The sequence below is a fragment of the Stegostoma tigrinum genome, chromosome 12 (assembly GCF_030684315.1).
Source record: "Stegostoma tigrinum isolate sSteTig4 chromosome 12, sSteTig4.hap1, whole genome shotgun sequence".
Taxonomy (NCBI): Eukaryota; Metazoa; Chordata; class Chondrichthyes; order Orectolobiformes; family Stegostomatidae; genus Stegostoma; species Stegostoma tigrinum.
Genome location: NC_081365.1, coordinates 4,669,275 through 4,741,363, shown reverse-complemented (window position 1 = coordinate 4,741,363; position 72,089 = coordinate 4,669,275).

The following is a 72,089-nucleotide window of genomic DNA, read 5'->3' as shown; positions in this document are numbered from 1 at the left end:
AGAGGATGTTTCCTTATAGTCTCAGACCAGAGGACGCAGTCTCAGAATAAATGGAAGCCAATTTAACACTGTAATGAGGAGGAACTTATTCTCTCAGAGGGCTGAGAGTCTTTGGAAGCCCTTGCCACAGGGAGTTGTGGGGGAAGAGTCCTTGAATATATTTAAGGCAGAGATAGATTTTTGATCAGTCAGGGAATCAAGAGTTGCCGTGAAAGCGCAGGAAAGTGGATGTGAGGAATGTTGGATCAGCCATGACACTTTTAATGGTGGAGGAGCCTAATGGCCTACTCCTGCTCTTATTTCTTGTGGACATTTGGAGACTAGGTCATTAAGTATATTCAAGGCTCAGATAGACAGATTTTAATCAGGTAAGGTATCAAGGGTAATAAAGTGTGAAGCTGGACGAACACAGCAGGCCAAGCAGCATCTCAGGAGCACAAAAGCTGACGTTTTGGGCCTAGACCCTTCATCAGAGAGGGCGATGGGGAGAGGGTTCTGAAATAAATAGGGAGAGAGGGGGAGATGGACCGAAGATGGAGATAAAAGAAGATAGGTGAAGAGGAGAGCATAGGTGGGGAGGTAGGGAGGGGATAGGTCAGTCCAGGGAAGACGGACAGGTCAAGGAGGTGGGATGAGGTTAGTAGGTAGGAAATGGAGGTGCGGCTTGAGAACCCCTTGAAATAAGGACCAACATTCCATTACCATTCCTGGCTATCTGCTGTACCTGTGTGCTAGTTATATGTACCAGTACCCCCACACCCCTTTATGTTGTAACTTCCTGCAGTTTTTCTCCATTTAAATAGTTTGTTTTTTTGTTCTCTGTTCCAAAATGAGCAACTTCACATCTCCATACAAAACATTCCATTTGCCAACTTTTTGCACCCGAACTGAATCTTTCAGTGTCTCTGTGTAAACTGTTTGAATCTCTCACAAACAGCCTTTTCGCTTATTTTTGTGTTGTCTGCAAATTTAGCTCCAGTACATTCACTTCCTCCCTCCAAGTCATTAAAGTATATAAAGTTGCTGTCCCATCACTGATTCCTGCGGGACTTGGACACAGGCCACCAATGTGAAAAAGAACCTCTTATCCCCACACACTGCCTCCTAGCCATCAGCTATTTCACAATCCATGCCAGTAGACGACCTCCTACACAGGGGGTTCTTTTCTTATGACTTAACCTTTTGTGAGGTACTTGTCAAATACCTTCTGGAAATCCAAATACAACATATCTACTGGTTCCCCCCCCCCCCCACCCCCCACCCCCACACCCCCCCACCCCCCACACCCCCCCCCCCCCCCCCCAAGTCTACTCTGGTTGAGATTTCCTCAACTAATTCTACTAAATTAGCCTGACACTATTTAATTAAGCTAGGACTCTATTTGATTAGATTATGATTTTCTCAATGTTCTGCTATACTTCCTTAACAATTCATTTCAATACTTTTACAACAATGTTAGGCAAATCCACACGTAGTTACCTTTTTGTTTGGCCTCTGTCCCTTTTTGACCAGGGAGGTCACTTAGCAGTTTTCCAATCGGCTGATACTTCTCCTTAAATAGATTGTGTTGGGGATAGTTTCCAAGAGCAGTACCGGGGGTTCTCCTATAATGCGTGTCCCAGCCTTGCAAATTGGCTATAATGTATATGACAAATAGGGGAACGGTATTTGTAAAACAGGAACTTTGTGTTGGCGATAGCGTGATTCCAGTATCAACATCACATGATCAGTTCACAGGCTTTGTCCTGAACATGCACCAAAAGAGATCCCACGCTGGCATCAAGGATCCTAGCACTGTGAGAGGTACTGTACAATTCTACTGTGCTACCCACACCCACAACATGCAGTGCAAAGTGGAAAAATTATAACAAGAATGTGATAAAATTTCAGGTAGTGTGTGCAAAAGAAAGGTTATAACTCTGGAAGAGAAGCTAGATGTTGTAAAGCATTCTGAGCATTATGAGAAAAGAACAAGAATGAAGGAGCCTATCTTACGCACCATTAAAGACAAAGCAGGAAAGATTATAAAAATGCTGTCTGAACACAGGCAAATCTGTGAGGTCATGGACAAAGGAACATGAGGAAATGGAGCAGTTTCTGAGTGTGTGAGCAGAAGATCGAACAAAAAAGTGATCTGGGACCATCCTTCTCACCATAAAAGGGAAAACCTCATCAATTTGTGAAGTTCTAACAAAAACAGCTGAAAATCCTGCAGATGCACCTGCCTTTAGAGATAGCAGTGGCTGGTTTGCTGGTCTTATGAACTGCTATGCTTTACATAAAGTATAGTAATGGGGTGGAAGCTGCCAGTGCAGGCGAGGGGCATGCAATGGCATTTCTTCCCAAAGTTAAAAAAAAACATTAATTGAAAGTGAAGGCTACAACTAGATCAAATTTTCAATTTGGAGAGATAGGTTAACACTGGAAGTGAATGCCATCAAGAACCTACATTTCTATGAAGGAAGCACATGTTCCAGGCTTTAAGGTGTTAAAGGATCATATGACTGTGCTGCTGGCCGCCCATGCCAGTGGAGACTTAAAGCTTGTGCTGGTGTGCCACTCTGCCAACCCGCGAGCCTTGGAAGGTAACCATAAGTCCACTACTTTAGGCCAAGCAAAAGAGGTTGGATGCCGGGGCAAATTTTTCTGACCTTATTGTTGATGTTTTCAAAGATGTTTTTAGAAATTATTTCAGCAAAACAATGTGGATTTCAGGATTCTCCTCATCCTGGATAATGCACCAAGCCATAAGACATAGGAGTGGAAGTAAGGCCATTAGGTCCATCACGTCCACTCCGCCATTTAAATCATGGCTGATGGGCATTTCAACACCACTTCCCTGCACTCTCCCTGTAGCCCTTGATTCCTTCTGAGTTCAAGAATTTGTCAACCTCTGTCCTGAAGGCATCTAATGTCCTGGCCTCCACTGCGCTCCGTGGCAATGTATTCCACAAGCCCACCACTCTCTGGCTGAAGAAATGTCGTCTCATTTCTGTTTTAAATTTACCTCCTCTAATTTTAAGGCTGTGCCCATGGGTCCTAGTCTTCCCACCTAACGGAAACAACTTCTCAGCGTCCACCCCTTCTAAACCATACATTATCTTGTAAGTTTCTATTCAATCTCCCCTCAACCTTCTAAACTCTAATGAATACAATCCCAGGATCCTTAGATGTTCATCATACCTTAAACCTACCATTCCAGGGATCATCTGTGTGAATCTCCGCTGGACACGTTCCAGCGCCAGTATGTCCTTCCTGAGGTGTGGGGCCCATCCTCAGATCATTGGCGAGCATCCTGAAAACATCAAAGTGTTATTTCTACCTCCAAACACAATCTCTTCCCTTCAGCCCATGGGCCAGCAGGTGGAGCTTTTAAAGCTTATTATTTAAGGTGCACATTTAACGGGCTGATTGTAGCCACTGAGGGGGATAACATCAACATTCTTCAATTCTGGAAAAGCTTCAACATCAAGGATGCAATTGACAATATCGTGGAGGCCTGGGGTGATGTCAGGAAGGGCTGCTTGCCTGCAGTTGGGCAGAAGCTTCTCCCAGACCTTTTTTTCAAGATTTTAAAAGCTTTGGTCCATCAGAGGAGCTCCCAAGAATCAAAGAACATTGTGTTGATCATGCAAAACAAGTTAGATTTGAAGAAGCGGAGAGTGAGGATGCTGAAGAGCTGCTTGAGCACCACTGTGAGGACCTCTCTATAGCTGATCTACAACAACTTGTCACTGAGAGGGAAATGGGAGCTGGAGATGATGAAGAGGAAGTCCAGGACGCAGCTCCACAAGAGCTCTCCGGTTCTGTTTTGCCTTCTATCCTGAGGGAAGTTGAGAAGCAGTTGCAACAATTAGAGGACAATAATTACAACGCAGAACACAGCAGGGCAGCAGTTTGTGAAATAAGATCATCTTTGGCATCCTGTGAACAGCTTCTTCAAGAAAGAAGGAAAAGGGAAAAGTAGCAAAAACTGGATGTATCTTTTAAGCCAATTCCCAAGCAACAGTCAGAACACAATAAACCACAGCCATCCTTGATAATGGGAACTGCAGGTGCTGGAGAATTCCAAGATAATAAAATGTGAGGCTGGATGAACACAGCAGGCCCAGCAGCATCTCAGGAGCACAAAAGCTGACGTTTCGGGCCTAGATCCTACATCAGAGAGGGGGATGGGGTGAGGGTTCTGGAATAAATAGGGAGAGGGGGGGGAACGCACCGAAGATGGATAGAGGAGAAGATGGATGGAGAGTAGACAGACAAGTTAAACGGGCGGGGATGGAGCCAGTAGAGGTGAGTGCAGGTTGGGAGCTAGGGAGGGGATAGGTCAGTCTGGGGAGGACAGATAGGTCAAGGAGGCGGGATGAGGTTAGTAGGCAGGAAATGGGGGTGCGGCTTGAGGTGGGAGGAGGGGGTAAGTAAGAGAAAGAACAGGTTAGGGAGGCAGGGACGAGCTGGGCTGGTTTTGGGATGCAGTCGGGGGAGGGGATGAGCTGGACTGGTTTTGGGATGCAGTGGGGGAAGGGGAGGTTTTGAAGCTGGTGAAATCCACATTGATACCATTGGGCTGCAGCGTTCCCAAGCAGAATATGAGTTTCAGTTATAATGGGAACTGCAGATGCTGGAGAATCCAAGATAATAAAGTGTGAGGCTGGATGAACACAGCAGGCTCAGCAGCATCTCAGGAGCACAAAAGCTGACGTTTCGGGCCCAGACCCTTCATCAGCTCTCTGATGAAGGGTCTAGACCCGAAACGTCAGCTTTTGTGCTCCTGAGATGCTGCTTGGCCTGCTGTGTTCATCCAGCCTCACACTTTATTATCTCAGAATATGAGTTGCTGTTCCTGCAACCTTTGGGTGGCATCGTTATGGTGCTCCAGGAGCCCATGATGGACATATCATCTAAGGAATGGGAGGCGGAGTTAAAATGGTTCGCGACTGGGAGGTGCAGTTGTTTGTTGCGAACCGAGCGGAGGTGTTCTGCAAAGCAGTCCCCAAGCCTCCGCTTGGTTTCCCCAATGTAGAGGAAGCCACACCGGGTACAATGGATACAGTATACCACATTGGCAGATGTGCAGGTGAACCTCTGCTTAATATGGAAAGTCATCTTGGGGCATGGGATGGGGGTGAGGGAGCAGGTGTGGGGGCAAGTGTAGCATTTCCTGCGGTTGCAGGGGAAGGTGCCGGGTGTGGTGGGGTTGGAGGGGAATGTGGAGTGGAGAAGGGAGCCCCAGAGAGAATGGTCTCTCTGGAAGGCAGACAAGGGTGGGGATGGAAAAATGTCTTTGGTGGTGGGGTCGGATTGTAGACGGCGGAAGTGTTGGAGGATGATACATTGTATCCAGAGGTTGGTGGAGTGGTACGTGAAGACTAGGGGGATCCTCTTAGGGTGCTTATTGCGGGGATGGGGTGTGAGGGATTTGTGTGGGAAATGCAGGAGACACGGCCAAGGGTGTTCTCAACCACTGTGGTGGGGAAAATTTGTGGAACGCCCTCGACCATTTCTTGACCATTCTTCGACCCTTGACCATAATTTAGGCAACATGCACATTTCTTTACATTCTAGAGTATTTCCTGCTGTATTTGGCGCCTCTTTTGGAGGACAAAGGAGCACTCCGCTCTTGATAACACAGTGTGGAGTGGAGGAACACAGCGGGCCAGGCAGCATTAGAGGAACAGGAACGCTGATGTTTGGGTTCAGGACCCTTCTTCAGAAATGGGCTGTTTCCGAAGAAGGGTCCAGACCTGAAACACCAACTTTCTTGCTCCTATGATGCTGCCTGGCCTGCTGTGTTACTCCAGCTCCACACTGTGTTATCTCTGACTCCAGCATCGGCAGTTCTTACTGACTCTGCTCTTGAGCTGGTCTCCCTGAAGCAAGGCAGCTTCAATTTTAATTAATCTACCCTGCTTGGCATTTGCTGCACTTGTACAGGAGGCCATGGAAGAATGGTCATGCCACTCTACTAATAATTCAGAACTAGAGGCTTGTGCTCTGGCCCATGGGTTCAAATCCCACTCATGCAGGAGGTGGATCTTAAACTCAATCTAAAGGCTAATTTATTGGCAACCATTTAACCACTAAATAACTGATTTCCTTTAGAAAAGGAAATTGACTTCAGTCTGTATCTGATCCTGTGCCGTCCCTGCTCTGGAAGTGTTTCGTTGGGGACAGTGTAGAGAGAGCTTTACTCTATATCTAACCCCATGCTGTCCCTGTCCCTGGGAGTGTTTGATGGGGAGTAGCGTAGAAGGAGCTTTACTCTGTACCTAACCCTGTGCTGTCCCTGTCCTGGGACTGTCTCATGGGGGACAGTGTAGAAGGAGTTTTACTCTGTAACTAACCCCGTGCTGTCCCTTTCTTGGGACTGTTTGATGGGGACAGTGTAGAGGAAGCTTTGCTGTGTATCTTACCCAATGCTTAGTTGCTCCATTGGTCCTGATGTGAGAATTCAGGAGAAATTAATCTCTCAATTTGGCGAGTTTTCAACCAGTGCCAGATCTTGAAAGAATAAAATAAGGAAATATTTCAACACAGCAAAGTCTGGAGCTTCAATTTGCAAATGGCAATCCATTTGCAATCGTCCAGGTGGAGGCTTAAGTTAACGATGTAGCTCCATATAAATCATGATCTGAATCATTTTATCTCCATCTCTCACAACAAATGTGTAATATAAAGTAAGCAAATGATATCAGAATCCATAATCTTCCAGTAATCTGATCATTAGGCTCTGTGAAATGGTCCTATGCATCATTTTTAATTGGGGACAGATGAGCATTTTAGAAGCAGGGTTCAGATAACCTCACATGTTTCACTGTTTAACAAGTGTCTCTACAATACTGATGAGGCTATTAGTCTTGGAATTCCCCTTTGTAAAAGCCTTAATTGATTGTTTGTTGAAATATCTGGAATCAAATGGAGAAGTGAATGAGATGTTTGTATGTTATTATCTTGCTATCTGCAGGAGAGTGGAACCCACAGTAAGCAGCTCCCTGGAAACATTGCTTTGCTGGACCTGGTAAATGAGAGTGAAATAGAGTAAATGGTGTGTCCAGGAATATGCAAAGTAAACAATGTATACAGACAGTGTATGGAATACAGGAGCATGATTCAGAATATGTGTAACCACACAGTCCCTCATGATCTGTTATATTCCCTGTAACCTTCAGCATCTTTCTAGAATGCGGACCTAAAACCTACTGACCCCAATATTGCACTCAGTACTCCAACTGCCCCGAGTACTGTAGCTAATACTCACTCACTCCAATACTGTGCACTATGCTCAAACTGACCCCAATACTGTACTGATTACCCCAAAAATAAAGACTCCACCCTGTACTGATTGTAGTGAAGTCAGCCAGGTGGACCTCACAGAATATCAGTTCCCTGACTGGTCCAATCAGGGAGCCCTGGATGACAGATATAAACAGAAGTGTCAGACATCCTGCTCACTCTGACAGCTGGCTCTGAGGCACCTGGATCAGTATTGAGGTCTCGCCAAGTATAAATAAAAGTAGACTTGGTGACAGGATACCAGCCTCTCTGGAGACATTTCAGGGACATTCAAAGGCATTATCATCACTGAATTCCTCACGAGCAACATCCTGGGGTTTTCATTGACCAGAACTTGCCATCTAAATGCCATGGCTAAAAGAACTGGTCAGAGGCATTGAATTCCTCTGCTGAGCAACTAACCTCTGGCTCCCCAAAGCCTGTCCACTGTCTACAAGGCACAAGTTATGAGGGTGATGGAATATTCCCCACTTTGGGGATTTTGAGAGTTTACATATACATATCAATCAATTAAAGCCTTCTAACTGATTAAAGATTTAACAGAATCTTAGGTTTGTTCAACACATCTTCATCAGTGGTGTGACCCTTTGATCTTTAACCTATAAATTCTGAGCCTGATGTCATCTCTCCCACTAACACCTGAACAAGGAGTGAGGCTCCAAAAGCTTGCGTTTTCAAATAATCCTGTTACTCAGCTAATCCACCTCTGCTGTCTGCAACTCGACCACACTCATCCGCCATGAATTTGAGATGGTGTGAGGTGAGATAAAAAGAAACTGCTTCCTCTGATGGGATAATGTAGAGGACACAAAATATATGTTTGGAAAATTGAAATGAGGAACAGAATATCCTCTTTTTTTAAAGAATCATATTCAAAGTATTATATTGTTGCCTCCAGTTTGTGCCCATCAGGTTCGAGCCTTCTCCTGTTCCTTAAGCAATATTGCACTGTTTTGTCACTCCGTTGGGGGAGAGAGTGAGAACGGAGAGTTCAGGCAGGATTCCACAGAGAGTAAAAAGGTCAGCCTTTCACTGGGGACAGCATCCTATCTTATCCAAAATCAAAACCTCTTCACCATGGCAACCACGGCTCACAGGAGCTGTGGGTACAGCTTCCTCAAATTACTGGATACAAAAAGGGACATTAGTTTTTGCAAAGATTCCTGGTGAGGAGAGGGTTGAGCTTTTTGTACTTTTAATTGATTCAATGTTGTTAAATTCTTGTAAGCTCCATAAACCCTCTTAATTATTGATGTAATAATTGGGTGCTTCATTGTTGTCAGTTTATCAGCAGATGGTTGAAGTTTTCCTCCACATCTCGCTCAGTCAGCTCTCTGCTTATGTTTTATCACCAGCCGCTGTCTTCATAAACCCCTGTCCTCTATCTCCGCTACCCTCAGCTCCAACAATTAGTGTGAGGAGTTTGTGGTTTGTTTGCCTGCATTTTTGAGGTACTTAAGCCAGCTGCTTCTGCAGTTTCCACTGGGTGTCACATCCCCCAAAAGATGTGGGTATAGGCCATTCATCCCAACAGGCACAGCATTCAATGCATATGTGTCTGATCTGATTGTAATTTATACTTCCCTGCCTCAGATTGTAACCTCAGTATGATTTGGACAGGCTGAGTCAGTGGGTAAGTGCACAAAAGCTATCCACTTTGGGAGCAAAAGCAGGAAAGCACAAAATTATGGATAGATTGGTAAAGTGGGGCGGTGGGGGGTGGGGGGAATGTAATAAGACCTAGATGATCTTATCCACCAGTCGCTGGAGGCAAGCATTCAGGTGCAGCAGGTGGTGAAGAAGGCAGATGGGATGTTGGCCTTCATAGTGAGAGGATTCGAGTGCAGGTGCAGGAATGTCTTGCTGCAATTATACAGGGCCCTGATGAGATCACATTGGAATATTCCTTGCAGATTGGGTCTCCATATCTAAGAAAGGATGTCTGGTGATAGAGGGAGTGCAATAAAGGTTTCCCAGACTGATTCCTGGGATGGCAGGACTGATGAATGAAGAGACACTGGATCAGCTCAGATTATAGTCATTGGAGTTTAGAAGAAATGGGGGTAATTTCATAGAAACGTATCAAATTCTAACAGAAATAGACAGGGTAAATGCAGAAAGGATGTTCCCAGTGACTGGGAGTCCAGAACCAGTGATCATAGTCGAGTTGACCACTTAAGACTGAGATGAGGAGAAATTTCCTGCCCCAGAGAATGGTGAGCCTGTGTGATTCTCCACCACAGAAAGGAGATAGGGTCAAAACCTTGAATGTTTTCAAGAAGGAGTTAGATATAATTCTTAGGGGTAAAGGGATCAAAGACTATGGGGGAGAAAGTGGGAACAGGGGACTGAGTTGGATGATCAGCCATGGCCTTATTGAATTTTGAAGCAGGTTCAAAGTTCCGAACGGCTTCTGTGTTTGAAGCTTCTAATGTTTTGATGAAACATTATCTCTGTTTCTCTCTCCACAGATGCTGCCTGGCCTGCTGGGTTTCTCCAGCAATCTTTGTGTTTTGTTTAAATCTTTAGTATTCATATGCTCAAAAGAATGGCCTACTCCTGCTCCTATTTTCTATGTAACCCTTGATTGCCTCGTCAATCAAACATCTGTCGATTTCAACCTGGAATGTGTCAAGTGATATAGCCTCAAATGGTTAATTGAATTCCAAAATCTATCAATCATTTAAGAAGTGAAATTGCTGCTTATCCCAATCTTGAAGAGGACGCTTCTTGTTTTTAAATTGTGCTGTCTCGTTCCAGACTCCCTCCTACATATACCTCATGTCCATCTCACTGAAGCACTTTCAGAACCTTCAATCTATTTCCTGATCCACCTCTCCAGATATGTTACTACACTCCTCTGGGACAGGTGAGATACGAACTTCGACCTCCTGTACAAAAGCTTGGGTATCAGAATCTTATCTGCTTCAATAAGATCTCCTCTTAGCCTTCTAAACCCTAATGAGTTACAGGCAAAAAATATTCATCCTTTCCTCTAAAGAGAAACCCATTATACCAGGAGTCAGCCTCATGAATATTCTCTAACCTCAAACATTCAACTTTCCTCTGCTTTTCTCCTCTTTACTCCGAGCTTGTCTGTTCCATGAGATTAATGTCCTAAATTCTTCAACTCCATTTTCATGAAGCTGCTGATATTGTTAATGGTTCAGAAACTGTATCTTTCTGCTTTTGATCTGCCATTGTCATCTTTCTCACAAAAGCACACCCCACTTCTCTGCTGAGAAACAAGAGGCTCATATCCCAATTCCCATTGAGGATTTCGGAGGTGTTGTCATCTCCATTCTCTGGCCACCTTAGACAAATCTCCTGGCTTTAATTGCTCCAGCCAGGTTTCCTGACCTCTGCTGCTTGAATCCAAATCCCAACAATTCTTACAGATCTACATTGACTTGCAGTCTAGTAGCACCTTGACTTGCAAACCTTCATCCCATTCTTTCCAAATCCATCCATGTTCTCTTCCCCTCCCTATCTCCATCATCTCCTCTCGTCCCACAGAGCTCTGAGTATCTGTACTCCAATTATTCTGACTTCTATCGGTCCACATTTAGCAGTTCTGTCTTCAGCTATCTGGGCCCAGAGCTTTGGAATTCTTTTGTTAACCTTTTCCTCCCATGTCTCCACTGTAAGGATACTTGTGAAAAACCGCTTCTTGGACATGTTATGTTTTCAGTCATGTTATCTGGGACCACCAGATATACTGATTTGTTTGGACCATTCCTAAACATCCCCAGTGTCCTGATAATTTCCTGAGATAAATTCAAGTATTCCGATGTTCATTTTTGATTAAATATAAGCCAGGCAGATGGGGAAAATTCAGATTGGAAATTCATCCTTCATCCTGTGAACACCCACCCCATTGTATACAGAGGAACAGTATCTTTGCCTCACAATCTCTTTTAACATCTCCAGGGACATTGTCACATCTACAACAGCTCCATTGTTGATGATACCTTCTAAATAATTGATGAAATAGAGTCGCCAACTTTATAAAATAATTCATCTATGGGATGTGGGCATTGTTAGATGGGGAAGCTTTATTGCCCGTCCCTGTTTGCCCGTCCCTGGTGCTGAGTTGCCTAATTAAGATGCTGCAGGCCATGTGCTGTGGGCAGACTATCACTGCCCTTAAGGATGGAATTCCAATAATTTGTTCCAGCGACAGTGAAGGATCAGTGATATATTCTAAGTCAGGATGGTGAGTGGCTTGGAGGGGAACATGCAGGGATGGTGCTCCCATGGATCTGTTATCCTTGTTTTTTGAGATGGAAATAGTCGTGCATTTGGAAGGTACTGTCTAAGGAGATTTATGTGCGACTATTTGCATGTGTGCATGGTGTGTGTGCGTGCTTCCGTATATATATATATATATATATAAATATATGTTCATTTGTGTGAGTGCCCATGTGAGTATTTTTGTTATTTGTGGAAGGGTGTCTGTCTGTGTGTCTGTCCATTTAAGGATATCTGTGACTAGCGATATGTATACCCGTTTCTATCTAAATGTTGCAGGGTTTATTTGCTTGGTTTACCTGTATGTTTTAGCAGGTGTATATGCCTGTGTTTCTGGACCTATGTGTGTCTAGATGTGTGTGTGCCACAGCTTGTGTACATGTGTATGTGCTTATCTGTGTGTGTGTGAGAGAGTGTGTATACACGTGTGCCTGTCCGTGTGTTTGTGTGTCTATGTGTGTGAGAGAGAAGGTGTGTGTGTGTGTGTGTGTGTGTGTGTCTGAAGTGTTGCTGGGGTGTTCGCGGCTGAACCGGTGGACATTCAGTAGAGGAAGAGAAACCTAAAGCCTGATATTTATTCCTTGGTGTCCAGTCACATTGTGTGGGGAGAATGCCCTGTATGTGACATTAATCGGAAGAGACTGGATCAAGGGATCAAAAAGCAGAAGGCAGGAGAAACCAAAAGTAGAAAGGTTCAGGGTTGGCACATTATTAGAGACAATTTAAAAAAGGGAATCACAGCTGCTCCCAACTCATTCTAATTCCTGAAATGTGCCGATACCTGCTTTGCATTAATAAGTGATATTAATGAATTAATTCAGGTGCCTTAATCCCCCATCTGTTTACTGTCGAAGGGATTTGCAACAAAGAACTCTGTCGATCTTTTACAGTAAACCATTGAGTTTCATTAAACATTCAGAAGGGACACTGTTACATTTTCATTTTTATTCAGTCCTGCGCAGGGGGTGCTGATGTATATCTGAGTTTCTGACTGAATAGGTCGTACAAAGAACACTAAACCATCTTTCCCAGTCCTGTCTGTCTCCAGCTATTCGCATTCTGTTTCAAATGTTCAACTTTTTGAAGTGTTTATTTCACCATATTATCGGCACTCCACAGCCTTTATCTTCCATTTAATCGTTCGTTCTGCCTGCATCTGTCTCTCCCTATCTTGCTGTCTCTCTTTCTCCTGCCGTATCTCATTTCATCTCGCAGTCTCTGTAGGTTTTTCTTCCCCTCTCTCTCTGCCTCTCAGTCCCCCTCCCTTTCCCTTTTTCTCAGTCTATCCTTGCTCTTTCTCAGTCTCTCCCAAAATGATTCTTTGGTTTCTCAGTTTCTCTCCCTCTTCCCCATCTCTCAGCCTGCCCCTGTCATGCTCTGCTTCTGTCCTTTCTGCTTTTCTCTCATTATCTCAGTCCAATCATCTCTCTTCCTGCTGTCCTCTCCCTTTTTATTGCTTTATCTTAGCTCAATGGTCTCCCTCATTTGCTCCCTGAATATCTCTTCTGTTTATCAATTTCTCTCTGTCTCTCAGTCTGTCTCTCTTACCTGTCTTGACTCTCTCTCTCTCTCTCATCCCTCGCTCCAACCCTCAGTTCCTCTCTCTCAATCCAGTGCTCTGGCTCTCATTTTGTCTCATTCACTATTTCTTTTGCACTCAGTCTCTCTCTCTGTCCCTCTCTGTTTTCAACCTGCTTCTTTCTGTCTCAGTATATTGCATCGGTTGGGTTAGTTTGAGCTCTGCATGTTCAGTGTGAGAACGATGTGATCAGGTCAGGTGATTCTGAATCAACGTCTGATCCCATCTTGTCAGTTGCTTCTGCGTTTGTTTGTGGTGTATTCTCAGGTGTTTGTATCACTGTCTCCCGAGTGGGATGTTCCCAACTGAAGTCAGAGTGGTGTTGAGTGTGTTAGAAAGGTCATCATTTCCACAGTTAGGTATCTTGTGACGTTATGTGCTTTTCAGTTAGTTACACACACGAGAGGTGGTACATGTTAATTAGTGATTAAGTATGGTGGTGGACAGGCGCGAAGTTTCTGGGTTTGAACATTCTGGAACTCTATATGAGGGTCTCCCTGACACTAGTTCACTCACAGCAGGCCCCAAACCGGTGCTGGTTGCCCACAGCCCCCAAGAGTTCTCTCAGAGGCTGCGGGGAACAGGTAATTGATGCTTTACTGGAGGTTCTGCTGGATATCGCCCAGTAAAGGAAAACGTAAGAAACAAGAGAAGGAGATGGCCATTCAGCCTCTCATGCCTGCCCTGCCATTCTATATGATCATGCCCTAGGCCTCATCTTTAGTGCCAACTCGGCACTGCCATCCCTGATATCTCCTTAAATACTTCCATTGGTCTAGCCTCCACAACACTCTTAGGCAGGGAATTCCAGAGAATCACCACCCTTTGGGAGAAGAAATTCCTTTGCATCTCAGTTTTAAATGAGTATTCCTTTATTCTGTAACTATTTCCTAGGTTAAAACTCTCCACTAGTGGAAACATCTTCTCAGTATCGACCCTGTCAAGGCCCCTTAAATAAAGCCACCTCTCATTTTTCTGAACTTAAGGAACAAAGGACTAACCTGTTTAGCTGTTCTCGATAAATCAAGTCCTTCATCCCTGGAAACAGCCGAGTTAATGTCTTTGAACTCCCTCTTTTGCTAGTACATTCATGCTTAAATATGGGAACCAAACCTCTACACAATACTACAGGTACAGCCTCACTGACACCCTATACCTTGTACTAAGGCTTCCCTGTTTTTAAACTCTAAATCACTGGCAATAAAAGCCAAAATTCCGTTTTTCACCTTAATTACTTCCTGTACCTGAGTACTAATATCCTGTGTCTCAAGCAGCTGAACACCTAGATCCCTCTGCACTGCACATTTTTTGCAATTTCTCTCCATTTAAATAATTGACTGCCTTTCGTGGTCCTTCCTACAAAGTGCATGGCCTCTCACTTTCTCACATTAAACTCATTCTGCATTGTTTTCCCTCACTCATTTAACATATCTGTATCCCCTTGTAGATTCCTTTTGTCGTCATCACAACATGCCCTCCTATTAGTATTGTATCATCAACACACTTACTCCTTTTCTCTAAGCTATTAGCGTAGAGAGTGTATAACTGAGTCCTGGGACTGATCCTTGTTGGGCTCTGTTGGTCACATCTTTCCAACCTGAAAAAGACCGATTATTCTTGACTCTTTGCTTTGTGTGTGTGAACCAATCCTCAATCTATGTCAAAATATCACCCCCAATGCTGTGAGCTCCCATCTCATGCGTTAGCTTAATATGTGGCACTTTATTGAGTGCCTTCTGAAAATCCAAATACATCTACTGGTTCACCTTCATTGACTCTACTTGTTACATGCTCAAAGGAAACATGGCTTCCCTGTCAAAAAAAACTATGTTGACTCTGATTTCTTTCAGCTTTTCTTTATGTCCTGTTATATCTTCCATGTGAATGGGGACTCAAACATTTCCCTCCAATGATAGGTGTTAGACTAACTGCTCTTTAGTTTTCTGCTTTCTGGCTCCTTCCTTTTCAAAAATAGAGTGAAACCTAGTGAGTGTCCAACCCATGGAAATCCAGTGAATTCTGGAATATTTTGGCCAATGCCTCCGCTATCTCTGCAGCCACTTCCTTTCTGACCATTAGATGCAGGCTATTGGGACCTGGTGACTTCGCTATCTGTAATCCCATCAGTTTGTCAAATCTTCATGCTACAGATTGTCACAAGGTGTTTCCTCCCTAGTATCTTGTTCACCTGTTATCTTTAGGATGTTCATAGTGCCTTTCACCATGAAGAAAAACAAAAATATTGTTTTTTATATTTACAAATATCAACAAATTTTGATAAAGTACACTCTACATCATCCAAATCTCTAATATAATTGGTAAATAATTAAGGCCATTTTACACCTTTCCAACCTGAGAAACATTTCAGCCATTTCCCTGTCACAGCCCCCAAGGATTCCACACTGACTTTAGCTACTCTCTTTCTTTTCACGTCCCTGTAGAGGCTCCTGTTGCATGTTTTTATATTTCTTACAGTGTACTTTCATTATCAATTTTCTCCCTCTTTATTAGCTTTACGGACACCTACGATGAGTTTCTAAAAGATTTCCAGTCTTCTGACCTATGGTTCAGTTGTCACTGTTTTGTAAATGGTAGTTTTTGAATGGATCCTCTCCTTGGCTGAGTTTATGAATTACATTCTTCTTCTCCAGGGCTTTTTTTTTGTGACTGCAATAAATTTTTGCCAGGTGTTAGGAAATACCTGCTTTAAATTTTGCCTCTGATCATCCATTGGCCTTACCCATGGTCTCATTTCCCAGCTCACTCTCAACAGCTCTTTTCTCATAGCCCTGCAGTCACCTTTATTTAAGTCAAAACACTGTTCTGAGACACAAGTTGATTTCTCTCGAACTGAATTTGAAGGTCTATCATGTTGAGATTGTTACTCCCAGAGGATCCTTAGCTGTGAGATTGCTTACTAATTCTACCTCCTCACACATTACTAGATGTAAAATAATAGATTCCTGGCTACCTCTGTGATGTACTGGCTTAAAGAATCAATCCCTGATGAATTCTTAAATTTGTGTTCATGTTAATCTGCTTTGTCCAGTTTATATACAGATTATATTCACCATGGACAATTGTAGGGCAATTCTTTACCACCTCCATTATTTCTTGGCCTATACTTTGTCTAACAGTGAGGCAATTCATTGGGGACCAGTGGGCTACTCCTCCCTGTGACTTCTTTCCCTCACTATCGCTCATTTCTAACCAAAGTGATATCACATTATGAGCTATTGTAACTATATCACACTCATGACCACACTGATGCCTTCTTTCATCAATAAAGCTACCCCACCTCCTTTTTTTGTGTTGCCTTTGTTCTGGAACTACCCTTGAATATTGAGTTTCCAAGCCTGGTCACCTGCCACCAACCCCTCTGTGATAACCAGAGGCGAGGTTCACATCCCACAGAATGGTATCAGGAGACCCTCCCATCAATCCCTTATGGTCTGGCCTGATGTAGGAGTGTGGGTCCACAACGGTGGCCCTTAGGTGAGAAGTTCTGCGCAGGAAGAAAATGAATGATCTCCAGTGCTTTGCAAGGGGAAGTGACAAACATTCAAGGGACATCACTCAGTCCAACATTGTTACTGCACAGCATGGCACATTGCCTTTGCACTACAAGAATGATTTCCAGTGAAGGGTTAGTGGATGTTGTTGATGTTCTAACAGTTTCTGGGCTGGACACTGACAATAGAGGGCTTACTACTTGGTGTGGCCATGCATGCTCTCAAACTGCTCCTTCACCCATTGCGATCTCTGTCAATCCTTCCCTTCCTTTGATTACAGGGCAAGACCATTCATAACATGAGAGAGACTGATCCTGGTGGAGGGCTCCACTTTGAAAAGCAGACTTCAGAGATGGTTGGGGAGGTTTCTGTGGTGACTGGGAGACAGGGACAATCCAGGAAGACTGTGATCAGACCACGATGGTCCCAAATGATCAAACGGAGAGAGGGCTGTGTGGCACCACTGTATCACAACCGAGAGAAATCTGAGACAGCAGCCAAACTGACCTCTGTGGCTGCCTGAGTGCCAAAATTGAGGGCGGGGGAGTCGATAACTCGGCGTGCCGAGTGCATTAGGAAGGGAGGGAGGCAGAAGAGAGACATCAATCAGCTGGCTTGGTTGACCTTGGTTGTGGGTAAGATTTTAGAGTCCATTATTAGGGATGAGATTGCAGTGTATTTGGAACACAGAGTGAAATAGGGCTGAGTCAGCACGGCTTTATCAAGGCGATGTTTGCCTGACAGATCTGTTAGAATTCTTTGAGAAAGTAAATGAGCATGTTAGGCAAAGAAGAGTCAGTGGACGTGATGTACTTGGATTTCCAGAAGGCCTCTGACAAAGTGCCGCACTGGAGGCAGCTGAACAAAATCAGAGCCTATGATGTCAGGAGCAGGGTACTGGCATGGAGAGTGCATTGGCAGATTGGCAGAAGGCAGATGGTTGGCATAAAGGGGTATTTTCTGATGACAAGTGGAGTTCCACAGGAGTCCGTATTGGGACCACGTTGTACATTAACAACCTGGGTCAAGAAACTGAGGGTATTGTTGCTGTTTGCAAATGACACAAAGATAGAGAGAAGGACAAGCAGTGTTGTGGAAATGGGGAGGATGTAAAACAACTTGGATAGACTGGGAGAGTAGGCAAAGAACCAGCAGATGGAATAAAATGTGGGGAATGTGTGAGGTTATACACTTTGGTAGGAAGAGGTTTTGGGCTAGGTTCTGAATGGCACCCTAGTTAGTAAAGTTAGGTCACATGGGATACAGGGTGAGCTTGCCAATTGGATACATAATTTGTTTAACAACAGGAGACAGAGAGTTATGGTGGAGGGTTGCTTTTCAGACTGGAGGCCTGTGACCGGCAGTGTGCCACAGGGATCGGTTGTGGATTATATAAATGATTTGGTGAGAATGTGGAAGGAATGGTTAGGAAGTTTCTAGATGACACCAAAATTGGTGGCATTGTCGAAGATTGTCTAAGATTACAAAGGGATCTTGAAAAATGGATCAAAGGGGTGAAAAATGGCAGGTGGAGTTCATTCTGGATAAATGTGTGGTATTGTGTTTTGGTAAAACGAACAAGTGCAGAACTTATACAATTAATGGTAGGGCCTTGGGTAGTGTTGTATGAGAGAGGGACCTTGGAGTGTAGGCACATAATTCTTTGAACTTTACATCACATATGGACAGGGTGGTTAAAAAGGTGTTTGGCACGCTTGACTTCATTGCTCAGTGCCTTGAGTACAGGAGCTGGGATGTTATGTTGAGGTTGTACAGGACATTGCTGAGGCCTCTTCTGGAGTACTGTGTCCAGCGTCAAGGGGGAGATGATAACCTAGTAGCATTATCGCTGGACTGTTAATCCAAAGACCAGATAATGTTTTGGGGACCCAGATTCAAATCCTGCCGTGGCAGATGGTGGAATCTGAATTCAATAAACATCTGGAATTAAGAATCTAATGATGGCCATGAATCCATTGTTGATTGTCAGAAAACCCATCTGGTTCACTGCTGCCCTTTAGGGAAGGAAACTGCCATCCTTACCTGGTCTGGCCTACACATGACTCCAGACCCACAGCAACGTTGTTGACTCTTAACTGCCCTCTGCACAATTAGGGATGGGCAATAAATGCTGCCTGGTCAGCAACACCCTCATCCTATGAATGGATAAAGGAAAACAGAGTTCTGGTTGCCCAATTATTGGGATATTATCGAGCTAGAGAGGGATCAGAAGAGATTTACCAGGATGTTGCCGGGTATGGAAGGTTTGAGTTATAAGGAAAAGCTGGATAGGTTGGGATTTCTTTCACTGGGGCATAAGAGGTTGAGACGTGACCTGATAGAAGTTTATAGAATAATGAGAGATACAGATCGAGTTGACTGTAGTTGTTTTTTTTCCCTAAGGTGGGGAATTTCAAGACTAGGGAGCATATTTTTAAGGTGAGAGGAGAGAGATTTAGAAAAGAGGAGAGGCAATTTTTTTTTAAACAGAGGATGGTTCACACGTGGAATGAACTTCCTGAGGAAGTGGTGAATATGGGTACAGTTACAACTTTTAAAAGACATTTGGATAAGCCTGAGATTTGGAAAGGTTTGGAGGGATAATGGGCAAGAAGCTGGCAGATTGGGCCAGTTTAGTTTGGGATTATGTTTGGCCTGGGCTGGTTGAGCCAGAGGGTTTGTTTCCATGCTGTATATCTCTGTGACTCCAGTAGAGGTGTGGACTATTTTCTAATAGGGGAAAGGCTTCGGAAATTTGAACTACAAAGGGATTTAAGAATCCTAGTTCAGGATACTCTCAGGGTTAAAATGTGGTGGTGAGTAAGGCAGACACAATATTAGGGTGGTGGCTGATGGGAAATGTTCAGCCTGAAGTTCAGTTACTAGTGGTGTACCACAAGGATCTGTTTTGGGGCCACTGCTGTTTGTCATTTTTATAAGTGACCGGGGTGAGGGTGTAGAAGGATGGGTTAGTAAATAAACTAATCCAATCTGCCAGGTCCTGGCCCATTATCCCTCCAAACCTTTCCAATTCTCAGACTTATCCAAATGTCTTTTAAATGTTGTAACTGTACCCACATTCACCACTTCCTCAGGAAGTTCATTACCACATGTGAACCACTCTCTGTTTAAAAAAAATGCCTCTCCTCTTTTCTAAGTCTCTCTCCTCTCACCTGTTTTGTGGCCACTGCTGGTTGTCATTTTTATAAATGACCTGGATGAGGGCGTAGAAGGATGGGTTAGTAAATTTGCAGACGACACTAAAGTTGGTGGAGTTGTGGATAGTGCGGAAGAATGTTGCAGGTTACAGAGGGACATAGATAAGCTGCAGAGATGGGCTGAGAGGTGGCAAATAGAGTTTAATGCAGAAAAGTGTGAGGTAATTCACTTTGGAAAGAGTAACAGGAATACAGAGTACTGGGCTAGTGGTAAGATTCTTGGTAGTGTGAATAAGCAGAGAGATCTCGGTGTCCATGTATATAGATGCCTGAAAGTTGCCACCCAGGTTTATAGGGTTGTTAAGAAGGCGTAGAATGTGTTAGGTTTTATTGGTAGAGGGATTGAGTTTCGGAGCCATGAGGTCATGTTGCAGCTGTACAAAACTCTGGTGCAGCTGCACTTGGAATATTGCGTACAGTTCTGGTCACCGCATTATAAGAAGGATGTAAAAGCTTTGGAAAGGGTGCAGAGGAGATTTACTAGGATGTTGCCCGGTATGGAGGGAAGGTCTTGTGAGGAACGGCTGAGGGACTTGAGGCTGTTTTTATTAGAGAGAGGAAGGCTAAGAGTTGACTTAATAGAGACATACAAGATGATCAGAGGATTAGATACGGTGGACAGTGAGAGCCTTTTTCCTCGGATTGAGATGGCTAGCACGAGGGGACATAGCTTTAAATTGAAGAGTGATAGAATACGGGCAGATGTCAGTGGCAGGTTCTTTACTCAGAGAGTAGTAAGGGTGTGGAATGCCCTGCCTGCAACGGTAGTAGACTTGGCAACTTTAAGGGCATTTAAATGGTCATTGGATAAACATATGGATAATAATGGAATAGTGTAGGTTAGATGGGCTTCAGATTGGTTTCACAGGTCGGCGCAACATCGAGGGCCAAAGGGCCTGTACTGCGCTGTAATGTTCTATGTTCTATGTTCTATGATCTATTTGCATTGATTTCAAGAGGGCTAGAATACAAGAGCAGAGATGTTCTGCTGAGGCTCTATAAGTTTGTGGTCAGAACACATTTGGAATATTGTGAACCATGTCTAAGGAAGGATGTGCGGGCGTTGGAGGGGGTCCAGAGGAGTTTGAGAAGAATGATCCCAGGGATGAAGGGTTTATCACATGAGGAGCAGTTAATGAATCTGAGCCTTGATAGCGTTTAGAAGGGTGAGGGGGGATCTGATTGAAACTTACAGAATACTGAGAAGCCGGATAGAGAGGACTAGGAGAAGACATTTCCACAGGATGAGAGACTAGGACCTGAAGACACAGCCTCAGAACGAAGGGACGGCCCTTTAGAATGGAGATGAGGAGGAATTTATTCAGAGGGTGTTGAGTCTGTGAAACACATTGCAGCAGAGGGCTCTAGAGGCCAAGTCATTGAGCGAATTTAAGACACAGATAGGTTATTGATTAGTAAGGGGATTCAAAGGTTATGGGGAGAAGGCAGCTGAATGGGGTTGAGAAATATATCAGCCATGATTGAATGGCAGAACAGACTCAATGGGTTGAATGGCCTAATTCAGCTTTTACATTCACTGATCATAGCGATACTCTCATGAGTGGAAGCCTGCATAAGGACATGTAGTTTTCTTTTTAAATGTGCTCACAGGATGTGTGTATTTATTACCTATCCCTAGTGACGCTGAACATAGTTGTGAGTCAACTACATTGCTGTGGGTCTGGATTCACATATAGGCCAGACCAGTTAGGGATGGCAGATTTCCTTCCCTAAGGATGTGAGTGAGCAAGATGGATTTGTACAACAAAGGACAATGGGATGACCCTGTATTGGCTTTTAATTCCAGATTTGTTTTTATTGAATTGAAATTGCATCACTTGACATGATGGGGTTGGAATCCCAGGATGGTTGTCCCCGCGGTGGGGGGGGGGGCATGGTGGTGGCGATTCAGGTGATAATGGGATGATATTACCACTATCCCAACATTCCCCAGTAGCCACCTGAGTTGACCCACTGGCACAGAATACCATTCTTGTCTTTACTTTTAGAATCACCACAAAGAGATTTTCACCCAGTTCATGTCCACACAGGCCCTTCTCCTGCAGCTGGCAGAACTTTCACCGAAGAACAGTCAGACTGGGCTCAAAACATTAACATTATTTCTTTCTCCACAAAGGCTCACAAGCCTGTTCAGTTCTTCCAGAAATTTCCTTCGGTGTTTCAGATTTCCACTGTTTGCAGTATTTTACATTTATTTGAGTACATTTATATATAACCATTCTCAACAAAAAGATATCCCAAAATTCCCAAAATGCTTCGCAGACTAAGAAGTCCATTGTAGCTCTGTCACTGTTGGAATCTAGATTTGAGTGCACACACCCCACAGCCAATAATCCGATAACGACCAGATAACTTGGTCTGAAATGATGAATAAATATTGGTCAAGAGATCAGGTACTATCCCTTGCCCTTGTAGATAGGGCTTTAGTTTCATAATCATGGAAAAGATGCTTCTGATAGTGCAGCCTTCCCTCAGTACTGACCCTCCAACAGTGCAGCACTCCCTCAGTAGTGACCCTCCGACAGTGTGGTACTCCCTCAGTACTGACCCTAAGACTGTGCGGCACTCCCTCAGTACTGACCCTCTGACAGTGCGGCACTCCCTCAGCACTGACCCTCTGACAGAGCAGCACTCCCTCAGCACTGACCCTCTGACAGTGCGGCACTCCCTCAGCACTGACCCTCCTACAGTGCGGCACTCCCTCAGTACTGAACCTCTGACAGTGCGGCACTCCCTCAGTACTGACCCTCTGACAGTACGGGACTCCCTCAGCACTGACCCTCTGACAGTGCGGCACTCCCTCAGTACTGACCCTCCGACAGTGCGGCACTCCCTCAGTACTGACCCTCTGACAGTGCGGCACTCCCTCAGTACTGACCCTCTGACAGTGCGGCGCTCCCTCAGTACTGACCCTCTGACAGTGCAGCACTCCCTCAGTACTGACCCTGTGACAGTGCGGCACTCCCTCAGTACTGACCCTCCGACAGTGCGGCACTCCCTCAGTACTGACCCTCTGACGGTGCGGCGGTCCCACAGTACTGACCGTGTGACAGTGCGGCACTCCCTCAGTACATCTCAGGTCAATATATCTTTATTTTATGGGGTAGCATCTAGTGTCGGGTTTGGATCAATGCCCTATAATCTGCGGGGAATGAGTGCTACTGAGTCTGAGGCAGAATGAGACTTACTTGAGGCTTATGTTGTTCAGCTAGCATGTGGTGGGTCAATGGGATTCTCAAAGGCAGACCTTCATTCTGAATGTCCAGTGGTGGAATTTAAATTCAATAAATACCTGGAATTAAGGGCCTAATGATGACCATTTGTCAACTGTCAGGAAGAAACCCATCTAGTTCACTAATGCCCTTCAGGGAAGGAAACTGCCAACCTTACCTGGTCTGGCCTACATGTGACTCCAGGCCCACAACAATGTGTTGACTGTTAACTGCCCTCTGGGCAATTAGGGATGGGCAATAAATGCTATTTGGTCAGTTATGCCCTCATCCCACGAATAAATTTAAAAAAAATAAATCCACTCGTTGAAGGATTGAGTTCCACATTTTGTGGGCTAAATAGTTCCTTGTGGAGTTCCCGAACGGATTTTACCATTGACCTGGGACAGTATCTTCAGAAGGTGTTGGTATCTTGATTTATCAAGGCCCCTGGACCTTGCCCAGTTTGGGCAGGCAACCCCAGAGAGCTGCCAGCCAATCAGAGGCCAGGGGCTCACCTGTGCTCCGTGGCTCCACCAGGCTGTCAGTGGTTGCCACCGGTACTACACCTGTCCAAGGCTTCAGGGTGAGAGGGGACCCGGGAGGAGAGGCAGGGAGTGGGTCACAGGCGGGAAAGCAACAAGGGCCTGCGGGCAACTCTCAGTGGGCACCACACAATGATCCCAGTGCCAGGGCCCCATGGTTAGATACTGGGTGCCTTGCAATGAGGGTAATTGGGCATTAACAGCATCATTTGCCTTTCACACATGTCTGCAGCCAAGAGTTGTTTGGAAGGATCTCGGGCTGTGGAAATGGGGTGGGGTGGTGGAGCATGGAAGTGCAGAGTGGTACCTTCTGCCACATTACTCCATCACCACCAAACCCCTCATGGGGGTGACCACTGGACTCTGTCCTGTCCTACGTTGATTGCCCCTAGTCTGGACTCCACACGATTGGAAAAATTATCTTTCCTGTTGACTGTATGGATCTGGTTAATCAGCAATGCCCCCTAACCCAGCATTCCCAGTTCACCAACCCCAGTCTGTTCACTCTCCAGGATATGGGTGCAGAACTTTCACTGGTTTAGGTCCTGCTCTAACCTCAGCTCTGTCACCTCACCCAGTAGACTCTGCACTTCTGATGTCTGTACTTTCCTCAAATGGCTGCATTTTCTGCCAATCCATCAGCAGGCCATTCAACACACACACATTTACAGTGCCTGTGACACCACTGTATCCAACCAGAAGCATTGCGACAACAATTTGTAGCAGAGCAGCAAACCTGTTCATTCTGAAAAATGGCTCTCTTAAAGACATTGAGGGCATCAGTCCATCCGTACCCTCCATTCTTCAAAATGCACAAGTGTTTGGATATAATCAAAGCGCAGGAATTACAAAGTTTAGTTACAGGACCCAGAGTGGACTTATGAGACATCAGGACCAGTGAGCGAGTCAGTGAGGGGAGTGGTAAATGATACAGTGAGGGAGCAAGGGTGGCACGGTGGCTCAGTGGTTAGCACTGCAGCCTCACAGCGCCAGGGACCCGGGTTGAATTCCAGCCTCGGGCGATAGTCTGTGTGGAGTTTGCACATTCTCCCCGTGTCTGTGTGGGTTTCCTCCAGGTGTCGGTTTCCTCCCACAGTCCAAAGATGTGCAGGCTAGGTGGATTGGCCGTTCTAAATTGCCCGTAATGTTCAGGGGTGTGTGGGTTATAGGGGGATGGGGCTGGGTGGGATGCTGCAGGGAACAGTGTGGACTTGTCGAGCCAAAGGGCCTGTTTCCACACTGTAGGGAATCTAATCTCTAAAAAGAGCAGTGGTGAGCAGTTAGTAAGAGAAACCTGAGGGGAATAGTGAGGAGGTTGGAGAGGGAGGCAGCGAGCGATGGGCAAGGGGAGAGGTCTGGGCAGTGGAGATGGGACAAAAAATGGGTGCAATGAGGCGGAGACAACACAATGTGGAGCTGGAAGAACACAGCAGGCCAGGCAGCAACAAAGGAGCAGGAAAGCTGACGTTTCAGATCAGGACCCTTCTTCAGAATGGAGGCGGGGTGGAGGGAAGGGAGCCCTGAAATAAATAGAGAGAGGAGGGGTGGGGCTGGGGAAGGTAGGTGGGATGGTGATAGGTGAGTGCAGGTAGGGAATGGTGGGGATTGGTCAGTGAGGTGGGAGGAGCGGGCAAGTGAGAAAGAAGATGGGCAGGTTATGTCAAGTCAAGGAGGCGGGGATGAGAGGGAGGGTTAGTCATGGGATAAGGCTATGGTTGGGGAGATTTTGAAACCACAGTAATGAGATTTGAAAGGCCTCAGTAATGAGGAGGAGCAGTGAGGGAGGTGGTGAAGGCAGTGCTGAGGGATTGGGGAGTGGAGTTACAAAGGGACTGCTGAGTGAGGTAGTGAGGGAATTGAAATGGATGGATTTTTGAGAAGCTCTAAAGGCGTGGGGAGAAAGCAGGAACAGAGTACTGAGTATTGGGGATTTTAAGAGACAGAGTTTAAACTGAGGGAAGTGATGGAATCTTTGAGGTCTTATCCAATAAGCATCCACAAATTGCAATCTTGGAAGCTGTAAATGGACATGAACCTCAATGGTTTATTGAGGGACAGTATTCTGGGTCTCCCCTCCCTTGTGGTTTGGATGAATTACTGATGGAATCATTGTCAGAGGCTGTGGAGAGGTTGATAAGAGAGCTGAGGGTGAACACCTCACTGCTCAGCAACCCTGGCTCTGCCTCAAGTGGTCTGGTGAGGTGGGACAGAGGTATCTCAAAGAGCTGGACACAGATCCGGGAAAAAGCGACATGTTTAGGGATTCTGGAGGGGAAGGGAGATTGGAAACAGGGTGGTCATTTGCAAGTGCAGAGCAAGAAGGATGGATTTTGTGATGAGTTGTGATGGTAGGGTTTTCAAATGGTCAGTGGCCTGTCAAGTCTGAACCATGTATGATGTCCGAAGCAAGAGAAAGCTGAGGGGTAATGTGGTGGAACACATTAAAATGTTCAAATCTGATGGTAACCTATTTCCTTGTTATGCTAGGGTCAATGACAACATCAAGTCGTACCGAAGGGGTTGTACCTGGGATCTTCCTGTCCTCTGCAATATCAATGCTGCTCATGACTGTATGGATGTTAGTTGTTTGAGGAACCCCAGCACAGAGTTAATGAGCTGGAGTCTGAGTTTCGAACACTGTGACACATCAGGGAGGGGGAGAGTTACCTTGACGCTGTGTTTCAGGAGGCAGTCCCACCCTTTAGATTAACTACCGTGAATTCAGGCAGTGGTCAGGGACAGGAGCGAGAAACTATGAGTGAGGCAGAGAGAGGGATCCATGAGGTAGTGCTGAAGGACCCTTAGCCCTTGAGCGTGTCTGACAGGTTTGAGGGTCTTGTTCCCTGTGTGGGTGAGAGTGGGGTCTGCAGCGAGGATGAGCAAACTGAACATAGCACCACGGTGCAGGTAGACATTCAAGAGGGGGCAGAAAAGAGTAATGTTGTTGTAATTGGGGATAGTATAGTCAGGGGAACAGACCCTGTTCTCTGTGGCCAGGGCCAAGGGTCCCGAAGCATGTGTTGCCTCCCTGGAGCCCAGGTTCAGGATATCTCATCTGGGCTGCAGTGGAACTTGGAATGGGAGGGGAAAGATCCAGGTGTTGTCGTCCACAAAGGTCCCAACAATACAGGTAGGGAAAGGAAGGAGGTTCTGCTGAGGGAACATGAGCAGCTGGGGGCTAAACTGAAAAGCAGAACCAATAAGATATGAATCTCTGGATTACTACTGGAGACATGAGCTAATTGGCTCAGGATCAACAAGATTCAAGAGGTTAATGTGTGGCTCAATGATTGTTTTTGGGAGAAATGGGTTTGAATTCATGGGACGTTGGCATCAGTACTGGGGAAGGAGGGAGTTGTTCAGATGGAACAGGCTCCAACTGAGCCACGCAGAGCCCTGGTAAATCACATAATGAGGGCTGTGGATAGAGCTTTAAACTAAATATTGGAAATGGTGTGAGGTGAGAATGTGTGGTCAACATCGCTGTCGGAGTCAGTGGGTTTATAAAAGATATCGGTGCCTATCCTCAGAACTAGAAACAGAAATGTCGAGGAAGGAAAGGGAGGAGTCAGAGATGGGTCAGTGAGGTGAAAGTGAGGGCAGAGTGGACACTGGAAGCAAAATTGATAAATCTTTCCAATTCTGGGCAAGAGAGGGAATCAACACCAATAGTATCATCAATATATTGGAGCAAGAGTTGTGGGTGGGGGCAGGAATAGAAGTGTCGCTTGACCTGGAAGGTAGGCTTGGGCCCTTAGATATTGGGGAGGGAGGTGGTAAATGGGCAGGTGTTGCACCTTCACCGGTTACAGGGGAAGGTGTCAAAGGGCTGTGGGGAGGTGTCGGGGGTGAAGGAGGGAGTTGTTCAGATGGAACAGGCTCCAACTGAGCCATGCAGAGCCCTGGTAAATCACATAATGAGGGCTGTGGATAGAGCTTTAAACTAAATAATGGAAATGGTGTGAGGTGAGAATGTGTGGTAAATGGGCAGGTGTTGCACCTTCACCGGTTACAGGGGAAGGTGCCAAAGGGCTGTGGGGAGGTGTCGGGGGTGAAGGACGTGTGGATCCCAGTACTGATGCCAACGTCCCATGAATTCAAACCCATTTCTCCCAAAAACAATCATTGAGCCACAGGAATAGAACTGGACTTTGACAGGTCTACACTGATGCTTGACTATACGTCTTCAGGCTCTACTTCCTGTAAAGACTCCATCGCATTCTCTCAGTTCTTCCATCTCCATCGCATCTGTTCTGATGATGCCGACTTTGACAAGGGAGCCTCTGAAATGTTCACTTTCTTTCTCATTTGAGGATTCCCCAGCGTTGTTATGGACAGGGTCCTCAGCCAGGTCTGACCCATCTCCCACACTCCCACCATCTCACACCATCTCTTCCCTCCCACAACAGCGATAGGATTCCCCTTGTCCTTCCCTACCATCCCACCAGCATCCACATCCACATGATCAGCAGACACAATTTCTGCCACCTCCAGCAAGATGCTACCAACAGACACGTATTCCCCTCCCCTCCCTTGTCCGCTTTCTGCAGGGACCGTTTCCTCTGGGACACCCTGGTCCACATGTCCTTCACCCCCGACACCTCCCCACAGCCCTTTGGCACCTTCCCCTGTAACCGGTGAAGGTGCAACACCTGCCCATTTACCACCTCCCTTCCCAGTATCCAAGGGCCCAAACCTACCTTCCAGGTCAAGCTACACTTCACCTGCACTTTCCATAATCTAGTCCACTGCATTTGCTGCTCACAATGCGTTCTCCTCTACATTGGGGAAATAAAGCATAGACTGGGTGACTATTTTGCAGAGCATCTAAATTCTACTCGCAAAAATGACCCTGAACTATCGGTTGCCCATCACTTAAACACACCACCCTGTTCCCTGACCAACATCTCTGTTTCTGGCTCACTGCAGTGTTCCAGCGAAGCCCAACACAAGCTGGAAGAACATTACCTTGTTTTCCGGCTGGGGACACTGCAGCCCCCGGACTCAATATTGAGTTCAATAATTTTACAGCTTGAACTCTCCATTAGCAACTATTCACCCTCCTGGTCAGATCATTATCCACTCCCTTGTCTGTTGAACTGTTCTTCTCTCTCTTTGGGCTCTTTCCCCACCCATCATTTACTCCTCAACCCCTCCTCCTACCCTGTCTTCTGCAATATAAAGTGATATTTTCCTAGCTATCAACAGTTCTGAGGAATGGTCACCAGACCCGAAACATTAACTCTGATTCCTCTCCACATAAGTGACACCGTCTGCTGAGATTTTCCAGCAATTTCTGTTTTTGTTTCAGACTTACAGCATCCGCAACTCTTACGGTTTTTACAAATAATGAACCTGGGGATGAAGAGCTTCTCAGATAAGGAGCAGTTGAGGACTCTGGGTCTGTACTCGATGGCTCTTGAAAGGTTAAGGGAGGATTAGATTGAAACTTACAGAATACTGAGAGGTCTAGAAGGAGTGAATGTCAAGAAGATGTTTCCACTAGTTGGAAAAACTAGGATCCGGGTGCTCAGCCACAGAGTGAAGGGACAACCCCTTTAGAACTGAAGTAAGGAAAAAATTTCTTCAGCCAGAGGATGGTGAATCTGTGGAACTCATTGCTGCAAAAAAGGCTGTGGAGGCCAAGTCATTGAGTTAACTTCAGACAAAGATAGATAAGGTCTTGATTGGTAAGGGGGTCAAGGGTTACAGGGAGAATACAGTAGAATGGGGCAGTGAAACATATTAGTCATGATCAAATGGTGGAGCAGACTGGAAGGGATGAATGGCCTAATTGTCTGCCTATGTCTTTTGATCTTATCTGTGTACACCCCTCCTACCCAAATCTCAAGGACTTATTCTTTTTCAGAACCTGTTTCTGTCAAATGAGGACAGTTTAAAGACTTACCAAGGTATAGGAATACAGTCAGTGCTCAGTCATTTGCACTCCCATTTCTCCTCCAGAAGGTCGGGAGGTTTAAGGAACCTTCCACTAACTTTAGCAGATAATCCCGTCTGTCTCAGGGGGTGTGATCTGGTTGTAGGTACCACTGTTCCAATAAGGCATTAAGCCAAGGGACCTAACTGAGCTCTCAGAGGGATATCACAGATCCCATGTCGGAACCGGATCCACACTGAGCATGTGCAGCACAACAGCAATGATGACACGTCACACGTACATCAAAAACTGGGAAGAGTTTGGAGACATGAGCAAATGTGAACGTAGCTACAGAAATGTGAGATCCACAGACCTGGGAAATACATCACTGGCTTCAGCTTATGAGAGGCCACAGTTTGATTTTGAAGAGCTTATTTTCAAAGCCAGTGAAGTATATTGACAAACAATCGAAAACGATACAGTGGGAGGATATGAAAGGCACCATGTCAATATACCCTATTGTTGTCTGTACAAGTCTGTTAACCGACTGCCAGCTAAAGTAACTAGGAGGAGTGATCCAGAAGTTAAAGATATGGAGTAGAAGAAGCTTTATTCTGTGTCTAGCCCTGCGCTGTCCCTGCCCTGGCAGCGCTTGATGGGGACAGTGCAGAGGAATCTTTACTCTATATCTAACCCCGAACTATCCCTGGCCCAGGAGTATTTAACCAGGACAGTGTAGGGAGAGTTTTACTCTGTATATAATCCCATGCTGTCCAGTCCTGGGAGTGTTAGATAGGAACATTGTAGAGAGAGCTTTACTCTGTATCTAGCCCCGTGCCGGACCTGGAATTCTTTCTCACAAAGTGATCACGGATAGTTTGATCACTTAGCCTTTCTCCATTTTTCTGATTTATCCAAGATGCCCGAAGTATAGTATTGAATTTGTTTAAACCCTTCTCCAAGCAGGATGTGGATATGATTGGTCATGTCCATCTCCTAAAAAGTGCTCATTAACATTCGCTTTGTAATAAAAGCAGAACTTGCTGGAGAAACTCAGCAGCTCCTGGCAGCACCTGTGGAGAGAGAAACCATGTTAATGTTCCATATTGTGAAGTTTGACGAAAGATTGTGTTAATTGGTTGGCGATGGGTCCTGATTGGTGGGTGTGTTGCCTTGGGGATTCCATCATTGGATAATAACTGAGAGAGTTGACAGTTCACTTGTGCTGAGCTCTTTTCTCACACATTGTAAATGTTTCTATGTTGTTCCCCTTTACATTGCTATTCTTGCAAACATGCAAGCAAGATGAAAATCGTTGACAAAATGTGCTTTTTTTCAGCGTTACTCAAATTCTATGCTAACAAGTGACTGTTTTTCATTATTATAGGTTGCAGGATTGAAATTCCCATGACCTAGTTTTATCCTCCACCCCCATGTCCCAGTTTGATGTACTGTGCTGAGCTTATATTCTGTGTTTTAGACATTTCTATCACAACACTGTCTACATGATAGAAAAATGTTTCACTGATGCAAAAGTGCTTTGGGATGTCCTGATGTCAGAATAAAAATGAAAGCTTTCTACCTGCTGCAGAAGTAAAACAGATTTTTCACAACTTAGCCTCTCTGCAGTCTATCATGTGTTCTCTTCTTGCACAACTTACAGTGTTTGATGTTCTCACTTGTCTCTCAGTGACTAGAAAATCTAAGTACAATCTGATAGGATCCCCAGCCTGACCTGCACTGTCCTTGGTTCAACATTGCCTCTCACTGCAGCATGCATTTGATACTCTTCATCTTCAGGATTGGCCATGTGATCTACTAACATACTGATCTCCTCCAAGCTCCATGTTTCAATTCTGCACCACTAAGGGATGATCTCCACCTTTCTATCATTCCATGGCAACTTAGATTCCAGGTGCACTGGGCCAATGGGGAGCCTTGAAAATGATCAAGTTTTGCAAATCAATCTCACCAAGAAACCCTTCAATCAATAACAAGTTGCATTTACATGGAGCCTTTGGCAACACAATAGGTACCTGGCTGCTTCACGGGAGAGTTAGCAAGCAAAATGTAATACTGTTTCGCCTGAGGTTACATGAGAACAGGTAAAGAAAAGAAAAATCAAAGGCTTAGGTTTTGAAGAAGATCCCCCGGGACACGGTGAAGATGTTGAGAGAGGGAATTAAAGAGCCTAGCCCCTTGACAGCTGAAAGCATAGGCATCAATGCTGGAGTGATGGGTGTTGGGAATATGCAGCAGGCTAGAGTTGGAGAAGCATAAAGACCTCAGTGAGTTACAGAGTGAAAGTATGTGAGAGAGATGGAGAAGTAATCAGAGAAGCACTTGATAAATTGTCTAATTATTTTTGGACCATTTTCTTTAGGCTTTTGGAGTTAACTCATGCTCACCTAATTTGTCTTTCCTGAGCATTTATGTTGCAATTAATAGATGAATGATTGATAATGCACATTCCAAGTACAAGAATGCAGACAATAAGAAGAGAAATGGTTTCAATACAATGTGATTTATCAGGACTGTTACTCTGTTCTCATGTCTCCTCCTTGTAAACTCACAGAATATTTATCGTTGTCTCACAGACATTAAGATTCGATATCTTCCTTCATAAATTTGGACTGGAATTTCACAAGGGAAAAATTTATGCCCATTAAATAGGGATCAACCACTGCCAGGGAGGCATTTCAGCACCACAAGATTAGGACGGCTCCATGGGCAATGCAGAGCACAGGACGGCAATCCGCGGCTTTGGAATCTCCGTACGATTTCAGTTTCTGTATCACAGACAGAACAAGATTCACATTAATACAGCACTCTCCCAGCAGTCTTTATTACCCTTAACAGCAGCAACAGACTACCTGCGTATAATGTCTTCACGTACTTAAAATGACCTTCAGCAATTCACAAGGCCACAGATGAGGCAGCATTTGATTCGAGGTGACATGAGGAGATCTGAGGACAGATTTGGATCAGGAGGTAGGTTTCAAGGATGTCCTAGTGGGGAAGGGTAGGAGGATACTGGGGGAGAGATATACAAGGGGATCCCAGAGTTTAGGTCCTCAGCAACTGAAGCTAGAAACCTGAAGGGGGAGCAATGAAATCACCATGTTTAAGAGACTGCAATTAGAATAGTGCAAGTGATCAAAATGGCCAAGCCTAACTGCTTTAACCCATTCCAAACATGACTGCAGGAGCTCAACAGTGGAAAGAATTTGAGTTATGGGACATTTCACTACATGAAAGACGATATATAAATGTATGTTGTTGCTTTGTCAGGTCAATGACCTTTAATCAGAATTAACGAAACAGATTCTGATGGCGGGTCATTGGGGTGAAATATTACTAAAACAACAAATGCTAGAGATCACAGTGGCTTAGACAGCATCCATAGAGAGAGAACAAGCTAATGTTTTGAGCTGAGATGACATGAGCTCATGTAAAGTGTGGAGTGGGCAGCAATTATGCTATAGTTGGGAGGGTGGAGTGTAGCGTGTTGGGGAGGAAAGTGATCTCCAGCAGTTGTTATTTTCAGTACAGATTCCAGCGTCTGTAATAATTTGCTCCTATGGGATGAAATATTAACTCAGATTTGTCTCTTCACAGATGCTGCAAGACCTGACAAGCATTCCCAGTATTTTCTGTTTTCACTGCAGCAACTTCCAACTATCCACAGTGGTATGCTCATAGTTTAAATGTGAATTTGTTCACTAGGTGTAGGGTGTAGACTAATCCTAACTGTGCTTAATACAGTATTAATCACATTCATGTGTCTCCTCCACTCCTCAACCAGCTAGTTCACAACTCTCAGCAACCTGTCATTCCCTTTTGTTATGATATTATAGATTAGATTCCCTACAGTGTGGAAACAGGCCCTTCAGCCCAACAAGGCCACACTGCCCCTTGGAGCATCCCACCCAGACCCATCCCCCTATAAGCCACACACCCCTGAACACTACGGGAAATTTAGCATGGCCAATCCACCTAGCCTGCACACATCTTTGTAATGTGGGATGAAACTGGAGCACCCAGAGGAAACCCACGCAGACACAGGGAGAATGTGCAAACTCCTCACAGACAGTCACCCGAGGCTGGGATCAAACCCAGTCCCTGGTGCTGTGAGGCTGCAGTGCTAACCACTGAGCCACCGTGCCACCCCATTATGAGCTTATTGTATAAACTCAGAGAACCTCAGTTAGCTTCCAGTCTATGATTCACTCCCAGTATCTGTTATTCCACTTATAAACCACACTGAACACCTTAATGAGGTTCCAGTCTGTAATTTACTCCCAGGTATCTTATTCTGTATATGAACCTCATTGATCGGATTCTGGAAGATGATCACAGTGGGGTCCTACACTAAACATATAAATCATTAAAACCTTTGACTAAATTCCATTCCTATAGATCAGTTTTTTTTTAGCTACTGAGCTCTGGATGAGAGCTGATAAAACATTATTTAAATATTAGCAGAACTGAAAGGTTTTCAAATTGCCCTGCGGATTAGTAACGTGCCTGGTCTCATCTGCAGACTTGAGACTGTGTCTATTCAAAGAATAATAAACCTTTCTCATCTGGATTGAAGTATTAATGTCAGGGGTCTTGGTGTTAGACTAACATACCTGTCATTGAGATTAGCTGATCCCTTGTGTATTCATGAGACTTTGCTATGTCTGAAATCAAATTGTGAATGATTATCAGATAGGATGGTGGGGTGGTGTGCGGGGGCAGGACGATGTGTAAAACTGAGATGAGGAATGGAGATGTCTAAATGTTACCACTAGCAGCGTGTCAGCAGAATAACAGAGGGTGATGTGGTCTCACTGTTTGTGCTAAAATGCCGACAATAGCTTTATAAATGTACAGTAACAGTTTGCCTCATGTGCCAGGCACCTGCACTCACCAGGTGTCAGACAACGGTGGCTCGATGTGCCAGTTTGCCAGTTGCTGACTCTTAGAGGATCTGACTTATCGTGTGAAACAGAGCTCCGAAACCATCCATAATTTCTAACCACCCCTGTACTGTGCTGCCTATACTCTACTGCCTGTATTATTCTGGGTACTGAACCTGTACTACGCTGGGTAATGTACTTGTACAATACTGGATACTCTGTCTGTATTATACTGGGTACTCTGTCTGTATTATACTGGGTACTCTGCCTGTATTATACTATGTACTTTACTTGTACTATGCTGGATACTGTCCGTCTACTATACTGGGTACTCTGCTTGTATTATACCGGGTACTGTCCCTGTACTATACTGGGTACTCCGTCTGTATTAGACTGGGTACTGTACCTGTATTATACTGGGTACTCTGCTTGTATTATACCTGGGTACTGTCCCTGTACTATACTGGGTACTCTGTCTGTATTAGACTGGGTACTCTGTCTGTATTATACCGGGGACTGTACCTGTATTATACTGGGTACTGTCCCTGTACTATTCTGGGTACTCTGTCTGTACTGTACCGGGTACTCTGTCTGTAGTTTGCCGGGTACTGTGCCTGTACTATACTAGGTACTCTGTCTGTATTATACCGGGTACTGTACCTGCGCTATACAGGGTACTCTGTCTGTACTTCACTGCGTGCTCTGCCTGTATTATGCTGGGTACTTTACCTGTGTTAGACTGGGTACACTGTCTGTACCATACTGTGTACTCTGCCTGTATTTTACTGCATACTCTGTCTTGTCTGTATTATACTGGGTACTCTGTCTGTGTTATACTGGGTACTCCATCTGTGCTATACTGCGTACTCTTCCTGTATTATACTGGGTACTGTAACTGTGTTATACTGGGTATTGTGCCTGTACTATACTGGTTACTCTGCCTGTATCTTACTGCATACTCTGTCTATATTGTACTCGGTACTCTGCCTATTCTGTTGTGGGGTTGTGTCTACTTTGTAGTGGTGCCTCGACTTACTTGGGTGTTTATAAAATTAAGAGGCAACTTGATTAAAACATATAAAATCCGGAAGGATCTTGATGGAGTCGACGTGGAGAGGATGCTACCTCTTTTGGGAGAATCTAGAACTCGAGGTCACCTGCCGCCAATGAGGAAAGGGATGTTTGAAGTGGAGGGTGAGGGTGGTTCCTGTGTTTTTACACGTTGTTTCTGTTGTTTAAGCCTGACCTCTCCCTGAGCACATTGGATGTTTGGTGCCTTTGCAGATCCTTATCTCCAGCCTGAATGACCAATTCCCATGAGTCAGCGAGGATGCTACATTTTTCCATGGAGATTTTGAGGACAACTGTGAAGCAATTTTTCTGCCTGCATGGTGAGCGCTGGCTGTGATAAAACCAGAGCACTGAGCTGTTTTGGAAGGACTATGTTGGGAATATGGTCAATCTGGCCTGTTCAAAATAGCTAATTGATAGTAACTAGTGCCTCAATGCTGAAGGTGTTGCCCTGAGTGCGGACACTGCCTGAATGGTACTGGGAACTCGGCCTATACCGAGGACTCCACCTGTATAATATGGTTCACTCTATCTGCATTGGGTTCTCGACCTGTTCTGTACCAGAAAGTCTGCCTGTACTTTACTCAGGAATCTGCCTTCATTTTATTGGGGATTCCACCTGTAGCTGTGCAAAGGACAATGTACTATAGCAGGGGAGTCAGCCTGTCCTGTAACAGGGATGCTGCCTGAAATTACTCCTATCCCAAATGAAACAAACGTCTACAGCAACAACTTATTATGTGAGAATTAGTCAAGTGGCTCTGCTGATGCCGATGGCACAAGACAATACATGGAAAATCTAAGTTTTTAAATCATCAAATGAAATCATCAAAGCATGCTCATTTTTCCTTATTTGTGATATCATTGACTAGATGAGCATTTATTGCTCATCCTCAAATGCAGTTAAGATTCAACTACGTTGCAGTGGGTCTGAATCAGATGTAGGTCTGACCGAGTGAGGGTGGAAAATTTCCTTCCCCAAAAGACATCAGTGAACCAGATGAGTTTTTCCAACAATCGAAGTGATCTTCATTAAGGCAGGCTATTTCTAATTGAATTCTAACTGTACATTCTGCACTGTGAACCCAAACCCCTTGGGTGTTAGTCTGGGCTCCTGGAGTCCCAATCCAGTGATACGACCACAACATAAGTACCCCCCTTAATCAATAGTACAGCTTTATTTCTTGATCACACATGCACACATTTGGCAAAGCTTAGCAGAGTTTTTGCAAGCCTTATAATATTGTTTTTATTCACGATAAGGAATTTTGAAAGGTAAGCCGGTTAGACCCTGAACCCACTAACAGAGCAATGTTTAAAGCTCTTACTGTTAAAGGGATTGATCTGTTTATGCCACCAGTCATTCGCAAGTGTTTGAAGCAAATTCTCTTTGACTTGACACTGGAGTGTGGATTAGTAGTTGACTAACATGGTAGAGAAAGCAAATAACTCCATCAGACTTGTCCTTTTCAGATGTCCCAAGTGTGTCACAAACATCTCAAATGCTGTTCACTTTTAAACAATTACACTCTTTAGCAGACTGCTCTTTGACTCCTTGAGTCATGAATACAATTTATAGTGGAGTGGTTTCTGTCCTGAAGTATTGCTTGAAGGTGTAATCAGAGCTTGGGAACAATCAAGTCAACTCCCAGAGCTTTCATACTGGCTACGCATGGGACAAGTCAAATTGCAAGCCTCAATTAAATGATTCTTTGAATTTCCACATTAGGTGTGCCAGCAAGTTATTCTGACATAATATTAATTTTGCATTGTAGCTGATTTGAAACATGGAGACTAAACAGTAACCTAATAAGGTTTTTAAAATTATGAAAGAGTTTGATGTATCGATGCAAATAAAATGTGGAATAGAAGAAGCTTAAAACTAGCGATCATAAATATACGAAAGAACACCGATAAATCAGGCATTTAGGAGAAACCTCTTGTGAGAATGTGGGATAATAAAATGTGAGGCTGGATGAACACAGCAGGCCAAGCAGCATCTCAGGAGCACAAAAGCTGACGTTTCGGGCCGAGACCCTTCATCAGAGAGGGGGATGGGGTGAGGGTTCTGGAATAAATAGGGAGAGAGGGGGAGGCGGACCGAAGATGGAGAGAAAAGAAGATAGGTGGAGAGAGTATAGGTGGGGAGGTAGGGAGGGGATAGGTCAGCCCAGGGAAGACGGACAGGTCAAGGAGGTGGAATGAGGTTAGTAGGTAGATGGGGGTGCGGCTTGGGGTGGGAGGAAGGGATGGGTGAGAGGAAGAACAGGTTGGGGAGGCAGAGACAGGTTGGACTGGTATTGGGATGCAGTGGGTGGAGGAGAAGAGCTGGGCTGGTTGTGTGGTGCAGTGGAGGGAGGGGACGAAATGGGCTGGTTTAGGGATGCGGTGGGGGAAGGGGAGATTTTGAAACTGGTGAAGTCCACATTGACACCATTATGCTGCAGGGTTCCCAGGCGGAATATGAGTTGCTGTTCCTGCAACCTTCGGGTGGCATCATTGTGGCACTGCAGGAGGCCGATGATGGACATGTCATCTAAAGAATGGGAGGGAGAGTGGAAATGGTTTGCGACTGGGAGGTGCAGTTGTTTGTTGCGAACTGAGCGGAGGTATTCTGCAAAGCGGTCCCCAAGGCTCCGCTTGGTTTCCCCAATGTAGAGGAAGCCGCACCGGGTACAGTGGATGCAGTATACCACATTGGCAGATGTGCAGGTGAACCTCTGCTTAATGTGGAATGTCATCTTGGGGCCTGGGATAGGGGTGAGGGAGGAGGTGTGGGGGCAAGTGTAGCATTTCCTGCGGTTGCACGGGAAGGTGCCGGGTGTGGTGGGGTTGGAGGGCAGTGTGGAGCGAACAAGGGAGTCACGGAGAGAGTGGTCTCTCCGGAAAGCAGACAGGGGTGGGGATGGAAAAATGTCTTGGGTGGTGGGGTCGGATTGTAGATGGCGGAAGTGTCGGAGGATGATGCGTTGTATCCGGAGGTTGGTGGGGTGGTGTGTGAGAACGAGGGGGATCCTCTCAGGGCGGTTGTGGCGGGGGCGGGGTGTGAGGGATGTGTTGCGGGAAATGCGGGAGACGCGGTCAAGGGCGTTCTCGATCACTGTGGGGGGTTGCGGTCCTTGAAGAACTTGGACAACTGGGATGTGCGGGAGTGGAATGTCTTATCGTGGGAGCAGATGCGGCGGAGGCGGAGGAATTGGGAATAGGGGATGGAATTTTTGCAGGAGGGTGGGTGGGAGGAGGTGTATTCTAGGTAGCTGTGGGAGTCGGTGGGCTTGAAATGGACATCAGTTACAAGCTGGTTGCCTGAGATGGAGACTGAGAGATCCAGGAAGGTGAGGGATGTGCTGGAGATGGCCCAGGTGAACTGAAGGTTGGGGTGGAAGGTGTTGGTGAAGTGGATGAACTGTTCGAGCTCCGCTGGGGAGCAAGAGGCGGCGCCGATACAGTCATCAATGTACCGGAGGAAGAGGTGGGGTTTGGGGCCTGTGTAGGTGCAGAAGAGGGACTGTTCCACGTACAACCTGTCTCTGCCTCCCCAACCTGTTCTTCCTCTCACCCATCCCTTCCTCCCACCCCAAGCCACACCCCCATCTACCTACTAACCTCATCCCGCCTCCTTGACCTGTCCGTCTTCCCTGGACTGACCTATCCCCTCCCTACCTCCCCACCTACACTCTCTCCACCTATCTTCTTTTCTCTCCATCTTCGGTCCGCCTCCCCCTCTCTTCCTATTTATTCCAGAACCCTCACCCCATCCCCCTCTCTGATGAAGGGTCTCGGCCCAAAACGTCAGCTTTTGTGCTCCTGAGATGCTGCTTGGCCTGCTGTGTTCATCCAGCCTCACATTTTATTATCTTGGATTCTCCAGCATCTGCAGTTCCCATTATCTCTGTGAGAATGTGGGACTTAGTCCCACAGGAAACAGTGATAGTGAACAGCACCGATGGACTGAAGATACATTATAAGGTGAGAGGAATGGAAAGATTTGCTGATAGGCTAAGATGAAGCAGAATAGGAGTAGTTTTTGGTACATCTTAAACATTGCTATAGTTGGGCTGAATGGCTTGTTTCTGTGCTTTCATTTCTATATCAGTGTATAAAAAGGGAAAGTGGTTTAACCTGAGGGTCGCTCTGCCTCAGTAAGGAGAGAGTCCTTCATGGTAACCTGATCCTGTGTGAGAATTTAACCCGCACTGTTGCTGTTACTCTGCATTGCCACCAGCCATCCAGCTAACTGAACTAATCACACCTCCCCAATACTTGCATATGCAAACATAAGAATAAAACAAAACAGCATGTATCCTCGTTTAAGGAATGGCTCAGAATTGTAGAATATTGTTTCTTGCCTCTCAGGACATTACTCGCAACATAAGCATTTTGTGCCTATCTCTAATTGCCCTTGAACTCAGGGGCTTGCTGGAGCACATTTCAGAGGGACTGCAGGATCAACCAAATTTCCATGGGTCTGGTGTCACATGTCGGTCAGACCACGTAAAGATGGCAGATTTCCTTCGCTGAAGTGCATTTGTGAACCAGATAGGTTTTTATCTTGCTCAATGATCATTTCTTTGTTGCTGGCACTGAGATTAGCTTTTTGTCATATTTGTTAGGTAAATTTAAAACCCAGCCAGACATGGTGAGATTTGAACGCATGTCTCCAGGATACAAGCCTGGTTTTCAGCAGTGCTATCCCAATGATACTCTCACGTTCACTCTTTAAACTATTGATTCTCAGCTGTTAGTTAGCCATGACCAGCAGTGGGTGCAGAGGTAGCAGGGAGCAGAGAATTTAATCAGGAATGTAACAGCTTTAAAGGCAAGGGAACTCTCTATCCTTTTCCAACCTAAGTTTGTATATAACTCTAGTTCTACCCCTTCTGTTGACTGTTAGCTACCTCTCATAAGTGGAGTTCACAAAACTCTCATCACATTTAGAAAATCAGGAGTGCAGGCTGACGAGAATTATTAAAAAGACAAGATGGATTGTATGGGAGATTCAAGGCAAGGCCCTGCTAATCCTATCCAGGGATTTGGGTCCGAGGCTCAGATGTAAGTATTGCTTACAGGTAAAATTTGGGGTTGTTAACCTCTGACCTCTAGCCTCAAGGTCAAGCCTTGTTGACAGCTCCAGGGAATAGCTGTATAATACAGCGAATATTCTCACTGATTGTTAAAACCCTTCACTAAATAAACTGCAAACTTTAACCTTCATGAGGCTTTCAAAGTTCAAAGATCAAGTCCAGCTTCAGGAGCAAAAATAATGTGATGCAAAGCATCCTATTGCCTCCATCAGATTCACAAATTGCCAGCTTAGTTCCCTGGCATTCGGTTTACTCCTCAATGCACCTTTGACCTCCATCAGTGATGGTTCAACTTTGGCCTGACTTGTCATTTTCTTGCACTGGCCCTCTCTCCTTCCAGTGTCTGAAACATCAACTAATGTGGTGGGAGATTTTGAGACTTCTGTCACTGAGTTGGGAGAAAACATACAGGGAGAATTCTTTAGAGATAACGGAAACTGCAGATGCTGGAGAATCCAAGATAACAAAGTGTGGAGCTGGATGGACACAGCAAGACAAGCAGCATCTCAGGAGCACAAAAGCTGACGTTTCGGGCCTAGACCCTTCATCAGAGAGGGGGATGGGGAGAGGGAACTAGAATAAATAGGGAGAGAGGGGGAGGCGGACCGAAGATGGATAGAGGAGAAGATAGGTGGAGAAGAGAGTATACAAGAGTTGCAGCGGGAGAGAGATTCCCTGAGGTTGGTCCGGAGGAAGGAGGGTAACTTCTTCAGGTTAGGCATCCCTGAAAAGAGCCCTGGTTAAAATTGTGACCTCACTGCGAAGCCTCTTCCAGGGATGCCTAACCTGAAGAAGTTACCCTCCTCCCTCCAGACCAACTTCAGGGATCTCTCTCCCACTGCAACTCTCTTGTATACTCTCCTCTCCACCTATCTTCTCCTCTATCCATCTTCGGTCTGCCTCCCCCTCTCTCCCTATTTATTTCAGAACCCTCTCCCCATCCACCTTTTCTGATGAAGGGTCTAGGCCCAAAACGTCAGCTTTTGTGTTTCTAAGATGCTGCTTGGCCTGCTGCATTCATCCAGCTCCACACTTTGTTATCTAGGGAGAATTCTTTAGTCTGCTAACTGAAGATCCCAGCTTCTGTTCAGATAGTTTGATCCCGCAGTGCTATTGCAACATGTGTCAGAGAGTCCTCCTACACATAAAGTCAAAGTTTTGAAGAAGGGCCATACTGGGCTTGACACATTAACTTTGTTTCTCTCTCTCTCCACCACATACTGCCACACCTGCTGAGTTTCTCCAGCATTCTCTGTTTCAGTTCTCTAAACTATCTGGGCCAATATTACTTGCCCAACCCTGGTGAAATGGATTCCCTAGTTATTCATGCTTTTCCTGGGTTCTTGCTTTGCATACATTAGCAGTCCTGTTTCTCTACATTACAGTAGTGTCATAATCATACAGTCATACAGCTTGAAGAGATCCTTCAGCGCATCTGGTCAGCACTGACCGATCTATCCTATTTCTTAGTATATGGCCTATAGCCACGTCAAGTGCTCACCTGAGTAATTCTTAAATGTTATGAGGTTAACCACCTGAGCTACCCTCCCAGTGCGGTCCAGACCTAACATTTTTCCTGAAATATCCTCTAAACCTCCTGCCTTTCACTTTAAAATGATGCCCCTTTGTTACGGACCCTTTGAGTAAATGGAACAGCTGCTTTCTATCCGCCTTATCTATGCTTATCGTAATCTTATACAACTCTGTCAGGTCTGCCTCAGCCTTCTGTGCTCTAAGGAAAGTAACCTGAGCTTATCGAGCCTCTCTTTATTGCTGAAGCGCCCCATCCCAGGCCACATCCTGGGTGAATGCTATTCAGTCCATCAGTCTGCCTTAGATCCAATTAGGTCCTTGCTGATCATTGACCATAACACCATTTTTCCTCACTATTTCCTATATCCTTAGATATCATTCATCTATAGAAACCTTTGATTTGTATCTTAAACCTGCTCAACATCTGAACTTTCACAACTCTCTGGGGTAGAGAATTCTCAAAGTGAAGGCATTTGTCCATATTTCAGTTCGAAATGGCCTTGCCCTGATCCTTTTCTTATTTTACTCATTAACGGGATCGTGGGTATCGCTGGTTAGGCAGCATTTCTTGCCCATCCCTATTTGCCCAGAGCGCAGTTAAGGGTGATCCGCATTGCTGTGGGTCTGGAGTCACATGCAGGCCAGACCAGGTAAGGATAGCAGTTTCCTTCCCTAAAGGATCCTAAGACCATGTCTCCTGGTTCCACAGAGACCAGACAAAGGGAATGTCTTGTGTTATCCACACTGTCCAACCCAGTTAGAATATTACAACTTCCAATTGGATTAACCCTCATTCTTTAAAATTCTAGAGATTATAGACACAGACTTCTCAATGTCTCCTCAACAGACCACCTCTGTATTCTTGGGATTAATTTGGTGAAACTTTCATTGAACTCTCTCTATTGCAAGCCTATCTTTCCTTCTGTAAGGAGACAAAAGCTCTGTGGGGAAGATTTTAAGGCTTTAGAGGGGGTCATAGAGTCATACTGCACAGAAACAGACCCTTTGGTCCAGATTGTCGTTGCCGAGCAATTTCATCAAATTAAACTAGTACTATTTGAGTTCTGAAGTTTGTTCCTGGAATGTGGAAATACTGTTACCAAAATACATTAGAGATTCAAGTGTGGTTCACCTGCAAGAAGAGGAAGTTGACAGGAGATTGCATAGAGACACTCACAGTCATGAGTGGCGTGGACAAGACAGAGAGAAACTGGTCCCATTAGTGGAGGGATCAATAACTAGGGGGCAACGATTGGAGGTAATTGGCTAAAGAAATAATGGTGAAGTGGGAAAAATATTTTTGATCAGTAAGTGGTTAGGGCCTGGAATGTGCTGTCTGAGGGTGTTGGGAGAGACAGGTTCACTCAAGGGGTTAGGGTCTGGAATGTACTGTCTGAGAGTGTGGGGGAGGCAGGTTCACTTGAGGGGTTAGGGTCTGGGATGTACTGTCTGAGAGTGTGGGGGAGGCAGGTTCACTCGAGGGGTTAGGGTCTGGAATGTACTGTCTGAGAGTGTGGGGGGAGACAGGTTCACTCGAGGGGTTAGGGTCTGGAATGTACTGTCTGAGAGTGTGGGAGAGGCAGGTTCACTCGAGGGGTTAGGGTCTGGGATGTACTGTCTGAGAGTGTGGGGGGAGACAGGTTCACTCGAGGGGTTAGGGTCTGGGATGTACTGTCTGAGAGTGCGGGGAGAGGCAGGTTCACTTGAGTGGTTAGGGTCTGGGATGTACTGTCTGAGAGTGTAGGGGGAGACAGGTTCACTCGAGGGGTTAGGGTCTGGGATGTACTGTCTGAGAGTGCGGGGAGAGGCAGGTTCACTTGAGTGGTTAGGGCCTGGAATGTGCTGTTTGAGAGTGTTGGGGGAGGCAGGTTCACTCGAGGCTATCAAGAGGAAGTTAATGAAGTTACCTCTGGAAAAAAATACTAGGCAGTGGTATTGGCCAAGGATGCATGAGAGTGAAAATGTTAATTAAATCTTGTAGACAGCCAACATAACCATAGTGGGCCAAATGGCCTCTTCCTCCTCTGCAATCACTTAATGAATTTATGAACTTGGACATCACTAACAAGGCCTTGCCTCTACAATCAAGTTTGGGCTTCCCTGGAGAGGTGGTGATAGCCATACTCTGTAAATTGTTACAGTCCATGAGTAGCATCATGGTGTCGGGTCAGGCAATCCTGAGCACTGCTCCAGCAATAATAAAGGAATGGTAAGGTACTCCAGTGTCACTGAGAATACAGGGGAAAGAGTAACTGTTTGAGTAGCTTGAGTAAATCACCACAGTGCTGGAAGATGAAGGAGGAGATGAATGTTTTCTCCAGTGAAATGGGAGCAGATCAAAACTGATCTTTGTCTTTTACTGCTCTAGCGTGGATGATGGCTGTGTTTTGAATGGTTGAGTGTTGCTGGACCTGCAAGGAATGTATTCCATCACACTGTAGACTGTCTTATCACCAGTGGTGGAGGGGAGGGGTCTGGAGCCAGAACAGGGGCCATTCATCACAGACTATACAGCCTTTGCTCTCATGTTGGAATGGCCACTTTAGCAAAACGTTACAACGCCCCCTGCGGTCCAACGGCAAAGTGTGTTGGTGATGACATTCATCTCCAAGCATTGGTGTTACCTGCCAAGGTTCTGTTCTAGTTTGGCACGGACTGGGTCATCAGAATCATGACCAAATGCTTTGGAACCATCAGCAAGCCCTGAGCTCATGAGAAGAGGGAGAGCCAATGGTTGGTTCAAATGTGGTGCCCCCGTCCTGGGTTGGGGTCAGAACAAACAAGATCTGGCCCAGAGTGACAAGGATCAAAAAGTAAATGTTCAAGATCTGCTCCAGAGCACAAACTGAAAATCCAGGCCTTTTCTCTGAGGGTAACACCTGGGAGTGCAGCTCTGTCAGAGGTACCAAGCTTGGCATGTACTGTTAAGCCCAGGCTCCAGCTACCCTTCCTGGTGGGCATGAGAAATTCCATTGACCCTGTCTCCCTGGTAACCTGGCAACACTTACCATAACCAACAACAAAATCATCTGGCCACCTCTAATCTATTATTTGTGGGAGTTAACTGTGACAGAATATCTACCAGTATTTCCAACATTGCATTGACGAATGCACTTTCATAGGTACATCATCAAATACCAAACAATTTAGGACATCCTGGGGACATGAACGGTGCTATATAAATGCAAGTTTTTTTCAATGTTTTTACTAAAAAATCCAGGAGGAGAGAGGAAATACAGAACATCACAATGACATATTTTGCTTACCTAAAGGCAAGTAGAGTTAAATTAAATTGCGAGGTTTGTGCTAAAAGGTACAATGTCAATTTTAGCCCAGCTCTCAACTCCCTTTGCTGTTCATCACCCTGCAGTATTTAAGTAATGCCTTTCAAAGCAATGGGTGATATGGATATAAATCAGTTCGGAGATCGGTGCTCCCTAATTTGATTTGCCTTTTGGAACACAAGAGTCCAACAGATGGGATTAGAATTCATTCTGTCTCATTTCAAAAATACAATTTGTCGTGCTAGAGTAGAGAAAGACAGACACCAGTAAGGTAATGAAATCCTTCTCGCCCAGCTCCTCTGAGAGTAGCATAAGCCTGTGTTCCAGGCAATATGTTAATTCACATCAACATTAAATTGAATTTCAGAAAAATATGCTCCCTGGATAGAGGACCAGGTCGAACAGAAGCTCTGCCATCACAGGCAGCTTCAAAATACCAACATGAATTCCACTGATCACTGCAGACAATGAAACAGCCAGCAAATAACGCAGCAAAGAAATAGAATCTGTTTACATGGCTGTGTACCAACGGGCAACATACAGATCGGGGTAAACTGGGAACCTAAAGATAAAGGTGCAAAATGAGCAGAATGCCTTCATACATGATATGATCTGCCATAATGGGTGCGAAACATGTGGATTTGTGTGCATGCAGAGTTACTATCAGTAACGCAGGGTACTGGGGGGGAGGGGTTACTGAGTGACAATGTGAGGGAGAGGGGTTAATATCAGTAGAGACAGAGTCAGTAACACAGGGCACTGGGAGGGTAGAGGTTACTGAGTGACAGTGTGAGGGAGAAGGGTTAACATCAGCAGAGACAGAGTCAGTAACACAGGGTGCTGGGGGGAGAGGGGTTACTGAGTGACAGTGTGAGGGCGAGGGATTAACATCAGGTAGAGACAGAGTCAGTAACACAGGGCACTGGGAGGGTAGGGGTTACTGAGTGACAATGTGAGGGCGAGGGATTAACATCAGGTAGAGACAGAGTCAGTAACACAGGGCGCTGGGAGGGTAGGGGTTACTGAGTGACAGTGTGAGGGAGAGGGATTAACATCAGTAGAGACAGAGTCAGTAACCGAGATTGTGTCAGTAATTAATTGTGCCTTGCAATCATTAGCTCAGAACACTGAAATAAACCCTGATCTTTCCAGTTTAAAGGGAGAGTGCAGTTGAATGTTATTGTTTTATTAATATTTGTAATTTCCTTGTTGTGTCAGAGATTAAGAAGCATATTAATTGGATTACAAAGCTTTTGAGTTTATCAATTCTCAAAGGAGACTAGCTCTCTCAATTTCCTATTACTTAAACTGTCTTGCTTAATTTTCCCTCTCAAATCAAATTAAAATCTTGATGATTTCACACCTAGGTTTATCTTCATACAATTCTCAGTCTGTAACAACTGAACAGACCAACTCAAAAGAGAATTCACCTTGAATAAAGTCCCCAGTCAACCTCCCCTTTTATAGCCTTGCCATCAGAGACTGCGTTTAGAGAGGGTGTCCCCATCAGGGACTCCTTTTCCAGAGACAGGATTTTCACAACTTGAATCCTTTTCAAACAGTAGGTCTCACAATCAGGATGTACATTCTCACAAAAGTAACACATTCAAACACACACAAGGGTTGGAACTGCCACTCACAAGCAGTCACTGAAGTGAATAGTTTGGATTCATTTAAGGAGAAGTGTCTCAATAGGTAAAGAAGAAAGAAATAGGAGGATCATCTCTATTCTAGTTGTGACCTCACGGCTGTATCATACAAAACACAGTGGCAGATGAGAATTGACTTTAATTAGTATTCTTTGAGGATACATGTGCATCATTGCCCGACCCTAGTTGCCCCTTGAGAAGGTGGTAGTGAGCTGCCTTCTTGAACCGCTGCATCCTACCTGTTGTGGGTTGACTCACAATGTCCTGAGGGAGGGAATTCCAGGAATTTGACCCAGCAACACTGAAGGAACATTCATATATTTGCAAGGCAGGATGGTGAGTGGGTTGGAGGCGTACTTGGTAATGGTGATAAGACCAGGAGACCATAAGATATAGAAACAGAAGTAGGCCATTCAGCCCATCAAGCCTTCTCTGCCACTGAATGAGACCATGGTTGATCTGATAATCCTCTACTCCACTTTTCTGCCTTTTCCTCATAACCCTTGATACCAATAGAAAATAGACAATAGGTGCTGGAGTAGGCCATTCAGCCCTTCGAGCCAGCACCACCATTCATTGTGATCATGGCTGATCATCCACAATCAGTACCATTACTGATTAAAAATTCGTCAGTCTCTGCTTTGAATATACTTGTGACCCAACCTCAACAGCCCTCTGGAGTAAAGAATTCCAGAGATTCACTATCCTCTGAGAGAGGAAATTTCTCCATTTCTCAGTCTTAAATGTGTGACCCTTATTCTGAGATTATGCCCTCTGGGCCTAGACTCTCCCACAAGAGGAAATATTCACAGCCGCTCTGTCAAGTTCCCTAAGAATATTATACGTTTTAATATGGTCTCCTGTCATTCTTCTAAACTCCAAAGACTACAGACCCAACCTTTTCAACATCTCCTCATAAGACAGTCCGTCTAGAACCAGGGCTAGGCTAGTAAACATTTTCTGAACTGCCTCCAATGCCAGTAATCCTTTCTTTTGATAATGAACCCCGAATTCCTCACTCCCTCCCTGTCCTAATCTTCAATCCCTCTTCACTTTAGGGAGTTCCTTCCTCCCCCCAATTCCTTTCCCATCCCTCAATTTCCTTGCTCCCTGATTCCCTCCCCAGTCCTGTCCTCAGCCCTAACGCTGAACCTCATTTCAAAAGTACATGTTCCTCGTGTACTGTGGCACGTGCATATGATGTCTGATGTAAATTCTATGTGATGGCATATTGTCATTGGAAATGTGCATTTGTATTTCTGGGTTAGTTCACATGCGTCATTGCTCACAGTTGTGGATATTGGCAAATGTTGCCATTTCTATTGTCCTGATTTCTGAGGCTGTGTTCCTCGTTATTTACCACACCATCAACTTTCATTTCGTCTGCGATGATACCTCCTGCATGTGTGTCTAGATTATTAATGAATATTACAAACAGCACATCTCAGCATGGAATCCTGTGGTACATCGCTAAACACAGCCTTCCAGACACAAAATCACTCATTGGCCATCACCCTCTGCTTCCTGCTAGGCATTAAACCAATTTTTGATCTAGTTGACAAAATTGCCCGGATCCAATGTGCTGTTAGCTTTGTAAACAATCTGTCATGTGGCACCTTGTTAAATACCTTACTGAAGTCCATGTAGACGACATTACCTACATACCTTGTCATCTCCTTGAAAAACTCAAACAGATTTGTTAGACATTCTTGCCCCTTCTGTCTTCCACAGTTAACCAATCTTCTGTCCACGCAAATGTACAACCTCCAACACTATGGACCTAGGAGTTGGGTATCATACATGGGGGTAAAGGGAATCAAAGGATATGTGGGAAAATCAAAAGAAGTTAGCACAGGAAATTGAGTTAAATAATCAGCTATGACAGTGCTGAATGGTGGACTAGGCCTGAGGGGCTGAATGGCCTACTCTTGCTTCTACTTTCTATGTTTCTGATGTCTTTTGTATCTGCTGTCCTTGCCCTTCTGAATGGTGGAGACATGCATTTGTAAAGTGTTGGCTAAAGAGCCTTGGTGACTGATCGCAGTGCATTGTCTGGATGGTCCATCCAGCTGGCACTGTGTCTCAATGGTAGAGGAAGCAAAAAGCTGAAGGGGCTGAATGCAGTGATGATCATAATGGTGGCCTTATCCCGAATGGTGTTAAGCCTCTAGAATTCTTTGAGGACGTTACTTGCGTGGTGGACAATGGGGAACCTGTGGATGTGATGTATCTGGATTTCCAGAAGGCATTTGACAAGGTGCCACACCAAACGCTGCTACATAAGACAAAGTTGCAAGGTATTACAGGTAATGTATTGGCATGGATAGAGGATTGGTTGACCAGTAGAAAGCAAAGAGTGGGGGTAAATGGGTGTTTTTCTGGTTGGCGGCCAGCGGCTAGTGGTGTGCCTCAGGGATCAGTGTTGGGACCGCAATTGTTTATCATTTACATAAATGATTTGGAGTTGGGGACTAAGCGTGGTGTCAAAATTTGCAGATGACACTAAGGTGAGTGGTAGAGCAAAGTGTGCAGAAGACACTGGAAGTCTGCAGAGGGATATAGATAGTCTAAGTGAGTGGGTAAAGGTCTGGCAGATGGGGTACAATGTTAATAAGTGTGAGGTCATCCATTTTGGTAGGAATAACAGCAAAATGGACTATGTTTTAAATGGTATAACATTGCAGCACGCTGGTGTGCAGAGGGACTTGGGTGTCCTTGTGCATGAATCGCTGAAGGTGGGGTTGCAGATGCAGCAGGTAATTAAAAAGGCAAATGGAATTTTGTCCGTCATTGCTTGAGGGATGGAGTTTAAAAACAGGGAGGCTATGCTGCAGCTGTGTAGGGTCCTGGTGAGGGCACACCTGGAGTACTGTGTGCAGTTTTGGTCTCCTTACATGAGAAGAGACATACTATCACTGGAGGGGGTGCAGAGGGGATTCATTCAGTTGATTCCAGAGTTGAGAGGGTTGGATTATGAGGAGAGACTGAATAGACTGGGATTATACTCATTGGAATTCAGAAAAATGAGGGGAGATCTTATAGAAACATATGCGATTTTGAAGGAAATAGATAAGGTGGAGGCCAGGAGGTTGTTTCCGCTAGCAGGTGAAACTAGGACTAGAGGGCATCACCTCAAATTAAAGGGAAGCAGTTGTCGGACTGAGGTGAGGAGGAACATCTTCACCCAAAGGGTTGTGAATCTGTGGAATTCCCTGCCCAGTGAAGCGGTTGAAGCTACCTCGCTGAATGTTTTTAAGGCAATACTAGTTAAATTTTTGACCAGTAAAGGAATTAAGGGTTATCGTGAGTGGGTGGGTAAAGTGAAGCTGAGTCTCAAAAAGATCAGTCATGATCTTATTAAATGGCAGGGCAGGCTTGAGGGGCCAGATGGCCTACTCCTGCTCCTAGTTCTTATGTTCTCTGGATATAATGCCATTAAATGTCAAGGATTCTGTCTTGGAGGTGAGGAACATTATCTCACATTTGCATGGCACAAATATTACTGACACTCATCAGCCTCAGTCTGGATATTGTCCAGATCTTGTTGCATTTGAACACGGACTGCTTCAGTATCTGAGGAGTCTTGAATGGTGCTGAACATTGTGCAACCATCGGTGAACATCCCCACTCCTGCCCTTATAATAGAGGGAAGGTCATTGATGAAGCAGCTGAAGATGGTTGGGTCTAGGACACCACCCTGAGTAGGACCATGTTTATCTAGAGATTGAAAGCTGATCAAAGACTTGAGAAGGCAGCATTTTGACTTGAGGAGGAAACAGGATACTAGTTGATGAAGGTTTCAGCTGAATGCTTGATTTTTGTTTAAGATTTATATGCTCAATTTTTTTCAGCTTTTACAATCTTAAATCAAATTTGTGGATAAGGAAGAGTAGTTTATTTTCATACGAGAGTGCTTTTGAAAGCTTTTTTGTCGGTTTAATGTTACTGAGGGCATTCAAGAGACACAGTGTGTGATGATCAGTAGATTTAGAGAAATGATTACCCAGCAGAATTGATCAGAAAGTTAGGTGACTCTCAGGAAAGGCAGGAAGGTAGTTCAGAAATCTCTTGTGGCTATTTTTCACTAAAACTGATATTCCATATTGGGTGCTGTTGAACGGGATCGTCTCTTGGAGGAATTGGCCGAGGCAGTCAGATCTTGGGCGCTAAGAATGAATATTGTGTAAAGGAGGGTTTGTCAACATTAAAAGAATACTTGTTATTGGAGATTCTCCTGCCAGGGGCACAGACAGGAGATTCCGTGGCAGTGAGTGTGAATCTAGGATAATATTAACATATTAACACCTTCTTGGTGCCAGGATTAAGAACATTGCAAAACAGTTGAAGCATGTTGTCAAAGGGGAGCGTGAGAAGTCAGAAATTGTATCAGTGATAATGGGAACTGCAGATGCTGGAAACTCCAAGGTAGCAAAGTGTGGAGCTGGATGACACAGCAAGCCAAGCAGCATCTCAGGAGCATAAAAGCTGACGTTTTGGGCCTAGACCCTTCATCGGAGAGGGGGATGGGGAGAGGGAACTAGGATACATAGGGAGAGAGGGGGAGGCGGACCGAAGATGAAGAGAAAACAAGATAGGTAGAGAGGAGAGTATAGGTGAGGAGGTAGGGAGGGGATAGGTCAGTCCAGGGAAGATGGACAGGTCAAGGAGGCGGGATGAGGTAGTAGGTAGGAAATGGAGGTGCGGCTTGAGGTGGGAGGAAGGGATGGGTGAGAGGAAAAACAGGTTAGGGAAGCAGAGACAGGCTGGGCTGGTTGTGTGGTGCAGTGTGGGGAGGGGAAGAACTGGGCTGGTTTTGGGATGCAGTGGGGGAAGGGGAGATTTTGAAGCTTGTGAAGTCCATATTGATACCATTGGGCTGCAGGGTTCCCAAGCGGAATATGAGTTGCTGTTCCTGCAACCTTCGGGTGGCATCATTGTGGCACTGCAGGAGGCCCATGATGGACATGTCGTCTGAGGAATGGGAGGGGGAGTTGAAATGGTTTGCGACTGGGAGGTGCAGTTGTTTATTGCGAACAGGGCGAAGGTGGTCTGAAAAGCGGTCCCCAAGCCTCCACTTGGTTTCCCCAATGTAGAGGAAGCCACACCGGGTACAATGGATACAATATATCACATTGGCAGATGTGCAGGTGAACCTCTGCTTGATATGGAAGGTCATCTTGGGGCCTGGGATAGGGGTGAGGGAGGAGGTGTGGGGGCAAGTGTAGCACTTTCTGTGGTTGCAGGGGAAGGTGCCGGGTGTGGTGGGGTTGGAGGGGAGTGTGGAGCAGACAAGGGAGTCATGGAGAGAGTGGTCTCTCCGGAAAGCAGACAAGGGTGGGGATGGAAAAATGTCTTGGGTGGTGCGGTCAGGTTGTAGATGGCGGAGCTTCAGAACCTCCCCTTCCCCCATTACATCCCAAAACCAGCCCAGATCTTCCCCTCCCCCCACTGCATCACAAAACCAGCCCAGCCTGTCTCTGCTTCCCTAACCTGTTCTTCCTCCCACCTCAAGCCGCACCTCCATCTCCCACCTACCACCTCATCCTATCTCCTTGACCTGTCCATCTTCCCTGGACTGACTTATTCCCTCCCTACCTCCCCACCTGTACTCTCCTCTCCACCTATCTTCTTTTCTCTCCATCTTCGGTCCGCCTGCCCCTCTCTCCCGATTTATTTCAGAACCCTCTCCCCATCCCCCCCTCTGATGAAGGGTCTAGGCCCAAAACGTCAGCTTTTGTGCTCCTGAGATGCTGCTTGGCCTGCTGTGTTCATCCAGCTTCACACTTTGTTATCTGTGAGAAGTCAGAAGTTGTTTACACATTGGTAGGAATGATATAATTAGAGAAAGGGTGAAGGCTTTGCAGAGTGAATATAAGAGGTTAGGTGAAAGATGAAACAAAACCAAACTTTAAAAGGTAGTAATCTCTGGTTTACTCCTGGTGCCGCGTTCTGATTAAGGAAGGAATAAAAGGAGAGGCAGATAAATCAATGGCTGAAAAAAATAGTGCAATGTGAAAGGAATCAGAGTTTTAAATCATTGCGATCTCTTCTGGGATAGAAAAGATCTGTTCAAAAGGGATGGGTTTCATCAGAACAGGAGAGGGATCAATATCTTAGAGGGGACATTTGCTAGATCTCTTCAGGAACCTGTAAACTAGTTGGCAGAGGTTTGGGGGTCGATCCTAAGTCGCAGTAAAAATAGAAAGATAGATGAGGATTGTTCCAAATCAAAAAATAACAAGTTAGTTGGACAAGACAGACAAGAGTAAGTCAGAGAATGAAATAACTGAAGAATTAAGCGGTCTTGATGAGCTGAGGGCATGTGTGAGAACGTGGGATTGGGATGCTGCATCTATTACAAATACTTGGCTGAGGGAAGGACAGGGCTGGCAGCTCAGTGTTCTTGGTTTTAGATACTTCAGGAAGGATAGAAAGAGAAGCAAGAGAGGAGGGAGAGTGGCATTTTCGCTTATGGGAAACACTACTACTGTAATTAGAGAGGATATTTCTGAGGGATTGCCCAGTGAAACTATAGGGGCAGAAAGTAGAAATAAGAGAAGGATAATTCCTTAATTAGCTTGGCACAATAGGGCCCCAAATAATCAGAGGGAAATTGAGCAGTAAATATGTAGAGAGATCTCAAGTATGTGGAAGTAAAGTAGGGTTGTAATAGAACACAGAACATAGAAAGGTACAGCACAGTACAGGCCCTTTGGCCCACTAAGTTGTGCCGTGGCAGAATCCAATATCCAAAAATAAAATAACCTAACCTACATTCCCCTCAATTCACTGCTGTCCATGTACATGTCCAGCAGTCACTTAAATGTCACTAATGATTCCGCTTCCATGACTACCACTGACAAACTATTCCATGCGCTCACAACTCTCTGGGTGAAGAACGTCCCTCTGACGGCTCCTCTATACTTTCCTCCTAACACCTTAAAACTATGACCCCTCGTGGCAGTCAATCCTACCCTGGGGAAAAGTCTCTGCCTATCGACTCTATCCATGCCTCTCATTAACTTGTACACCTCGATCAGGTCACCTCTCTACCTCCTTCTCTCCAGAGTGAAAAGTCTGAGCTCAGTCAACCTCTCCTCATAAGACAAGCTCTCCAGTCCAGGCAGCATCCTGGTAAACCTCCTTTACACCCTCTCCAAAGCCTCCACATCTTTCCTATGATAGGGCGACCAGAACTGGACACAATATTCCAAGTGTGGTCTCACCAGGGTTTTGTAGAGCTGCAGCAAAACCTCGCGGCTCTGAAACTCAATCCCCCTGTTAATGAAAGCCAAAACACCATATGCATCCTTAACAACCTTATCCACTTGGGTGGCAACTTTGAGGGAGCTATGCTCTTGAACACCAAGATCCCGCTGTTCCTCCACACTGCCGAGAATCCTGCCTTTAATCTGATATTCAGCACTTAATTTCGACCTTCCAAAATGCATCACTTCGTATTTATCCAGGTTGAACTCTATCTGCCAATTCTCAGCCCAGCTCTGCATTCTGTCAATGTCTCGCTGAAGCCTGCAATAGCCCTCGATACTATCAATGGCACCTCCAACCTTTGTGTCATCAGCAAACATACTAACCCACCCCTCAACCTCCTCTTCCAGGTCATTTATAAAAACTACAAACAGCAGAGGCCCAAGAACAGAGCCCTGTGGGACACCACTCAGCACTGACCTCTAGGCAGAATACTTACCATCTACAACCACTCTCTGCCTCCTGTCAGCCAACCAATTCTGAATCCAGATAGCCAAATCACCCCGTATCCTATACCTCCTGACTTTATGAATGAGCCTGCTGTGGGGAACCTTATCAAATGCCTTGCTGAAATCCATGCACACCACATCCACTGCTCGACCCTCGTCAACCTGTCTCATAACTTCCTCAAAGAAATCAATAAGATTTGTAAGGCATGACCTGCCCCTCACAAAGCCATGCTGACTCCCTTTCGCCATGCTATGCTTTTCCAAATAGTCATAAATCCTATCCCTCAGAATTCTTTCCAAAACCTTGCTGACCACAGACGTAAGACTGACTGGTCTGTAATTTCCAGGGATTTCCCTATTCTCTTTCCTGAAAAGAGGAACAACATTTGCCTCCCTCCAATCTTCCGGTACGACTCCTGTGGAGAGTGAGGAAGCAAAGATCTTCTTTCCTCACAGCGGCATAGCAACCTCCTTTCTTGCTTCCCGGAGCAACCTAGGATAAATCTGGTCTGGCCCTGGGGAATTATCGATCTTAATGTTTGCCCTAATTTCCAGCACATCAACTTCCTCAATCTTGATCTGTTCAAGCCTGTTTTCCTGCTCCTCAAAGTTCTCATTCACAACAAGGTCCCTTTCCTTAGTGAAAACCAAAGCAAAAAACTCATTTAGGGCTTCCCCTATCTGCTCAGGCTCCACGCACAAGTTCCCTACGCTATCGCTGACCGGCCCTACCTTCTCCCTGATCATTCTCTTATTCTTCACATCTGAGTAAAATGCCGTCGGGTTCTCCCTAATCCTTCCTGCCAAGCCTTTTTCATGCCCCGTCCTGGCCCTCCTCAGTCCACTTTTGAGCTCCTTCCGAGCAAGCCTGTAATCCTGTAAAGCTGTGTTCGACCCTTGCTTCCTCCACCTTATGTAAGCTGCCTTTTTCTTTTTGATGAGAGGCACCTCTGTTCCCGTCATCCAAGGCTCCTTAATCTTACCCCTTCTTACCTGTCTCAGAGGAACAAATTTATACATCACTCGCAACAACTGCTCCTTAAACAGCCTCCACATGTCTGTTGTGCCCTTTCCGTGGAACAATTGCTCCCAATCTGTACTTCCCAACTCCTGTCTGATAGCATCATAGTTTCCTTTTCCCCAGTTAAATATCTTCCCCTGGTAACTGCTCCTTTCCCTTTCCATGGCTGTGGTAAATGTGAGGCTGTTGCGGTCACTGTTGCCAACGTGTTCTCCCAATGCGAGATCTGACCCCTGTCCTGGGACATTGCCGAGCACCAAATCCAAAATGGCCTCCCCCCTCATCGGCCTGTCCACATACTGAGTAAGGAAACCCTCCTGAACACACCTGACAAAAACGGCTCCATCCAAACCATCTGCACTGAGGAGTTTCCAATCAATATTGGGAAAGTTGAAGTCACCCACAACAACAACCCTGCTACGTTTGCACTTTTCAACAATCTGCCGGCCAATGAGTTCTTCGATCTCCCTACTGCTATTTGGAGATCTGTAGAAAACCCCCAGTGAGGTGACTGCTCCCTTGCTGTTCCTAACTTCCGCCCATACTGACTCAGTCGACAAACCTTCCTCAGCGACCTCAGCCCATACCAACTCAGTAGACGAGTCCTCATCAAAGATTCTTTCAGCCGCTGTTATACTGTCCTTGGCCAACAAAGCCACACCTCCCCCTCTTTTACCACCTTCCCTGACCTTAATGAAAGATCTAAACCCTGGAACCTGCAACATCCATTCCTGATCCTGCTGTATCCATGTCTCCGAAATGGCCACAGCATCAAAGTCCCAGGTACCTATCCAAGCTGCAAGCTCACCTACCTTATTCCGGATCCTCCTGGCGTTAAAGTAGACACACTTCAACCCAGCTTGCTGTCTGCCAGCACACTCCTGTGACAGTGAGGTCCTGACCATGTCCTCCCTACGATCATCCTCCTGTGTACGAGGACTACACCTCAGTTTCCCATCCCCCTTCTGAGCTAGTTTAAATCCACTCGAACAGCACTAGCAAATTTCCCACCCAGGGTATTAGTGCCCCTCTGGTTCAAGTGGAGACCGTCCTGTTTGTACAGGTCCCACCTTCCCCAGAATGAGCCCCAATTGTCCATGTACCTGAAGCCCTCTCTCCTGCACCATCCCTGCGGCCACGTGTTCAGCTGAAATCTCTCCCTGTTCTTTGCCTCGCTATCACGTGGCACGGGTAACAAACCAGAGATAACCACTCTGTTTGTTCTAGCTCTCAGCTTCCACCCTGGCTCCCTGAAATCCTGCCTGACATCCCTATCCCTCTTTCTACCTATGTCGTTGGTGCCTATGTGGACCACGACTTGGGGCTGGTCACCCTCTCCCTTCAGGACCCCAAAGACACGATCCGAGACATCACGTACCCTGGCACCTGGGAGGCAACACACCAACCGTGAGTCTCTTTTGTTCCCGGCAAACCTACTATCAGTCCCTCTAACTATTGAGTCCCCAATGACTATCACTCTCTTCCTATCCCCCTTTCCCTTCTGTGCAAGAGGGACAGACTCTGTGCCAGACACCTGCACCCTACTGCATGCCCCTGGTAAGTCGTCCCCCTCAACAGTATCCAAAACGGTATACTTGTTTTTCAGGGGAACAACAACAGGGGATCCCTGCACTGACTGCTTTTTTCCCCATTCTACAGTTACCCAGCTTTCTTCACGCTGAGAAGTAACTACTTCCCTGTAACTCTTGTCTGTCACTGACTCTGCCTCCCGAATGATCCGAAGTTCATCCAGCTCCCGCTCCAGTTCCCTAAAGCGGTCTTGGAGGACCAAGAGTTGGGTGCACTTCCTGCAGATACATTTGGATGGGACACTAATGGCGTCCCTCACCTCATACATCATGCAGGAGGAACATTCCTCTACCTGCACTGCCATCCCTGCTAATCTCCTAAACAGAAAGTAAAAAAAAAAGAGAAGCTTACCTTGATTTGTCCCTGGTGTATCAGGTTAGAGGAGGTGGATGGGTGGGAGGCCCTACAACTGTAGGGTCTCGGGTTTACACAACGATCACTTATATAGATGAGGGATGAAAAAGAAAAGGTCCTTCCCTTCCCAGAAACCTCTGCTCTGAGGTGCTGCTGCCGCACAAAGAAATGGAAGGCTCTGACACTCGAGATAAGTTTTTTAAAGGTTTAAAATCTCTGACTCACCGGCTTCCCGACAGGCCCCTGGTCCAAGCTCCCGCTCGCACTGCTGCTGCAACCAGAAAATGTTAATATAAATGATAAATAATATTAGGGTATTTTAATCTTCCAAGCATTGACTGGGACTGCCATTGTGTTAAACATTTGGATGCTAAGGAATTTGTTAATGCGTCAATTTTTTTTGTCAATGTGTAGATGTACCTGCTAGAGAAAGAGCAAAACTTGACCTTCTCTTGGGAAATAAGGCAGGGCAAGAAACTGGAGTGTTAATAGTGGAACACTTTGGGACTAGCAATTGCAATTTTATTAGAATTTAAAGGATAAGCCTTCCACAAAAGTTAAAGTTCTTAACTGGAGTAAGGCAAATTTTAAATATGAGACAGGAACTTTCAAAAGTTGAATGAAGTAGATTTTTCACAGAAAAAGGATGACTGACAAGTAGAAAGCTTTCAAAAGAGTGATTTTGAAAGTTCGGAGACATTATGTTCCTATTGGAGTGAAGGGTCAAGCAGGGAAAGGTAGGGAACAATGGATGATGTTCTGGTCAAGAATAAAAAAGAATCATATGTTATGTTTTGATAACTGGGATCAAATGAATCTCTTGAACTGTATAAAGAGTGTAGGGGCATTCTTAAGACAGAAATCAGGATAGGGGGGATATGAGAGATAATAGGAACTGCAGATGCTGGAGAATCTGAGATAACAAGGCACAGAGCTGGATGAACATAGCAGGCCAAGCAGCGTCATAGGAGCAGGAAGACTTAGAGGGGATATGAGATAGCCTTGGCAGATAAAGTTAAGGATAATCCAAAAAGATTCTACAAATATATTAAGCGCAAAAGAGCAACAACAGAGAAAACAGGACTTCTTAAAGATCAACGTATCATTTATGTATTCAACCTCAGGAGATGGGAGAAATACTAACTAAAGATAACGCATCATTTTTCACTATGGAGAAAGAAATGGAGGCGAGGGAACTTGGGAAAATAAATATTAATGTTTTGAAAACAGTTCCCATCACAGAAGAGGAAGCACTGGAGGTCTTAGAAAATATAAAGGTCAATAAATCTCTGGGACCTGATCCAATATATCCCAGCACATTGTGGGAAGTTAGGGAAGAAATTGTGGCTACCCTAGCAGAAATACTTGTATCATCTATAGCCATGGGTGAGGTGCTAGTGTACAGGAGGGCAGTTAATGTGCCTGCATTTAAGAAAGGCTATAACGAGAAGCCTAGGAACTATAGACCTGTGAGTCTGACATCTGTGGCAGGTAGGTTGTTGGAGAGGATTCTGAAAGATAGGATTTACATACATTGGAGAGCCAAGGACTGATTAGGGGTGTAGTCAGTGTGGTTTTGCGTGTGGGAAATCATGTCTCACAAACCTGAATGAGTTTTGTGAGGAAGTAACCAAAAGGATTGATGAGGGCAGAGCGGTAGAGATTGTTTACATGGGCTTTAGTAAGGCCTTTGACAAGATTCTACATGGTAAAGTATTTAGTAAAGTTAGATCACATGGGATTCAGGGTGAGTTTGCCAATTGGATATTAAATTGGATTGACAGTAAGAGACAGGGAGTGGTGTTGGTGAAGGGTTGTTTGTCGGACTGGAGGTCTGTGACCGACAGTGCTCCACAGGAATTGAAGTTGGGTCCACATTTCTTTGTCATTTATTTAAATGATTTGGATGAGAATATTGAAGTCATGGTTAATAAGTTTGCAGATGACACCAAAATTGGTGGTACAGTGGACAGTGAAAGAAGGTTATCTAAGATTACAAAGGGATCTTGATCAATTGGGTCAATGGGCTGAGGGGTGGCAGATGGAGTTTAATTTGGATAAATGTGGGGTATTGCATTTTGGTAAAACAAACAAGGGCTGGACTTCTACAATTAATGGTAGGGCCTTGAGCAGAGCTGTAGAGCGGAGAGACTTGGGGGCTCAGTTAAATAATGCTTTGAAATTTGTGTCACAGGTAGACAGGGTTGTTAAGAAAGCATTTAACACACTTGCCTTCATTGCTCAGACCTCTGAGTGTTGGAGTTTTAATGCCATGCTGAGGTGTTACAGGATGTTGGTGATGCCTCTTCTGAAGTACCATGTGTAGTTCTGGCTGCCCTGCTATAAGATGGATATTATTAAACTGGAGAGGGTTCAAAAAATATTTGCCAGGATGTTGCTGGGAGTGGAAGGTTTGAAATATAAGGAGAGGCTGGACTGGTTGGGGCACTTTTCACTGGAGGGTAGGAGGTTGAGGAGTGACCTTAATGAGGTCTATAAAATCACAAGAAGAATAGATTAGGTGAACAGCAAAGACCTTTTCCTAGAGTAGGAGAGTTCAAAACTAGGTGGCATATTTTTGAGGGGAGAGGAGAAAGATTTAAAAAGGACATGAGAGGCAATTTTTTTTTACACAGAGAATGGTCCATGTGTGGAATGAGCTGCCGGAGGAAGTGGTAGACACAGGCACAGTTACAATGTCTAAAAGATATTTGGATATGTACATGAATAGGAAAGGTTTGGAAGGACATGGGCCAATTGCAGGCAGATGGGATTGGTTTAGTTTGGGAACATGGTTGGCATGGACTAGATGGACTGAAAGATCTGTTTCCATGTTGTATACTAAATGACTCTATGTCGTGGAGCTGAGATGACTGACCTCCAGCAACCACGACCATTCTCCTATGTGTCAGATATGACTCCAACCATCAGAGAGTTTGCCCTGATACCCATTGATTCCAGTTTTACTGGGGCCCCTTGGTTCCACACTCGGTCGAATGCAGCCTTGATATCAAAGGCTGTCACTCTTACCTCTTCTCTGGGATTCAGCTCTTCTGTCCATGTTTGAACCAAGGCTGTAATGAGGGCAGGAGCTGAGTGGCCCTGGCAGAACCCACACTGAGCTTCATTAAGTAGGTGTTAAAAAAACAAGTCCACTTTATAACATTGTCACTGTCCATCACTTTACCCCTGGTCAGGAGTACACTGATGGGATGGTAATTGGCTGGGTTGGATTTATCCTGCTTTTCATTTACAGGACATAACAGGACAATTAACTATGTTGTCAGGTAGATAGCAGGGTTGTAACTGTACTGGAACATCTTGGCTAGTGGGGCAGCAAGTTCTGGAGCACACATCTTCAGTGTTATTGCCAGAATGTTGTCAGGGCCCACAGCCTCTGCAGTTTTCAGTTATTAACCATTTCTAAAATTACTTGGAGTGAATAGAAATGGCTTATGATTGGCATTTGAGCCCTTCAGAGGAGATCCTTGTCAAACCTATCTCTTTAACATTGCCACCTTTCTCATCCAGACTGTCCCTCTGATTTTCCTCCATTTGGACTTTGGCAAGAGTGAAGTCATTACCTTTGCCATAGCTTCTATTCCCTAGTTCCATTGTTCTCCTTTGCAATTGGTTGAAGCTGATCCAGATCATTGACAATCATGCTGCCAGATTCGACCCTGAGAAGTTTGAAACACATTACAACACTCTCCCAGCTGATCTCCCACAGCAAACTTTCTATAAGCCTGAGCTCATTCAGGTCTTTGTGCCCTCTCACATACATTAGCCCTCAGTGGAGTGATTCCTCTCTTTTGAAATTCCTGTCCTTGCTTTGGAGCCCTGCTTTGGGAACGGTTGGGATACCAGGTCTGCATGGGTGGGTTGGGCTGAAGGACGTCAACGCCTAAAGAGGAGAATGAATATCTTCTGAGATGCTCCAGGCACAAGACGTGAGCTACTGTGTGTTACATATCACCCATAATGGAGGCAGAGTTGGAGGATCCTGACTTGGTGACAAAACACCCAGGCGCTCCTGCAGAAAACAAGAACTGGCCTACGTTCTCTGACTCAGAGGGGGAATGATGTAGTGATTGTAACAAGGTCAGCCAGGTGGATTTCATAGGGTATGAGTTCCCTGATTGAGGCTGTTAATCCGGTTCAATCAGGGAGCCTGAGCTGACAGGTATAACCAGGAGTGCCAGAGTTTCAGTTCACTCTGAGAGCTGGCTCTGACGGAGCTGGATCAGTGTCAAGGACTCTCCATGTGTAAATACACAGGGGGACACGGTGACAGGATACCAGCCTCTGTAGACTTATTCCAGAGTTGATGTGACTGGGACTCCATGATGACTAAAACCTTGTACTGGGTAACCAGGGGCTGTATAGTGAGTTCTGCCTCATCACTTCAGTTAAAGTGACAAATTATTCCCAGTTACTTATTGCCCTGTCAGGTAAACAGAGAATATATTAAATTTGAAATGTACATATGACAATCTTTTTATTTTCATTTGTAAGGGAAATTGGATTTGTGTTTTCATAAACTCCAGAATGAAAAAGATGGAGGCAATGTGAGATTGATTGACTGGTCTGTTGGGAGAGCACAGGGTGATCAGGGAACAGCGAGCCGGCTGCAGCATTGTATTAGAATCATAGAATCTCTACAGTGTGGAGGCAGACTATTCAGCCCATCAACTCCATCCTGACCGTCTGAAGAATATTCCACCCAGACCCACCCCCTATCCTTCCAACCATACATTTCTGATGGCAAACCTATCTAGACTGCATATCCCTGGGCACTATGGGTAATTTAGCATGGCTAATCCACCTGGCCTGCACATTTTTGGACTGTGGGAGGAAACCGGAGCACCCGGAGGAAACCCACACAGACACAGGGAGAATGTGCAATCTCCGCACAGACTATCGCCCGAGGCTGGAATCGAACCCCTGTCCCTGGAGCTGTGAGACAGCTGTGCCACCTCTCAGGGTCTTAATCCTCTTCTTCCTTTTATCAATATCATCCCATCAACTCCCCAACATTCTCTCCTGAGAATGGAACTTGAGTTACTAGGGAGATATGTGGGTGACTGCGGCACTAAATGAAACGAACACTGTCTCACTCTTCTTCCCTGCCCCTTCCTGTCAACCCCTACCAAAGAAATGATGAGGGGCAATGTCTTTCTCCCCAAGGATTGAGTGTTATGGGGGTGTTATTGAATATTTTTAGGGTGGAGGTGCAGAGATCCCAGTTATGGAATCAATGGCATAGGCAGGATTGTGAAATTTAGAACACAAACAGGTTATCTTGTTGAATGGCCAGGCAGGCCCAAGGGGCTGAGTGGCTCTTCATTGATAAATTCATGTGAAATTCCCTTAACAAGACACAAAGAGTGGCCACAGATCCTGGTCTCTGCTGCTTGAAGCTGTTGACTTTAACTTAACAATTGGACTCTTTGGGATAGCATGGGTCTTCTCTCTATGCAGTGAGCTCTCATGTTGTAAATGTGGAGCTTATCACCGCTGTGTACAGTTGGGCAGAGGGATAGCACAGTACTGCTCAATTTGGATTCACAGATGGATGACAGGCACATTGTTAAACTTTAAAGAAGAGCAGATACCTATGTTAGCTGAAGCTCAGTGCAGTTGCGCTCTCATTTCCAAGGCCAAAGGCTGAAGTTTCAGGAGCAAGGTGAAAAGCCCAGACCTCGCACTCAGGGAGGTGCAGCTTTCTGTCGGCAATTTAGATATTTTCAAATCAGACTATTTGTGTTTTTTCACTTGTGGGACACGGGTGTTGCTGGCTGGCCAGGATTTATTGCCCATCCTTGGTTGCCTTTGAACTGAATGGATTGCTGGTCCATTTTAGAGGGCAATTGAGAGTCAACCACATTGCTGTGGGTCTGGAGTCACATGTAGGCCAGACTGGGTAAGGATCGTAGCTTCCTTCCCTGAAGGACATTCATGAACCAGGTGGGTTTTTTCTGACAATTGATGGTGATTGAATGGCCATCAGTAGATTTTTTATTCCAGATTATTATTGAATTCAAATTCTACTATTTTCCATGGCAGTATTCCAACGCATACCCCAAGAACATTATCTGGGTCTCCGGATTAATAGTCTATCAATAATACCATGAGGCTATTGCCTTCCTGACAATTAAACATCTCTGGCACAAACTGAGGGCCTCTCTGTCTCAAGACCCCCTGAGATTATTTGAAAATCAGCAGGAGACCTCCCCCTCACTGTCCAAACCACGTCCGATCACGGAACAGGCATTATTAAAAACAGATGATCTGGTCACTTTTGCGTTGTTTATGGGAGCTTGCTGTGCACAATTTGGCACTGAATTTCTTAAATTGCAGCAATGATTGTGCATCGAAAAGTATTTCAGTTTGAGACATCCTAGTGATGTGAAAGGAGCTACAGGAATGCACCTACCTTTGTTATTAACAGCATTTAGCACAGTAAAGGTTAAACATTTCCCTTGCAGGATATTTCTCTGACCTTGTGCAATATTGAAAATGTTCTAAAATTGAAATGAATAATTGAAAAATGTTTTACCAACACTGCTATTAATATTCCAGTCTGCGTTCTAGCACAGGAGAGGTGCTCTGCTTTATTCATGGGAGGTCTTGTTGTTCCTTCCAATTATCTTCAATTTCTATCTGCTTACCCTGAGGACATTAACACAAGGGGAGCCAAAGGTGCCCATGTCTCTGGGAAGGGCAACAAGTAACCGAAGGCTAAACTCGAGAAACACGTATAGTTTCTTTTACTGTATTCCCTTCTTTCAAAAAATGTTGAGTGTCCCAGTCTGGGCTAGCATTTATTCCCTGTCCCTAGCTGCCCCTTGAGAAGGTAGTGGTGAGCTGCCTTCTTAATCTGCAGTCCATGTGCTGTGGGTTGACAATTCCATTAGGGAGGGAGTGCCAGCATTTTGACCCAGTGACAGTGAAGGAACAGTGACATTTTTACAAGTCAGGATGGTGAGTGGCTTGGCAAGACTATGAAGCATTTTGCTTTGCCCAGGGTCACAATCATTGAAAAAAGTATATCCATTTTTCCTGGTTCAATGCAATTTTCCTGAAGGTGAAAATGAGCCAAGCTGGTACGACCTCAGGCAACATCTTTTCTCCCAGAAGGAAACCCAGCCGAACGAGCTTCGGAGAATACCTCCAGGGCATTTAAACATGAGGGACTCTGCTCCTGAATTAAGAGTAACTGCTGGAATGTTTTCACACAGTGTCCTGAATCAATATCTGACATCTGGAGAATTTGAAATTCCATGAGTGGCTCTGCAGGAGAAAACGCTTGCAAAATTATTCCCCTGGATCGTGGGCCAGCCTTCATCTGTCTGTGGCACACACACACACACAGCAAACAGGTTTCAAAGTGTCTCAGTACAGGAAGCAAAAGAAATAAATATTGCAACAGTTGATCGGTTTCCCTTTCAAGAAATGAAACAAATGGCGTTTTTGTTGTCCCTCACTTTACTGATGCCAGTGTGATTTTTTTTAGATTCGTACAGTACAAAAAGACCCTTTGGCCTATTGAATCTGTACTGCCAAACTACCACAAAAGGTGCATTACTCTTAATTTCCTCTACAAACCTCATTGAGTTCTTTGAGAAGGTGACCAAGCATGTGGATGAGGGTATGGCAGTTGACGTGGTGTACGTGGACTTCGGTAAAGCCTTTGATAAGGTTCCACATGGTAGGCTATTGGAGAAAATGCGGAGGCATAGGATTGAGGGAGATGTAGCAGTTTGGATTAGAAAGTGGCTTTCTGTAAAAAGGCAACGAGTGTGGGTTGATGGAAAATATTCAGCCTGGAGTCCGGTTACTAGTGGTGTGCCTCAAGGATCTGTTTTGGGACCACCGCTGTTTGTCTTTTTATAAATGACTTGGACGCAGGCATAGGTGGATGGGTTAGTAAGTTTGCAAATGACACTAAAGTTGGTGGAGTGGTGGACAGTGTGGAAGAATGTTGCAGGTTGCAGAGAGACTTGGATAAACTGCAGAATTGGGCTGAAAGGTGGCAAATGGAGTTCAATGCAGATAAATGTGAGATGAGTTACTTTGGGAAGAATAATAGGAGGGCAGAATACTGGGTCAATGGAAAGATTCTTGGTAGTGTGGATGTGCAGAGGGCTCTTCATGTCCATGTACATAGATCCCTGAAAGTTGCCACCCAGGTTGATAGTGCTGTTAAGGCGGCTTACGGTGTGTTAGGTTTTATTGATAGTGGGATTGAGTTCCGGAGCCGTGATGTCTTGCTGCAACTGTACAAAACGCTAGTGCAGCCTCATTTGGAATATTGCATGTAGTTCTGGTCGCCCCATTACAGGAAGGATGTGGAAGCATTGGAAAAGATGCAGAGGAGATTTACCAGGATGTTGCCTGGTCTGGAGCGCAGACCCTATGAAGAAAGGCTGAGGGACTTGGGTCTGTTCTCATTGGAGAGAAGGAGGCTAAGAGGGGATTTAATAGAGACACACAAGATGATCAGAGGATTAGATAGGGTGGGCAGTGAGAGTCTTTTTCTGAGGATGATGACGTCGGCTTGTACAAGGGGGCATAGCTACAAATTGAGGAGTGATAGATTTAAGATAGATGTCAGGGGCAGGTTCTTTACTCAGAGAGTGGTAAGGGCGTGGAATGCCCTGCCTGCCAATGTAGTTAACTCAGCCACATTAGGGGCATTTAAACAGTCCTTGGATAAGTGTATGGATGATGATGGGCTAGTATAGGGAGATGGGCTTATGTTAGTTCACAGGTTGGCACAACATTGAGGACTGAAGGGCCTGTTCTGTGTTGTATTGTTCTATGTTCTATGTCCCATATCCTTGAATGTTACCACAGATCACAACATCCCTGCAGTGTTGAAACAGGTCCAACCTTCGGACCAACATGTCCATACTGACCCTCAGAACATTCCACCCAGACCGTTCCCCGATAACCCACATAATCTACACATCCCTGAACACTATGCACAGTTTAGCACAGCCAATCCACCCTAGCCTGCACGTCTTTGTGACTGTCGGAGAAAAGCCATGCAGACACAGGGGGGAATGTGCAAACTCCACACAGACAGTTGCCTCACGATGGGATTGACCCAGGTCCCCTGGCACTGTGAGGCAGCAGTGCTAACCACCGAGCCACACTGCCACCAAAAGTGAGATAGGCTTTGTTCTCTGGGTGGCTTCGAACCTTGAACCTTCCGCTTAACAACCAAACACACTGAACTACTGCACCAGAGAGACAGGCAAGTGATATTTTAAACCCTCATCCAAATATTTTTAAAGGTTGTAAGTTTTCCAGTCTCCACTACCTTCCCAGACAGTGCATTCCAGATTTCCACGATCTACTGAGTGAGAACATGCTTTTCTCCCAAATCCCCTCTGAATCTCCTGTCCCTTACCCTAAAACAATGCCCCCTTGTGATTGACCCCTCAACCACGAGCAACAGCTGCTCTCTATTTGCCCTGTCTGTACCCCTTATAATCTTTTATACCTCAATCATATCCCCCCACAACCTTCTCTACTCTAGAGAAAACAATCCAAGCCTATCCAGTATCTCCTTACAGCTCAATTTCTCCATTCCAGGCAACATCCTGGTGAATGTGCCCTGTAACCCCCTCCAGTGTAATCACATCCTTCCTGTAGTGAGGTGACCAGAACTTCACACAGTGCACCAACGCCCTGTACAACAATCTAATAGTCTCAATATGGACTTTACTAGCTTCAAAATCTCCCCAGCCCCATCCTCATCCCAAGACCAACCTTCCCTCTCATCCCCACCTCCTTGACCTGTCCATCTTCTCTCCCACCTATCTGGTCCTCCCACCTCACTGACCAATCCCCACCACTCCCTACCTATATTTACCTATCACCATCCCACCTAACTCCCCCAGCCCCATCCCTCCTCTCTCTATTTATTTCAGAGCCCGCTTCCCCACCTCCATTTCTGAAGAAGGGTCCCGACCCAAAACACCAGCTTTCCTGCTCCTCTGATGCTGCCTGGCTTGCTCTGTTCCTGCAGCTCCACACTGGGTTATCTCAGACTCCAGCATCAGCAGTTCTTACTATCTCCAGTATTACCTCTTTGCTCCATGGGATCCACAGTAAGTTGGCAAACTGGATCCAAAGTGGCTTACAAATAGGAGGCAAAGGGTGATGGTGGAGGGATGTTTTCGTGATTGGAAGCCTGTTACCGGTGGTGCATCACAGGGCTTGGTGTTGGGACCTTTGCTGCTTGTTTTACATATTAGTGACTTGGATATGAATGTAGAGGGAAAAATGAGAAGGCTTGAAAATTGGAATCTGTGTATCTGTGTAGGCTTCTTCCAGGTTCTCTGGTTTCCTCCCAGTCCAAAGATATGCACGTTACATGAATTGGCCATGTTAAATGACCCCAAAGAGTCCAGCAATTGGGGCACTAGGGGGATTTTGCATTTTGTTAGCGTGGTGTTAACAGGATAGCAGGAAGTGCATCTGGGTGCTATTCTCTTTGGATGGTTTGCACAGCCCAGTTGGACACGGCTTTGTTAGTGTGTGCTGGGATGGTTACTGTTGAAGTTCAGTACCTGGTCTATGTGTGTGGCTTTTTGGTGTACATAGTATACACACACAGACTAGATACTGAACTTCAATAGTAACCATCCCCACACACACTAACAAAGCTGCGTACGAACACTATCTAAAAGGGCAACAACACACTACAGCAACACAGAGCTACACCAAGAGGATGAGGAATACCTCTTCCAAGTGTTCCAGGATAATGGATATCCAAAGAACTGGGTCAGGAGATGCCTACAGGAACAGCGCCAGAAAGATTCTACACACCCCGACACAGTCATCACACGACCCTACATCAGGAACACGTCAGGACTCGCACAAGATTCCTACGACCGCTGGGCATCAGAGTGGCACACAAACCCCCATCAACCCTACGACAACTGCACACCTGAACTAAAGACCCACTCCCCGCCATGGACAGAACTAATGTCATCTACAAGATGCCCTGCAGAGACTGTGAGAAACATTACATGGGACAAACAGGAAGGAAACTAACAGCAAGAGTGCATGAACACCCGCTGGCTACAAAAAGGCACGATGAATACTCACGCATCTCAATCCACATGGATGAGGAGAACCACCAATTTGAGTGGGGCAACACCAAAATCCTGGGACAGGCTCGGCAGAGACAGGCACGGGAATTCCTGGAAGCATGGCACTCCATGAAGCATGCTCTTAATAAACACATTGAACTCAACCCCATATACATTCCACTACGGAGGAAACCCGGAAGTGAGGCAATCCATCGCAACAGCCCCAGAGTTTAAAAACCAGGCGGAAAACACACCGACGCTTCATCAGAGGCTGCACTGAGGATGTTACCCAGCACCGTAATGAAACGTCTGCGGAGCAACAAACCAGCTCGGAAGACTGTGCAGTTCTGGTCCCCATAACATTGGAAGGATGTGATTGCATTGGAGATTGTGCAGAGGAAATTCACTCGGGTGATACCTGGGATGGAAAGTCTAACCGATGAGGAGATACTGGATGGGCTGGGGCTTGTTTCCTCTGGAGCAGAAGAGGCTGATGGGGTTGAGGGGGTGGTCGGGTGGGTGTGGATCTGTTTGAGGTAGATAGAGTTACATAGTTTAGAGGGGATCTAAGGCAAAGTGTTTTTTCACCTACTTGATGGTAGAAGTACGGAGAGTGCTGCCTGAAAGCGTAGTGGAGGCAGGTGCATTCACACATTTAAGATGAGCACTTAAAATGCCAGGGCATATTAGACAGTGCACCATGTGCAGGTTAGTGGGATTAGTGTTGTTTGGTGTTTATTGGTCAGCATAGACATGGTGGGCCAACTGGTCTATATCTGTGCTATATGATCCAGGACTATGACAAACACACACATACAATTAGACACGCTCGCACATTACTAGACAGACATTGACACACACACAAACACATTTACACATACAGGTACACAAAGTCACGGGCACACAAGAAAACCTACACACACATGTACAATATACACATTTACACAATATGCAGTTACACAAAAACACAAATGTACAGGTGTTCACAAACATAGACACAGACATCCTCACATAAACGGTTCGGCACATACAGTTAATACTAAATCCGAGAGACGCAGCTAAACAAGATTTGCATCATTGTCTTTGTTTGCTAACTTGGCCTGGAGACATCTCTGTCATTCAGAGAATGTCAGCGAACAGCTGGATACCTTCCAACACAGAATAACAGATGATGTGAAGCTCATTTCTTAAACCATCACATCCCAGTTTGTGCTCCCACTGGACTTGCTCCAAGGATCAAAAGAGAAAGCAATTTTTTTGAGGTGACAGTCCATCCTAAACTCAACAAGACAACTGCATTCATAGAGCTCCTTTAGCATAGAAACATGTCTCAAGGTGCTTCACAGAAACAAATAATATATTACATTTGGGAGAGTCCAGGGAGTGTCGCACTGTCGGAGGGTCAGTACTGAGGGAGAGCCGCACTGTCAGAGGGTCAGTGCTGAGGGAGTGCCGCACTGTCAGAGGGTCAGTACTGAGGGAGTGCCACACTGTCAGAGGGTCAGTACTGAGGGACTGTCGCACTGTCGGAGGGTCAGTACTGAGGGAGAGCCGCACTGTCAGAGGGTCAGTGCTGAGGGAGTGCCGCACTGTCAGAGGGTCAGTGCTGAGGGAGTGCCGCACTGTCAGAGGGTCAGTACTGAGGGAATGCCGCACTGTCAGAGGGTCAGTACTGAGGGAGTGCCGCACTGTCAGAGGGTCAGTGCTGAGGGAGTGCCGCACTGTCAGAGAGTCAGTGCTGAGGGAGTGCCGCACTGTCAGAGGGTCAGTACTGAGGGAGTGCCGCACTGTCAGAGGGTCAGTACTGAGGGAGTGCCGCACTGTCAGACGGTCAGTGCTGAGGGAGTGCCGCACTGTCAGAGGGTCAGTACTGAGGGAGTGTCGCACTGTCAGAGGGTCAGTGCTGAGGGAGTACAGCACTGTCAGAGGGTCAGTACTGAGGGAGTACAGCACTGTCAGAGGGTCAGTACTGAGGGAGTGCCGCACTGTCAGAGGGTCAGTGCTGAGGGAATGCCGCACTGTCAGAGGGTCAGTACTGAGGGAGTGCCGCACTGTCAGAGGGTCAGTGCTGAGGGAGTGCCGCACTGTCAGAGGGTCAGTACAGAGGGAGAGCCGCACTGTCAGAGGGTCAGTACTGAGGGAGTGCCGCACTGTCAGAGGGTCAGTACTGAGGGACTGCAGCACTGTCAGAGGGTCAGTACAGAGGGAGTGCCGCACTGTCAGAGAGTCAGTACAGAGGGAGTGCCGCCCTGTCAGAGGGTCAGTACTGAGGGAGTGCCGCACTGTCAGAGAGTCAGTACAGAGGGAGTGCCGCCCTGTCAGAGGGTCAGTACTGAGGGAGTGCCGCACTGTCAGAGGGTCAGTGCTAAGGGAGTGCTGCACATCTCAGGGTCAGTGCTGAGGGAGTGCCACACTGTCGGAGGGCCAGTGCTGAGAGAGCGCCACACTTTCAGAGGTTCAGTGCTGAAGGAGTGCCGCACTGTCAGAGGGTCAGTGCTGAGGGAGTGCCGCACTGTCAGAGGGTCAGTACTGAGGGAGTGCCGCACTGTCGGAGGGTCAGTGCTGAGGGAGTGCCGCACTGTCAGAGGGTCAGTGCTGAGGTTGCATCATTGTTGCAGGTTCCACTTCAATTTCTCTCGGTAAACCTGTTATGTTGACATTTGTTTTCAATGCTTCCAGGAAGCAGCTGACCATCGTCTTCTCAAGGGATGGGTGAGAAATTGTGGACTTGCCGACATCATTCACACTCCTGGGAATAAATGTAAAGATAAGGGAGAGAATTGAGAAACAGGTCACAGTCCTCTCCTCAGGATCTGAAAAGACAGCATCAATTGGAAGTCAAATGACTGAAGGGGACCCCTGTGATGTGTTGAAATGTCTTGCCTTTCATCAGCCACGGGCTTTCAGCAGTGTCTGAGGTAAAGGCCACATGATGGGAGTTTAATTGGAGTCAGGAAACAGGACAGAGGGGGAGGGGGAAATGCCATGCACTGTACAGAAATTTAATTATATGGAGAAATATAATTACAACCACTTGCAATTATATGTCAGCATGCAAGTCGGAAAATGTCATATGGTACTTTGTAGTTGGTTAAAATAATTGAAAAGTGTTGCAGAGCAAAACCCAGAGAGACAGTGTTCAGGAGACAAGCACAGGCTTAGTTCATAAGTGATGTTTTTAATGGGAGAGTTTCAAGAGATCCAGACATTAGGGTTGAATTGTCAGTGTTCGGGAGGGCTGGTAGAGGATGACGAGACACACAGGAG